This window comes from Pteropus alecto, unplaced genomic scaffold, assembly GCF_000325575.1.
Source record: "Pteropus alecto unplaced genomic scaffold, ASM32557v1 scaffold220, whole genome shotgun sequence".
In the NCBI taxonomy this organism is placed as follows: domain Eukaryota; kingdom Metazoa; phylum Chordata; class Mammalia; order Chiroptera; family Pteropodidae; genus Pteropus; species Pteropus alecto.
Window position 1 is genome coordinate 535,763 of NW_006430043.1, and position 70,508 is coordinate 606,270.

At 43.3% G+C, this 70,508-nt stretch overlaps 3 protein-coding genes across 7 annotated transcripts; 2 read left to right on the forward strand and 1 right to left on the reverse strand.

Moving 5' to 3' along the window:
* The first annotated feature begins 6,476 nt into the window (after positions 1–6,476).
* Positions 6,477–10,539, forward strand: NFE2 (nuclear factor, erythroid 2). The gene is made up of 2 exons (XM_006904491.2): positions 6,477–6,640; positions 7,824–10,539. Exons 1-2 carry the CDS (start codon positions 6,527–6,529, stop codon positions 8,829–8,831), a joined length of 1,122 nt encoding a protein of 373 aa, XP_006904553.1. The 5' UTR covers positions 6,477–6,526; the 3' UTR covers positions 8,832–10,539.
* A 1,753-nt stretch (positions 10,540–12,292) lies between these two features.
* On the reverse strand, positions 12,293–16,969 carry HNRNPA1 (heterogeneous nuclear ribonucleoprotein A1). Of its 2 annotated transcripts, XM_006904492.3 has the most exons (11): positions 16,816–16,969; positions 16,163–16,279; positions 15,706–15,852; positions 15,362–15,572; positions 15,176–15,268; positions 14,997–15,089; positions 14,619–14,693; positions 14,221–14,379; positions 13,494–13,649; positions 13,235–13,300; positions 12,293–13,007 (listed from the first exon to the last, which is right to left on the reverse strand). In XM_006904492.3, exons 1-10 carry the CDS (start codon positions 16,828–16,830, stop codon positions 13,245–13,247), a joined length of 1,122 nt encoding a protein of 373 aa, XP_006904554.1. In that variant the 5' UTR covers positions 16,831–16,969; the 3' UTR covers positions 12,293–13,007; positions 13,235–13,244. The 2 variants fall into 2 exon arrangements, with proteins under 2 accessions (XP_006904554.1, XP_006904556.1); XM_006904494.3 differs by lacking the exon at positions 14,221–14,379.
* Positions 16,970–17,465: 496 nt separating this feature from the next.
* CBX5 (chromobox 5) lies at positions 17,466–50,633 on the forward strand. Of its 4 annotated transcripts, XM_006904495.3 has the most exons (6): positions 17,467–17,619; positions 21,359–21,460; positions 32,880–33,058; positions 36,820–37,006; positions 40,117–40,217; positions 42,326–50,633. In XM_006904495.3, the coding sequence occupies exons 3-6, from the start codon at positions 32,922–32,924 to the stop codon at positions 42,474–42,476; spliced, it is 576 nt and encodes a 191-aa protein (XP_006904557.1). In that variant the 5' UTR covers positions 17,467–17,619; positions 21,359–21,460; positions 32,880–32,921; the 3' UTR covers positions 42,477–50,633. The 4 variants fall into 4 exon arrangements, with proteins under 4 accessions (XP_006904558.1, XP_006904557.1, XP_015443745.1 ...); XM_006904496.3 differs by lacking the exon at positions 21,359–21,460 and having other exon boundaries at positions 17,466–17,619; XM_015588259.2 differs by lacking the exons at positions 17,467–17,619; positions 21,359–21,460 and adding an exon at positions 30,964–31,087.
* Positions 50,634–70,508: the final 19,875 nt, after the last annotated feature.

A 70,508-nucleotide genomic window follows, 5' to 3' on the forward strand; every position in this document is an offset into this window, starting at 1 on the left:
CACAGCCTGGGAAATGCAGTAGTGGTTTTTTTATAGAACCTCTTTTTATAGGAAAGGAGTTGGGATGAGGTGGGAGAGACAACTCTGCCTGGCTAGTTGCCTAAGTGAAGGCCGCCTGTTCACTTAGCTCAGCCTACATGATCATGTCTGTCCCCCTTATACGTAGTAAACTGCTTCAAACAGTTCTATGAATACCTATTGCTTACAGGATAAAATACAACCTCTCTACTTTGACTTTCAAGACACTTTATAATCTAGCCCCTTTCATTCTTCACAGTCCAACTCAATTGCCACCCCCTCTATGAAGCCTTCTCTGAATTTCACTAGGCAGAAATTCAGCTTCATAGCACTTTATATAGACCTTTATTAGTGTAATTGATTCCCTGACTAGACTATGAATGAGGACATAGACTATGTCTTATTCACTTTTGAGTTTCCAAAGTATAAAACATAGTTGACACTCAATAAATATTTGTTGAATGAATGAATGAATGAATGACCAGGATTGTGTTATCCATAGTTGTATCTGTAATGCCACAAACAGTGTCCTGAACTGGTAGTTTTCATTCAATAAATGTTTGTTGACTAGCTGTAACCTGATATCATTATTTAATCAGCCATGAGTGTGACTATCACCACCCCTCATTCCCTCTGAAATGGCCAAATAAGTATGCAAGTAAGAGGCCTGTATTTGAAGGTGCATGTTTGTGACCCAGATTCATGTGACCCAGATGATGACTCTCATCATCAAGAGATTCTGAACCCATATGTAACATGCAATAAAGTCATGGGTCACCTCTCGTTCACAGAGATCACGCATGTAGAATCATAATCTCCTGGGATAGGGATGAAATTCAAAACATTTAACCATGGGTTTAGCATGGGCTTTGATCGATCCCATACACACACAGACTGTGGGGAGGTGGTAAAGAGGTGGTGTTACATTGCCTCTTGAGTTGCTTAGCTGTGTTGCTGGGTTGTGGGGGATCCTGAGAGAGAACTGGGGTGGTTGATGTATTGGTGTCATTGTGGGGAACACTTGGCGGACCCCCAGCAGCTATTCTTTATCAACTAGGACAGAATATTTTCAATTCTATCAGAGAATGCTGCCTTGGAACGGCATCTGCCTCCTCAGTCTTTAACTGTTTCCAATTTAACTTGAACACTGTAAGAATTAAAAATAGAGAAGTGTAAGCTGCAGCTGTAAGGACTGAAGCTAGACATAGGAAGGACTTTCCTTAGTGCTAAAAGGCACGACAAGCTAGGAGGAAGCCAGATTCTTTTTTTTTTTAGTCTTGAGAGAGATCTGTTTGGCCTGGGCCTTGGGTTGTGTGTTGGAGGGATGAACGAATGACTTTTGGGGGTACTTCGTTGGCCTGACACAAAGCTGCTGTGGTGCTGGAGATAGACCTGTTATTCCACACATATGTCCTGGCCCGTCCAGGGTACGTGGCTGCCATGTGGCTGAGGTGCCTTGCCTGGAAGAAATGAGGACAGAGGGCACCTGGGGTCCCCTTTAAGGGAGGTGAATAATGTCCTTGCTGGTCGCCCCCCCAACTCCCCTCACCTACTGACAACAAACCTGGCCAAGAAAGAGGCCTTTGTCCTAGGACATCTGAGGCTGCAGGGGGAGGGGAGAAGGCTACAGGTGAAAGGACACATCAAAGCAGCCGGCTGCCCCTCCTCCCCAAAATAGCTCCTTTACCTCTTCCCCAGAACCCAGGCTTTCCTTAAGTAAAAGCAGTGTCCTAAATGCCCACCTACCTACACAGCTGGGACACTAGACACCTGGTCCTTTTCTTCAGCTGCCCTTCACCACCTTGCTATGACTCAGTTTCCCTGTTCCTAGGAGAGTCAAGAGGGCAGAGGGAAGGAGGTCACAGCTTGTATAAAGTTTAGAGGTCACTTTGGAGTGGACCATCACTTTGGAATTCATCATCTGCATGGGAGAAACACAGACCCGACTGGACTCCTGGGCTCAAAAGGAGGGCTGGGAGAGGCTTGGAGCCATGTGTGCCCCCGCTGGCCGGGAGCAGAGTGGGGGCGGGGTGTGGGCAGAAACCACACCAGGCTCAAGTTTCCTCTCTTGGCCAGAAGGGGCAGGAGGAGAGGAGGGCCACGGAGAAAGGGGAGGGTTGGAGGAAGGACGGAGAACTCAGGCCGAGAGCTTCAGAGAGGAGGCTAGTGCACCGCCCCAGAGGTCTCAGTGCTCAGCCTGAACTTCCACACTCAGCCATCAGCCATGGCCTGGGGGCGGGGCATGGCCTTTCCCGGTTCTCAGAGGTAGCAGGGATCCTCACCCAGGAGGTGTCAGCCCAGGCCCGGCCTCCCCAGAGACAGCACCCGGAGCCTCATCTCTCTCCACACCCTGCTTGGACCCTGCCACAGGTGCCTGAGGGGTGGGGTGGAAGGGAGATTCCAGTGGGATCCAAGCTGGGGAGGTGGAGGAGGCAGAGGGAGAAAATAGCCAACTTTCCACATATTCCTAGGAGATCTCAGACCTTCCCAGGCTGCCCCTGGTTTAGGAATTTGACATCTTTGGGAACTCTTCTGGGAGAAGACCTAGTTGGCTTCTGAAGAGCTCCGGGAGTCTTGGGGGTGAAAGGTTGTGGGTGGGGATCGGACAGTGGTTCCCTGAGGGGATGGGGAGTGACCCTGAGTAACCCTTCAGCAGGCTGGCTGCTCTGGGGAAGCCAGTAGACTTTTAGGTATATAGTATCATCCTTTCTCCTCTCCATTCCATCATGCTGCCCTGTCCAGCCAGCTGGGAAGGTTCAGAGAAGCTGAGGAATTGGTGACACTGGATGTCTGGATCACTGAGAAGTATTGTTGCAACAGGATGGGATGGTGTGGGTAGGGGTAGCTGAGTTCTTGCTTTCCTTTGCCCCTTCTCTTCTCTGGGCAGTAGAGATCAGCTGGAACTAGAAGGGAGGGGAAGGCATCCCATCTCCAGTGTAGTTCCTTCCAACTAGAGATCTTGGCAGCAGGGAGGGTTGGGGCTGGAAAGCAGTGGAAGAAAATAGGGGTGGGGGCTGGGACTTTCTAGTCATTAGCTCCCAAGGGACTGGAGTTTGGGGTCTAGGGAACCGAGTAACAGAAAGGCAGAAACTTGTCCCTCTCTCCCTTGTTCCCATATACCTGTTTGAGTTATGTATGCGCCCAGGAGGTTGAATCTCACTTTGGTCAAATTAATCTCTCTCTCTCCCCCTTTCCTCCATTCCCTTTGTTTCTCTCACCTCTGTGTTTCTCTTCCTCTTTGGGGATTCTTCCAAATCTTTCTAAATAGGTTGCTAAGTTGCCACTGCCACTCTACACCCCAGGTTTCACTGATCTCTCGCTATCCTTTCATTGCCTCTGTTGACACCTGGGAAGGTGGAGTTGTGTAATAAGCCTCAGAACAGGGGTCCCAGGGGCAAGCACCCTCCCTCTTTGTCAAGGTGGTTAGAGCCCTGGGCTAGCAGTTGAAGCCAAATGCCTTCCTGTCCCCAGCATCCCTCCCCAAATAGTCCTCATCCTGTATCTTTAAGCATAAAGCCCCATGTTATTCTGTGAGTACTCAGGGATTGTGATAAGCTCTTTTTGAGTAGGCCCATCAGGATGAAAGCAAAGAAGGTAGATTATAGAGGTGGCTCCAGTCCTACCTGATGCACAATGATGGGGAGTAAGATGGCTGTGTGACCGCAAAGTGTGGCCTAAACTGGAAAGTGGGAACTGATTATTATAAAAGAAAGGGGACACAGGGAGGCCTGTTATACTTTCTCAGTATCTCTCTAGTTTCTGCACCCTCTGTGATGTTCTTTTTGATCAAATTCGGACTATGCCCTCCTCCCTGATCTGTACTACTGGCTGCCAGTCCTCAGAAAGGTAGGCTCCTAAGACCCCAGAGGGGCTTTGCATGTTATATAGACCATTGACTCATCCCTGAATGTCGAGGGAAAAATATACTCCTCCCCTTTGGCCTGGTGCAAACTTGCCAGTGTATTCAAAAGCTGGTTGGAGCTGATCCAGAGGTCCTTTTCAACTCCTCCTTCCTCAACATCTTGCCTCCCCTCTGCTCCCATTCTGGATTCTCATTTCCCTTTCCTACAGTGAGGGGGAGGTTGAGCTTCTGGTCTTTATGAAAAGAGGCTGATATCTAGTCACAGAGACTGGGGCAGCCAAGAACCCAGGCTTGACTGGGTCAAGTGTTTGAAGCTAGGAGAAGCCTGGAGATCACTTACTGGGCTCCTTTCTGTCACTGTTTTTTTCCCCCATAAATTTATATGGTTGGACTAGTCTAGTATTTCTCAAGGTGGAGTGGGCCTCTGGCACTTGTTAAAATGCTGATAGCTATGTACCTGCATCTGTGAATTCAGTTCAGTAGGTCTGGGATGGTGTTCAGGATTCTGTGTCCTGGGCAAATGTGCTACACAATAAAGTTTGTGACTGCCTGAGCTAGACACAATCTACTGTCCCTCGCAAGGAGATACTTCAGTCCTGTCTCCATTAAGTGGAAAAGACTGAATGTAAAGCGATTTGCCAAGGGTCATGCACCTGGAAGACCAGAGAACATGGTATTCTGCCTCCTAGGGCAGGATCTTTGTACTACACCTAAGAGTCAGATCCAGGAAGATATGAGAGACAGAGGGTGGGGGTAGGTGTGTGTGTGTGAAGGACTGTGAAGCAAGAGTCATTGCCCCTGCCCCCTAAACCCCTTCTCCATTCACTTTGCCTTTGGGCAATTTCCTCCAGAACCTGGGTGGGGGAGGGTGGGGTTCCGGTGTTGAAATGGCATCCTGGACAGACATAAACACCCCACCCACTCTGCCCATTGGCCAAGAGCCTGTGCCTATACCAACTCTCAGCTCTGGGGATGGCACTAGAACAAGAGGGTAGGAGCAGAGCCTAGGGGAAATCCTTGTTCAAAAGGATAATTTGCAATTATCACTAATTTTGTGGTAAGTCAAAGAATAGACTCCATGTTAAATGGCTGTGATAGGCCATCCTTGTGGTGATCTAAAGTCATGCAATTTGAGGTCATTCAGTCTTAATCTCTGTTTTTCTGTAAGTTTTCCTCACCCCTAGCCTGTCTGCCTTTCCTTACATGGCAAGAGTTGGGTATAGCTTTGGCCCTGAGATCAGGGGGTCCCTGCCAAATCTACTTGACATTTCTTGCCAAAGCCAGAGAGAAAAGATATAGGGAGAGAAGGGTGTCAGGGAATGGGGAGATAGGATGAGGAGAGAGGCTGACAGAGAGGAGAAGATGAAGGCAGGGGTGAGGTTTTACAGAGAAAGTTGAACTGTCTGAACAGAAAGGGACCTCCAAGTTCAACTTGTCCAACTCCCTGGTTTTACAAATGAGGAAACAGAGGATCAAAGAAGTGTGATGACTTGCCCAACATCACACTGCTGCTTTGTGGCAAACCTTCGGCTAGAGTCCAGATCAAAAGAAAAGGGTCTGAAGAGGAATATATATTCAAGACTCTAAAGAGATATTTCTCAGAAGAGGAGAATAGAGATTGAGATTCCGCAGAAAGAACCGATAATATAGACTACCAATAGAGGCTTGGAGTATGGATGAGAAGGTGCCTGGAAGGCTATATATAAGCCAATAGAGGTTCTAGGCCTGACTCTGCTATTTACCAGCTTGGGTCTCAATTTCTGAATGGACCTTATAGGATCTTTGTGAAAATGAACCTCATAAACTAATGCTTGTAAAACACCAGCACAGTTCTTGACAAGCTTAATAAGTCTTTGTTACAGTTGTTATATTACCTTTGAAGAGGAAAGATCCTTGGCTGTGTAGGTTGGAGTTTGGCCAACATGACCCTGCGGGGACACAAGGCAGAGGTCCAGTGTCTCCAGAGACCATTCCTCCTTTGCTGCCTGCTGCTGATAAACCTCTTATCTGGCCCAGGCAGGGGAGCCCAGGGCCAGGATAGAAGAAGAGGGCAAGGCTGCTATCAGCCACCAGGCCTGGGCCATATCTCAGAGAAGGGGAGGGGCCGTCTGCTTGACTCTTTCCACAACACACTCCTTGGGATGCCCAAGCACGCATTCTCATCTTGGGAAGAAAAGGCTAAGATCCTAAAACTGAAAACAGAAGAGGAAAGTAGAGTAATCACTGATGTTGTCCCAGAAAATGAGGGGAGAACCTCCCCCTCCCCAGAAGATGTGACTTCTGCCCCAGCCAGTGATATAGTTTTGGGGAGAAAGAAGTAGGGGAAAGAGAAGGCATCTTGTCTGAAAACAAGGTAAAGGTCTACTGTGTTCCCAAAGGAACTAACTACGGCCATAGCATGTGAAGTAGAGATAGCACTGCAGAGGAAGCCTTTCTAGCTTAAGAAGTTGGTTGATGAGTCCAGCATGAGTGGGAGGGGATAAGGTCTCTTCTCTCAGGTGAGGTTGAAAGGGGCCTCTTCATGGAGGCAGGACGAAATTGCTCACCCCTAGCAAGAGAGGCCCTAACCCCTATTTCTCCTTTGACACAGGTTGCTGGGGCCATTTGGGCTTTGGGGGACCCTGGACCAGGCCCTGGCCCAGTAGGATGCCCCCGTGTCCTCCCCAGCAGAGCAGGAACAGGGTGACACAGTTGCCCACTCCAGAGCTGGGCGAGATGGAACTGACTTGGCAAGAGATCATGTCCATCACTGAGTTGCAGGTGAGTAGGATTGGGGGCAGGGGAAGGGAAGAGCTGAGAAGTAGGGAGTCTAACAGAGTCTGAGGCAGGGGGCAGGAGCAAGGAGGGCTCAGGGTCTCAAGTTGGAAATGTTCCGGGCACTGGAAAAGGAAGGGCCAGAGTTGGAGGGAGATCTGGTTGGAAGAGGAGAACATTAAGGGGAAAGAGGGTGTGGAAGAGCAGGGGATAGGAGTGGTGGGGAAGGGAGGATCTGCTTGGAGGTATAAACTCTCTCAGCAGCCACTCTGCTTACATCTCTCTACTCCACCTCCTGCCCTGCCTTCTTTTTCTCACCGTTTCCCCTTCTGACCTCCCTCTCCTCCAATCCTGCCCATCTTCTTCCTTCATTCCCTTCCCCACTACCCTCAGCTGCCGGGCCCCTTTCCCTCAGGTAGTTGAGCACTAGTTCAGGGGCCTCAGGAAGGGGGGCGGTCAGACTATGCCGGGGTCTTCTCCTGCTAGTTGTACAAAGGGGTGTCTGTTGGCCTAACAATGATGCCTTTGTCCCCAGCTGAGTTGGAGCAGAGTGGCTCCCCAACGTGGGTTGGAGGCCCTGTTTCTAGCATGTTCTCTCCTCTCTGCACCTGGGCAGAGACAGAGGGACTGCAAAGTAGAGGGTAGAGCTTGTGCAGGCTCCCCAAGGCCCCTTAACCCCCTAGCTGTGCCTGTCTCCTTTCTCTTCTCTGCTGCCATGCCTGGGCCCTCATGATCTGCCCTAAGCCCTGCTTCCACACAGCAGCTCCCTCTGCTGGGCACCCAAATCATGCCCAGGCTCTGAACTTGCCCCTTGGACCCTAGACAACCGCAGCTGGTAAGGGTTCTGAGGGGTCATCTTGAATAAAACTCCTATTCTTCCTGAAGGAAATAAAGAAACATGAGCCACTTCAACCTAGTAAGAACTTGTTCTGAGGAGGAGGCGATTCCGTAATTGTTGTCACGTTAGTCCTTTCCGAAGTCTGACCTCAGTGGCTCCATTCCTGTTTAAGCTGCCTTCTTTGAATAGCTGCATCACAACTTTACAAGAAGCTTTCAGTGATTTTTAGCATCATTCTGTTCCCTTGTTACTATATCACTTGGTCTTTTAGAAGGACCCAGGTCGGTCCTGAGACAGAGCTGGTTCTCTTCCTCAGCCTGTATCCAGTGCTCTTTATGTCTTTTCTTGCAGGGCCTTAATGCTCCAAGTGAGCCATCATTTGAGCCCCCAGCACCAGCCCCATACCCTGGGCCCCCTCAACCCCCAACTTATTGTCCCTGCTCAATCCACCCAGATGCCAGCTTTCCCCTTCCTCCACCACCTTATGAGCTCCCAGCACCTTCATCTCATGTCCAAGACTCCCCATATTCCTATGGCAACGTGGCCATACCAGTCTCCAAGCCACTGACCCTCTCGGGTCTGCTCAGTGAGCCCCTTCCAGACCCCTTAGCCCTTCTGGACATTGGGCTGCCATCAGGGCCACCCAAGCCCCAAGAAGACCCAGAATCTGACTCAGGATTATCCCTCAACTATAGTGACGCTGAATCTCTTGAGTTAGAGGGCACAGAAGCTGGTCGGCGGCGCAATGAGTATGTAGAGATGTACCCGGTGGAGTACCCCTATTCTCTTATGCCCAACTCCTTGGCCCACCCCAACTATGCTTTGCCACCAGCAGAGACCCCTTTAGCCTTAGAGCCCTCCTTGGGTCCTGTGCGGGCCAAGTCCACTGCACGGGGAGAGGCAGGGAGTAGGGACGAGCGTAGGGCCCTAGCCATGAAGATCCCGTTCCCTACGGACAAGATTGTCAACTTGCCGGTAGATGACTTTAATGAGCTATTGGCACGGTATCCGCTGACGGAGAGCCAGCTGGCACTAGTCCGGGACATTCGACGGCGGGGCAAGAATAAGGTGGCTGCTCAGAACTGTCGCAAGAGAAAGCTGGAGACCATTGTGCAGCTGGAACGGGAATTGGAGCGACTGGGCAGTGAGCGAGAGCGGCTTCTCCGGGCCCGAGGGGAGGCAGACCGGACCCTGGAGGTCATGCGCCAACAGCTGACTGAGCTATACCGTGACATTTTCCAGCATCTGCGGGATGAAGCTGGCAACAACTACTCCCCTGAAGAGTATGCACTGCAACAGGCTGCTGATGGAGCCATCTTCCTGGTGCCCCGGGGGACCAAGGTGGAGGCCACAGACTGAGCTGGTCCAAAGGGGTGGGGCCGGTGATGGAGATTTCCTTCATTCCCTTCTGATAAAGGTACTTCCCAACCCTGAGGCTCAAAAGGGGACAACAGTGGGAAACCTGGCATTTGGAAGGTCCAAGCTGTGTTAAGTGAGGCTTGCTTGCCTTGAAGCAAGTATGTGAAGGGAGGGCTGGAATCTCCTGTGATTCAGCTTCCCAGGTCTCCAACCTCTACTTCTTGTTTGAGCTTTGGTTTATAAAGCATTCTACAGAAATAGCCTTCCATTGTGTCTTCCTTCTCCAGGGACGGTGATGTGGCTGTGCTCTCCCCAGAGTTCATTGCTTGGTGGGGAGGGAATCCTGCCAAGCTCATTTCTCCTACAGCTCTGTGTAACAGTGGTACACACGAAATTCGGGCTCCGGCAGTGTGGAAATCTAACATTTTCATCTTCCTTTTCAGAGCCAGGGGCCATGAATGATCTGGGGAACCTCACTCTCTCTGGTGGGCTCCTATTTATAGAGTTGGGGTTGCTGCCAAAGCTGGCTAGATCCTCTGGTGCAAGGTCCCTGAAGTTTAAGGTTCTCAATCTTTGGAACACGGAAAAGCCTAGAATGCTCATGGGCTTTTTCTATTCCCCCCTATGCCCACTTCTATTGGACTCCCTTGGCCTGGGGCCTGATGTGCCAGAGCTCTCAGAAGAACCATTGAGCAGCTCTTGATTAGAATGAATTTGATTGGACGCCAAAGTTTCAGGGGATTTCATACCCAGGTCTGGGTAAATCCTGCTCCACAGTGGAGTACAATATGCATTTCCGTTAAATTTTCTATACAATATGCATTTCCGTTAAATTTTCTAACTCCCTGTCTGTTAGACACTATGCAATTCTTGCTTTGGGCCTTCCCGTGCTCTTAGATCCTTGAAGATCTAGGGCATTTAAAAGTTGTAGTTCTTAAGTCTTTTATTAGGTTCACTCCCTTTAAGCAACTTTCTCCCCACTTCCATATATAATTCTTACCCCTGTAGCTCCGTTTTTTGAAGCTTCAGATAGCTGGCCAATACATACTTGTTCACCAAAGATGAGATCCACTATGCCCCTCTAGAATTTCACAAGAGATATAAACCTAGATCCACTTGGAAAGTCAGCTCAGTGGTGGCTCTAGCTTTTCTAATTTTTCTTTCACTAGGAGTGCTAGAAAAAGGTTATGACCAAGTTAACTAGGTCAAGGTTTGTTCCTGCAGAGCCAGTTTCTCTTGGATTTCAGTAAATGATGGTGCCCATGGAATAAACTTAAAACATACCAATACATCGTATTAGAATCAGTTCCAACAATCCACCCTGAGTGCCAACCTGTGGTTAAAGCATTTATATAAACTGCTAGCTTCAAATTGCAGTACTACCTAATCCTAAGACTTTGTCCCTTTAGATTGATTCCACTAGTCTCTTGGTTTACCAGACACCTGGCATGTAATTATCTATATTACCTAATAATATCTATTATTCTCAAAACTTGAAATGGTAAAGAATGTACAGAATGAAGTTATTTACTATAAATATCACAAAGGAAGAAAAATAAATAGAATCAAGTTAAAAACATTTTATTTAAAATGTTCATTCAGAAAATTGAATGATTAATTCAAGCCGCAAAATGGCTAAATAAAAACTGCATGGCAGTGAAAATGAAGTACACAGTGGCTCAGATAAAGGTTGTCCTCATAAGGATGTTCCTGCAAAAGAAAAAAAATTATAAAGTATTTACATAAGCAAGTGAAAATCACATCCATTCTTTACTGGGAATCCAGCTGCTTTAAAACTTTTTGCTGGCTGTTTTCCTATTAGACCAGATTATGATTTTTTTGGGTGGGTGGGGGGCTTCTGAGAGACTACCATTCTCTTTGGCAATACCAAAGCACTTTTATTGACTATTACTTTATTTATAAAACTTACCTTTTAGCCATGAATTTGGACGAATAAGTTTCTGTTTTTTTAAGAGCTGATAAGCCTGAAGCCTGTAGAAGCTGACTCCTCCCTAGAAAAGCAAACAACCTTTAGAAGTAGCTTTTTTCTGAGAACAAGTCCCATCTCAGGTTAACCTCCCACCCTCCATTAATGGTCCACCCACCCAACCCTCCCACCTCCACTTTGGGGAAGATTCTAATGCATTACTTTGAGCCATTGTTTTAAGGAAATGGGTCAAAGGAAGGTAAGAAATAAAAAATAAAGGACAAAAATATATCACAATAGAGATATTTAAAGTGCTCACTTCCTTCAATTAATTAGGAGCCACCAAGATTAGGGTGTTGATTTAAAACAATTCGTCTCCAGAAAAACCAAGTTCAGCTTAACTGGACTAGTTTTGGCTCAATATATTAAGGAAAATATAACAAAACTGGATATTGAGATAACTATATGGATGTAAGTAAAATCTGTTCTTACCTACCAGCATAGCAAAAAAACCTTTCCTCCTGGTTCTGACTGCTAGTCCTAAGAGTCAGGTGTGCCTTACTCTTGTCTGCCTCCTTCCTTGCGATGGTCACTGAAACTTCACTCCCTCCTAGCTTTCATGGAGCGTGCCGTGGCCTGCCCCTGGCTTATCTGTACTCCACATACCACAAGTGTCTACTCTCAGCTGTAGAGTGTCTGAGCTCGAAGCCATTCGCGCTATACTTGCTAGCAGTTCCTAGAAGCTGAACATCTCTCCTGGATCTTTAAAGGCATTGTCAGGAATCCTGAGGTATCTGCAAACTCCCTCAATAGTTAAGGTTCCACCTGCCATTGCAAACTCAGCCAATATCAAACCCATGGAACTGTATCATCCATGCTTTCCCACCCACCTCCACCACCCAGCCACCCTTCTCCCACCCTCCCCTCCCCAAACTTCCAAGCGACACACCCATGGGATGGAATACACAGTCCTAGTGATAAACAAATCTCTATGCTACTAGTAGGTACAATGGCACTGAGATTCAGGGTATCAAAAGGAGGGCTTAAAAGAACCTATGTACAAAACAACAATGATCGGATATTAACTGTTAAAGGTTTGAAATCATTTTCTATACAATTAACATTTTAGGATGATCGTGTGGTCTTGTGCCATGTTTAAAGGAAAACTGCAGTTAGCAAGTTTTAAAGAAGTATGGCTCCTTGACATCTCCATAATTTTAATCTCCAAACTAGGAAACTAGTGTGCTTAAGCTATAAACCTCTATGAAGACCCACCCAGCCAGAACAAAATACACTGCAGTTTTCCTTTAATGTAAACCTGTTTGTGTGTCAGGAGTTAAATTCTCATTGATGTTTAAAAAGGTCTCCCAAATAATTCTAATCTGTGGATTTACAGGGTGGCATTAGCCAGCAGCTAGTTTCTATTCTCTGGCAGAGTTTTGAACTTGAATTGTGATAGAAGCATTGAACATATCAGGGGTAGTGGGTCGGGAAAGTCCAAAGCTCTGCCAGTCCCAAATCCATACAGTTGTCATTCCATTCAAGAGAATATTAAATCGTTTATTGATTACACATGATAATGGATGATACACAAGCTTCATTCCCATCTATAATTTTCTGGTACCATAATTCAATTTAGATATATTGCATAGGATGTGCCAACAATCATTAATTACCAAATAAATTCCATGACTGCTTGGGTGACCCTTTTAATGGTGAACTCCAGGTCACAACACAGTAACTGTCAATTCAACTACACCAAGCAAGGTTTCTGAAGACAATGGCTTCTGTGCCCAAGCAGGTTGCAAATAAATTTCAAATGGAACCTGGCATCACCCTGAAGGAAATCTAACTTCACACTGTTGGGGTAATTAACCAAGATGGCTTCAGAGTAGACTAACTTTACACAGCACATTTAAAAAAAGACACATTTATTCAGCGTCATGATCAGACTATTACATTTAGCAATCAACAGCATGGGTGCAAAAAAAAAATCTACATTAAAACCCTTTGTTGGAATGCTTTACACTTTCCACAGAACAGAAACTAAAATAACCTGTTATACAATTAGTCACAAATACAGTCCTCGAGTTTTTTTGCCCATGTACACATGAGTATTGTCTAAAACATGTCTTCTTTGTAGCAGCTAGGCCCTGCCACCACTGTGCTTGGCTGAGTTCACAAATCTGTTGTAACCTGTAGCTTCCCTGTCACTTCTCTGGCTCTCCTCTCCTGCTAAGCTTTGTTTCCTGTTGAACAATATGGAATAAAGTTGTTAATCTAAACATATTAAGACTCAAGGCTACAATCCAATAGCAAGTTGTTTCCCACAAATTTGCTGATCTGAATATTAACTTAATATCCACAATATTACTGCAGTTATAACGTTAACTATGTTGCACTGCTCAGCTACATTAGGGTTACTGGGTTATCAATTATAAAAATTAAGTCAAAACACAAAAAGATGTTCACTTACCTGGTAGTAATTAAAACCTTCTGCCACTGCCATAGCTACTGCTGCTGCTGGAACCACCATAGCCACCTAAGAATAAAATTTACTCTTTTAAACTTCTGAAGTTTCTGTAGTAATGTTTTGTATTTGAATCAATAGTCTAAATAGAGTGTTTTAATTGACTTATTTCCAATCTGATTACAAGTTACCAGCCATTTAAATATTTTTTTAAACAGTACTACTTATAGGTAGTTAGGCCTCTAATACAATACACACACTATACCTTGATTTCGTGGTTTGGCAAAGTACTGGCCGCCACCACCATAGGGGCCAGAGCTTCTGCCTCCAAAATTTCCTCCTTTCATGGGTCCAAAATTTGAAGATTGATTGTTGTAGTTGCCAAAATCATTGTAGCTTCCGCCCCCTCCAAAATTGCTTCCTAGGAATGGAAAAAATTCCTTTAACTGTTACTTGTGAAAGATAATTCTGAATTCTATTTAGTATTCAGAGTGGAAAAAAAAAAAAAGGTTGCATGATCTGCCTGCCTTCCTCCCAAACTGGTAGCTCCAATGTTTACCTCTGTGCTTCATCTTTTCTAGGCAAGGCACTCAGTTAAATAATCCAGTATTTAAGAAAATTTTACCCAACTCACCATGACAATAGAATATACTCTTTTGCCTTGAAGGCCTTTACCCATCTGGGGGCACTGCAAACACATGCTGGATACATCAACTAAGTGCCTATGGTCCTAAAGAAGTTAAGATACTAAATGCTACTAGAAGCTAATCTAATTCCAGTTGAAGATGCCCCTATCCACTTATACTCATCTATTTGGGAGTGAGGCGGCCCCAGCTTAAAGCTAGGAGGAGGTAGCATAGCAAGCCCATTAAAAAAGAACACCATGCACTGCACCACATAATGCTTTAAGAGCATCAAATCCCCACATGGATACGAATTCTACAAGACTAATCTAGCTACTGCACCAAGTACCTGGATCACTGGATACCTACCACTACCACCGCCAAAGCCGCCTCCGCCTGCTCCGTTGTTATAGCTGTCATAGCTGCCACTCCCGCCATAGCCACTGCCCTGGTTTCCATAACCCTGTCCACCACTTCCATAGCCTCTGCTTCCTCCAGAGTAACCAGGGCCGCCTCCTCCATAACCACCTACAAGAATACAATTCTTCTCAATAAGACAAAAGTATTCAACAATCAAAATATGTTTAAGCGCAACGGGTAACAGCCTGCTCACATCATGCTGTTATGATCAGAGTTTAGCTTGTCATGCACTAAAATTTTAGTCTCTGCTAACCTATTCTATAGGTTGCTGAAAACTTTTCACCTGTACACTCCTACAAAAAACAAACAAACAAAAAACCCACAAAACCACTCTCCACTAAACTTACCATCATTACCAAATCCATTATAGCCATCCCCACTGCCACCATATCCTCCACCACCACGGCTGCCACCAAAGCCACCTGGGAAGACAGTGGAGTTTTAAATTAAAGCAGGTTTCAAGTACATGGATTGCATGTAATTATAGCCTTTTAAGTTTAAACTTTAGGGAGCAGTTCCTGTACTGCAAAAATGATTTCCATACCAGATTTTAACTCCTAGGTAGAAGAAATACCAGAACTACATTTGGATAAAATGTAACTGGAAATGTCGGCCTGTAGCTACATGCTGCCACAAGTTGCCAAAAGGGGTAAATCGCCTGGAGCACCTAATTTACAATATTACTATTGTAAATAATACTAACAGTAAATTATAACCACACATACCTCGACCACTGAAGTTTCCTCCACGACCAAAGTTGTCATTCCCACCAAAACCACCTCCACGACCACCACCGAAGTTTCCAGAACCACTTCGACCTTCACAAAAAATTTTAAGTGTTAAACCATATAGACTGGAATTGTTCAGTTACCTTTAAGGTTTAATTAAAAAGCAACAAACCCACCTCTTTGGCTGGATGAAGCACTAGCCATCTCTTGTTTAGATAGGGCTTTCCTTACTTCACAGTTGTGGCCATTCACAGTATGGTATTTCTGAACTAAAAAATCCCGAAGTTAAAAAGGAGAGTCAAGATTTAGAATAAAATGCAGAATTCAAAATCCTTAGCAAATGCCCATCATCTGATACTCACTGACAATCTTGTCTACAGAATCATGATCATCAAAGGTTACAAAAGCAAAGCCTCTCTTTTTGCCACTGCCTCGGTCAGTCATGATTTCAATCACTTCAATTTTCCCATACTGTTCAAAATAATCTCTTAGGTGATGTTCTTCAGTGTCTTCTTTAATACCACCAACAAAAATCTTTTTCACAGTTAAGTGGGCACCAGGTCTCTGAGAATCCTAACAAGAAAAACTCAATTGTTATTTATAATAGCAAATTCACCTCAAGATTAAAACTTATTAACATTTTTGGATGTAAAGTCTACCTAGTGACACACTTCTAAATGATTACTGGGGGAAAAAAATCACTTACTTCTCTTGAGACAGCCCTCTTTGGTTCCACAACTCTTCCATCTACTTTATGTGGCCTTGCATTCATGGCTGCATCCACCTCCTCCACAGTGGCATAAGTGACAAACCCAAAGCCTCTGGAGCGCTTGGTGTTTGGATCCCTCATCACCTAAGATAGTAATTCGTTAAATGCAAACTAAGACCCCCCAAAGCGATTGTCATTTCTACCTTGAATAAGTTTAACAAAAAACTCTGTATTAGCCCTTTACTTTATACAAAGTCCTTAAGTTTCCTCTTACTCATCTAAATTAAATCTATGTAGTAAGAGTGAACTTTTTAGTCAGTTAAAGCCACACTCTTGTCTATTTCCAATATAATCTAGTCAACAATCTTCACATGCATTCAGACAGGAACTACAGCAAAAAAAAAGCTAAAGAAATTAACTAGCTTATTGCTCTTTTGTTTCTTTCAAGTCTTACCACACAATCTGTGAGCGTTCCCCATTGCTCAAAATGGCTCCTCAGACTCTCATCGGTTGTTTCAAAGCTCAAACCTCCGATGAAGAGCTTCCGCAGCTGTTCGGGCTCTTTGGGAGACTAAAGAATAGAAAAGGGAGAAAAGCGTTAAGTGGACCTATAGGGCAAAACATTTTCCAGTTAAGGAAAGTAAAATTCGACAGCAAGATACCAATCACTTAGTTTTTTCGAGCCGCTACAAGCCACGTGCTTTCCCCCTTTGGGGAGGCATGTTGGGAGCTGAAAAACTGCGAGCGCATGCGTCCCTTTTCTCTCCGACGCAAGCGCAACAAAAGGCCTGGGCGGGAGGGGTCCACCGCCAATAAGGAATTACAGCTACTTTTTAAGAAACTCGCCCACTTAGACAAGGCAAAAAAAACGATTTAATGTGCCTAAGAGTTTTACCACGAGGACCGAGCCCGGAGTGATAATTAAAGGTTGCAGGGCGGCGGCCTCATGGCAACGAGGACAAAATGGCGACCCGAACTTTGGGAGCGGTAGGCCCCGGCAGCGATCGAAGAACTACAGAATGGGCTGGTTTAAGTAGCCAACCCAGGCTGCATCCTACCGAACTCAGGAATGGGCGAGGAAGAAAATGAAGTTGGAGAGCATCTTACCTCTGACTTAGACATGACTGCTGGTGGGGCAACTTTAACGATGCTTACTCTGCGGCGTCCACCGACAGAAAGGAGTGATCTAACGAACGTATCTGCCAGCCTACCTTCGGCCTCGCTCTTTTATCCCGCCTCCTCGCTGACGGCATTGGTAGGCTCCGCCCCTGATTTACTCTGATTGGACATTTAAAATATCTTCATGCTACTATTGGTCTGTGGTGCCGCATTACTGATTAACGTCATCCGTTTGGGCGTTCTACGCAGTCTCCACCCCTTGGGGTCCATTGGTTTCCGAGTAATTATAACTAGTGCGATTGGCTAGCCTACCAATCATTCATATTTGAGTGTACCTAAGGTATTTAAATAACTTTTTAACCTTCCACGCCCCGAATATTACATGCTACTCGGTTGTCAAAGCATGGTTAATACAATGTGTTAAAAAATAAAATGTGACAATTTTATATTTTGCAACAACTGCTCACCGAGCGCATGTGTAGTAAAATGGCGAGTTTGCGCAGGCGCATTAAGAAGTTCCGCTTGCCTCTTGGAGCACGTGAAATGGCGGGCGGGAGACAGCGGCGAACCTACAGCGCCTGCGTAGTGGCGGGAGTCGTGGCCCGTTTTGCGCAGCCGTAGTGGGCGGAGAAAGGGTCTGGTCCCAGGATTGGTCGCGCAGGCGCAGGGAAGGATCCGTTTTGGCGGGCGGTTGGCGTTGCGCAGAAGGCGGTGGCAGAGGTGCCTTGCGGTCCGGCCTCACCGCAGAGGAACAGGCAAGACATTGGTGTGAGTGATCGGTCTCGATCCTGGGTAAGTGGCGGATAGTCTTGCCTACCTACACGAGGTCTTGAACCGACTCCAGTTGGGCCCGTTATTGTGCGAAATGAATGGACCGCGGGGTGGGGGGGCTAGTGAAGGGGGGAGCAGTGGGTCCGGCCAACCAATGGGAGAACAGGGGCGGGATGTTTTAATCTCTGTAGGTTCTGTGGAGCTTTGCAGCCGAATAGTTTGACTGGCGAGTGTATAGGCCAATTGGGTCTCCTTTTAGGTGCCGACTGATCGGTCCTTGGACCATCAGAGGCGGGTTTTCCCCTCCTGAGCAGCGTCTCACCGAGCCAATGAGCCCGAAGCGCGCGGTAGGTCGGGCTCCGCCAAGAGGCCGCTTTGACTCCAATGGGGAATGCGGGAGTTGAGCGGTTAAATGGATGGACCAAATCTGGAGCGAACCTACGGAGAGTACTTGGCCAGATCATCCAGTCAGCGCTCCAAAAAGACGGAGGTCCTTAAATATTGGGATGATGAGGAAGGGGATTCAATACCTGTGATGGTGCGTCAAGGTGGATATTTTATCCACAGTGACTTCTGTAACGAAGCTTTTAGGCCTCCATCCCATAAGCCTCTCTTATAGGGAAACTATACGTTTGCTTATGTATACCGCGAGTTGGCATTACCCCCCCCACTTCGGTACATGTCAACATCCACTATAGGTTTTGGGGGGAGCAAGGAAGAACTTTTGCCTTTGAGAACTAGTTTCTTTTTAGGAAGACTGAGTTGAAATGTTAGGACGAATAGGATAAATCTCTAGAAAGGCGCCCGGGAAAAATCTACGTAATAATCCATGTTTCCACGGATAACTTGATATTTTTAAATCCATACAAAAAGTTTTGGAAAGCTACATACCCAAGTGAATTACTATTAGGCATATAGTGGTGAGATCGGGACAGATTGAATCTCTAATGTTTAAATCTGCATGGATGATAATTTATAATTAAAATTAAATTAAAAATCAATGGATTTTTGTGTTTCCTTTAATAATCACGTACTTCTCACTGCCATTCTCGTTACACCTTTAAAAAGTGCTGTTTTTACACGAACTAAGGTGGTTCTTGGTATAGAAGTGTAAATAAAAACAAGGTACCTTTGTGAGTGCTTAGTACCTGCTAGGCATCATGCTAAGTACTTTACAGGCATTATCCATGTTCCCAATACCTTTATCGTAGTCTCTTCTTTGAGGAACTTTTCCCACCATGTATATCTCTTCCTTTACACCGTTAAACAGTTTCTGAGCCCCTCTTTCAGCTATTCCTTTGGGGATGTCTGAATTTGGGTAAGAAGGAAGCTGCTTAAGGAAGGTTATTTTTAGGGTGATGGGGACAGGAGGGCTCATCTATCACCTGGATTATTCCATTGCCTTTTGGTTTTACTTTCTTCAAAGTGTTTATTTTATATGCAGTCCATCTCCTGTTGGTAATGCCCATTCTGCGTATTCCAAGATTTTTAGTAAAGTACAGACATTTACATTTTGGCTGTATCAGAATATGTACTGTTCTGTTTATTGGTTTATTTATGGTCAAAGGATAAATGCTTAAATACTATAGTAAATTCAACTACATATGAAGTACTCTTATGATTAGACTTTTCTGACATAAATTATAGGTGCTTTTAGCTGAGCTTCTAATGAACAGAGGAGATAGTTCTCTGGCATTTGGAAAAGGACAAACCTATTTCATATTTGGTTGTAAACTAATTTGTAGGTATGCTAATAATGTAACTGTTAGTTTGTAATAACTAAAGGGATATAGGTTTGAAATGAATAGTCTTGATCTACAAGGTTTCCCAACCTCAGCACTATTGACATTTCTGGCAGGATAAATGCATCTCACCTCCCCCTACCCCAATCTATGACAATCAAAATGTTTCCAGACAATGCCAGATGTCCTAGGAGAGTGTTGTGGAGCAAAATCTCCCTCAGTTGAAAAACACTGATTTAAACTGACAGTTTTTAGAGTTGATTATCTTGTCAGAATCTTTTACCAGTTGGAAATTAGATAGAGGGAGAAGATGGGTGAAGTGTTTAAGAAGTGGCTTTTGTTAAATGGATCACTAAATCTTAATGATTATCTCTTCAAATATAGTGTGATTCTTGTTCCATTGGATAAAAGGAAAATTTCATCAAGGTTTTTACTATTTCTTGCAATTTAAACATGTTTGATTGCATCTTATGTTTGTTTGGCTTCCTAAAATAATGGCACATATGTTTTTTAAGAAGGTAGACTTGGCTCAGAAACTTTTTAAATTTCACCTGACTTAAGCTCCTTTCCTTTACTGGTATTCTTTTGGTTCAGTGTCTCAAACTTTTTTTGACCTTGACCCTGCACAAGAAATACATTTTATCCTGACTTGTATACACATTGAAACAAGTTTCACTATATAAATAAATACTGCAAAGCACTGTTGATAAGTTTGCATCTACAGTACACTATTTCATTTTCTTAAAAATGCAAGTCATTTTCTGCCGAACCAATTTCACAGCTGTTCACAGATCCACAGTTTAGAGCAGCGGTCCCCAACCTTTTTGGCACTAGGGACCCGTGCTATGAGAATCTAATGTCTGATGATCGGAGGTGAGGCTGAGGCTGTGATGCTAGCCCCTGCAAATACGGGTGAAGCTTCGCTCATTGTCCCCCTGCTCATCTCCTGCTGTGTAGCCCAGTTTCTAATAGGCAGTGGACCAGTACCGGTCTGCAGCCCAGGGGTTGCAGACCCCTGGTTTAGAGAAAAAAGGAAAACAACTGATCTTTAGAATAGGTAACCAAATTATGCCACCTTAGATTAATTACTCTAGGCATGGATTCCTCCCATCTCTAGCCCCAGCTACTTGGATTTATAAAATTAATCTGTGAACCCCGTATTCGATGTCTTTGATATATTTTCATTTGAAAGTTTCAGGATTTGAACATAGAGTTGTTGGTTTACTGTGGTGTGCAATCAAAAATTGCTTGTTTTATTGTGAATTATCTGACAATGTTATAATTAGTAGGTCTGGTGAACATTTCTCTGGTGGGGAAATTTTGGTGCGTAATTTTTCATTGAAAGTTCTCACTTTAAACTTTTTTTTCTTACCTTTGGGGGACCTGGATTGGTTGTTAGCAAGCCAAAATGTTGAGCTTGTGTTACAAAAATTAAATGTCAAGCACCTGTGCTTAGGCCTTAGAGGCATGTTATTGCAGCCAAACCTAAAAGGGAAAATAACACATCTTCCCTAAAAACCAATCACTAGAAAGCTTCTATGATTGAGGAAAGAGAAAAAACATACCTCTGAAGTGACTGAATTTTTATGTCTAGGAAAGTTTTGATAATTTTTAGAGCCCTTACAGCTCTAGAAAAGAAAGGTATCCAGGGTACAAAGGTTTCTGAGGAAGACTAGTATTTTTAGCTTTTATTGAGATATTTTATTTAACCACATAGCATGATTTATATATCTTATTAGAATAGTCCATTTAACAACCCCTGGTAAAGCATTTCTTTCCTTTTTTGTCTTTTACTTGGTCTATTTTTATTCCCATTCACCTTATATGAAATTGGGCCTAAACTTGTGTGCTGTGGATATTAATTTTAAAAGTAGTAAATTATGGTGTGAGATCTCACTTGTAACTGTCTCAGTATGGCTATTCTTTACACATTGTTATTTATGAACTTGGACTCTGGGCAATCATCTCCCCTCTCCCCCCCAAAAAAATAAACTTTGATTTTTCTTCCTTTCTTATAGAAGATGGCTTTAGCTGATCATTGTACTAATGGGAAGGAGTCCAGGTCATCCTGAGAAGAGTTGGCTTGTGCAGAGTCCGAGACGCAGATTTGTTGGATTTCTGTAAGCCTCTTGAAGTCACATACTCATTTCTGATGACAACTTTACACTTGTGTTGGCAGAACACCCACAGTGACAACTGTTGCCTGTGTTTAGTCTGCCCAGGAGCTCTACCAGCTAGCGTGTTTGGGGGAAACCTACACTGTTCTTAGCAGCAATGTAAATATTAAACCTTTCTGAGTATGTCTTCTCATATTTACCGGTATTTTTTGGGTAAATTAAATCCTGTGATTGCCTTATTTTTCCCTTTGAAATGAGGGATTGGAGGTTTCGGGCAGTCTTTGGGTCACATGAAGCACAATTCTTTTTGAGTCAGTAATCGGTTTTATATATGTTTAGTTTATGATTTTCAAAATTTTATTTTCTCCATTTATTAGTTTCTGTGGCTGCTGTAACAAATTATCACAAACTTGGTGGCAGCAAACAACAGGAATTTATTCTCTCACAATTCTGGAGGCCAGAAGTCTGTAATTAAGGTGTTGACCCCCGTCTGGAGGTTCTAGGGGAGAGTCCCTTCCTTGCCTCTTTCAGCTTCTGGTGGTCATGAGCCTCATCTCGTTGCCTCATCTCTCTCTGCTCTGTCTTCACATTCTCCTCTCCTCTGTGTATTGGTCTCAAAATTCCTTTTGCCTCTCATAGGAATACATGTGATTGCATTTAAGGTTCACCCAGATAATTCAGGATAAATTTCTCCTTTCACATCTTTTAATCATATCATTTGCCATGTGAGGTAATATTCACATGTTCGAGAGATTAGGACATGTATATATCTTGGGGGGCCATCATTCTGACCAGTACACCTTGATTCTCTAACTCCTATCCAAATAAATATTACCTAATTCAAAAGAAAAGGTTACTTTAGAAAATGAGAGGCAAATGGAGGAAAAAAAGGCTCAGGAAACCTGGGTTCCTATTCTGCCATTAACTAGCGATATAGTAACCTTGAGTGATCCATTTGCCCTCTTTGGTCCTTAGTTTCTTCATCTTACGTAGATGGAATTGTATAGGTGATAGCTAACAGCCTTCTAGACCTAACACTTTCAAGAAGTGACTCTCAAAATATCTTGGAGTTTGTTTTTGAACTCAGTAATTTTAAATGCAAATCAAGAACTCATTCTAGTATTTTGGGCCAGTGTAGTTCTTTGATGTTCTTACCTAGGAGTTAAGAGAAAGAAGACTGAGTTGTTGGCTGCTTGTTAAGTCTCTGGTGTATTAACACAGGGTAACAAACTGTACTTGTTAATTTTGTGTGATTTTTCTAAAAAGAGTGTAATGGACTGACTAGCTAGGCCATTTTCCACTATCATCTGGACTTCCTTTCCAGTAAATATAGTTCATCAAAATTAAACACTGAGATTATTCCATCTGAAAGAAACTAGGTCATGGACCTAGTTTAAAAATTTTTCACATGTAGTCAATCTTATTCTTGAAACTTACTGAGTGCCTGTTTCATAGTGCTGTATTGCTAGGAAGGACACTAGAAAGCATGTGATTAAGATGGTGTTGTTAAGAGAACTATTTCGAGATCAAGTTTTATAACACACACATTGTTTCTTCCATGCACAAGAGGAACCAAATTGAATTCAAGTATTTTTCTGATTGTAATCTATATTTCTTAGTATAAAGCAAATTCATATCTGAGCCAGCGGGCATAATTATGTCGGAATAAAATGCCTTGTGCTAAAGAGGTCAACCAACAGGCTGGGAAACCTTGTTTGGTTTCTGAAGCAAATCCTTGAACTCCATGTGCCTCATTTCTCATCCTTAAATCAGTAAGACTCACTCACCTCACACGAAGTTGTGGAGTGTAATATACTGCTAATTTGCTCAGTATTTCACAATAAATTATATCTAAGGATCTGATAAAACATAGTCAAACCTCATTTATGTGAGTGCTTAGAGACAAGCATAGATGAAACTTAGAGATAGTTCAGAAAATTCATTAAAGTTATTTTTAACTTCCTCTATCATCCAACATTTTGCCTTCTGTTTCTTGTATATTTTCCAGAGTGTTTTCTTGTTTTCTTCCATAACAGACGTGAGATAGGTAGGAGAAACAGCTAATACCTGGTTAGATGATAAAGAGATCATGTTTGTCAAGAGGACACAACAATCCTAAATTTTACACAAGTAATAAAGCTTCAAAATATATGAAAGAAAAAAATGATAGAACTGAAATATATACATCTGCAATTGTAGTAAACAACACACTTTCAAGTAACCCATGGATCAAAGAAGAGATCACAAAGAAAATTAGAAAATGTTTGAACTGAACAAAAATGATAACATGGTATATCGAAATTTGTGGGATGTAATAAGGTAGTACTTAGCAATTTATAGTATTAAATGCTTCAATTATAAAAGCAAAAAGGTCTAAAGTTAGTGACTTATGTTTCTGTCTTAAGTACTTAGAAAAAGAAGAGCAAATTAAATCCAAAGTAAGCAGAAGAAAGGAATCAGTAATGGTAAAAGCAGTAAGTAGTTGATGAAGTATGAAACAAAAAATAATAGAGAAAAATCAATAAAACTGAAAGTTGGTGTTTTGAGAAGATCAATAAAATTAATAAACCAAGCAAAGCTGATCAGGAAAAAAAGATGAATTACTAATATCAGAAATAAGAGAAGGCATATTACGTCTGATCCTAGAGACATTAAAATGGTAATAAGGGGATATTATGAACAATCCAGTCAGTGTCTTAGATGAAATGAATCACTTCCATGAAAAGACAAACTACCAAAGCTCACTTCAGAAGAAATATAGAACCTCACTAGCCCTATATCTATGAAGGAAATAGAATTTGTAGTTAAAAACCTTCCCACAAAGAAAAGTACAGGCCCAGATGGCTTCACTAGTGAAAACATTTACCAAAGCATTTGTTATTTTTAATTTCATCTGCTATCAGATATTTAACTTTTATTTGCTTCACATTTTAAAAATATTTTCTAGTTTTATTATTATTATTATTATTATTATTATTATTTCTCATAGCAGACCTATGAGATAAATGGGGCAAATAACTTAACACCCTTCAGGTTAAGTGAACTGTCCAGTTTTACCTTTCAGTGATCTAGTTGTGACGGGACCTACATTTCTTTATTCCTAGTCCCAATCGTGCCACTATTAACAAGTTGTGCCTTTAAGAAGCTGTTTTTTGTAACAATTTTGGGAGAAAGAGCTACCCACTGACCTAACCAAGGAGAAACTTAAAATTCTCAGCCATTAAGTTGAAGACTGGGCTAGACTCAGTGTCCATGCAGTGCCTGTCCCTTAGGAAGCCCTCAATAAATATATCATAACCAACCTAACAATTTTAGAGCAAGGATCAGAATTACTACTTTATCTGATACAGGATTTAAATTTGGATTGTAGTTGGACACTGGACAAAGAGTCAGAAACATCTTATTTGTCTTAAGTAACATCACCATGCTCAGTGGAAGAGCTGGGTGGTCTGAGATTGGCTATCCCTTTAGCCATTTATCTGATGGTGGCCTTTCTTTGCATTTAACTATCAATATATCTGAAGTATAGAGCATACTTTTATGATACTGTGGCATAGTAACTCACACATAAATGTCAATAGAGACACTTGCAAAGACCTACAAGGTTCAATAATTTCTGGTGTGGGTTTATTTCTCCTGTCATCACCCATTATGTATTTTTTTACAGCTTTTAAATTGCCACAGAGAGAAATTGGTCAGGATCATAATAGATGGCCAAGGAGCTACCAAGGATACTATACTATTGTATAGGATGGAAAAAAGTTCAATACTGGCTTGATTTTATTTATCTAAATTGTAGGCTATGACTTCAATATAATTCATGTCGCAAATACACCAAGGTAATGGCATAGCACAAAATTATGCCATATGTTGAAGGAATGCCTTCTTTTACACCCTCAAGTTTTATAGTCTGAGACACCTTTGTTATTCTAATTATATAATTTTTTGTCAGCATGTATTAATCAGATTTTAGCATATTGATTTAAATTCTAATACCATCTCAACAATTAAATCAGATATTTTAGTGATTTAGTTTATGGTTATGCAAATTAATTTTTATGTCTCTTAAATGTCTTCACTAAACTTAGATTATGAGAGAACATAAATTGTCTGGCATAGTAGAAGCTCTTCCTTAAAATAGAGGATTTGATGAAATGACCTGAGGGGGCCTCTATGACCCTTAAGCTGCTGATGTCCAAAATCTGCAAACTAGATGATGCTAGGGTAAGCACCAGTCTTCATTTTATGGCTGTTGAAAAATGCTTTATGACCATAATGTTTTTTGGGGGGTTGACACTTTAGTTCTCATTTAACCCTGACATATTTTGTGAACATGTTCTGCCAAAGTCGTATGTAAAAATCTAAGATTCATGGTAATATACTCAAACATTGCTATTAACCATTTTTCTTAAGATTTATTTATGATGAAATCGCCAGGTTCTTCATGAAACGTGACAGGCTCTACTAGTTCATACTTCACATTTAATTAAGAGAGGAGAGGGTATGAGATTAACACCCACCTGAGGCTGTGGTGCCTTGAGATGAGTTCAGTACATTCCAAGGATAGAGTTGTTGGAAAGCACCACCTGGAAAACATTTGCCAAATTCTACTTTCTCATAAATCTTGGAACAATTGGATATCTAACCTCTTGTCCAGTGATGGTTTAAGTGTGCTGTAACTGAATTTAAAGAAGCCTGCCACTTAAGAGAAGAAATTAAGTAGATTTTAATACAGGAAAAAAACATCCCATATAAGATTATTATTTTGTGGATTGTGATCTGGTAATGAGATATCAAGAATTTGAATGTTACTGCTAAATATACCAGTGAACCAGACTTATAACTTTAAGCAGTTCTGAGAATTGCTTTAGTGCACATTCATAGTTTTTAATAGTGGTCAAAACTTGGAGGACAGTAAAGCTAAGTGAAATTTATAAGGCAGCCTCTCTGTGATGTACATGTCTTAATCTTAAAGAACAAAAGACCCTTTACTCCCTTGCTCACTGAAGCAGGAGGCTTGGATAATCAACAAACAGGGTTCTTTGCCCCAGAATCATTCTGTGATTGGTTGAAGCAGTGCCTTGGCCTTATTTTTAAAAGATCACAAACTGGAGCTGTGCTAGCCAAAGGAAGCACATTTCTTCTCTGCACTATTAATAAAGTTTGTGTTGTTAATGATAGGAGTGTTAATGACCACAGTTAATCTTCCTTCTCAACTCTTTCCTAATCCAGTCTCTTAAATGAACATTTAAAAAGCTTTTAACTCCTCCTGAATTGGGTGCTCATGGGCTTTGGTGGAAGTGGAGTGATAGTTATCAGCCCATTTAACAAAACTTGAGACAGCCTGGACAGCTGTAATGTGCATCTCTATGCTGCATTTTTGTTAAAATGCCACATGGCTAATACTTTGGAAATCATAAATCTAATAGAAGAAAACATCTTTATAGAGGATATTTTAGTTTTATGCAATATGGGATATAAACCTAAACCACTGGTACTATATCCTTAAAGAGCAAAGAACACAGACCTGATTAAAATGGTTTTGTAAATTAAAATGGTTTTATAAATTTGGTTCCTTTTCATCTGTTTTTCTTACAATATGGCTAGATGGAGGACACTTTCAAGACAATGCTATAGCTGACAATTTAATCTTCACTGAAACCACTGGCTTTCCCCAAGGGCCTTAGAGGCGGGGAATGGGAATATCTCAAGCCTGGACCTACCGAAGTCACCCATCAGTGGCACATTTAATTAGTAAACATGGTAGGGAGCTTTGCATATGCCCTCACCCTCTCCTACAGTCTTTAAAATGGCTTCTTTCTGGAGGATTTTGCTTTCTTAGTGGGCTTATAGAATTTGTATTGAAACTCTAAAATGAAGAAAGAGCTTATTGATTATGCATTTTAACATTTGGCCTGACTGTCACTTCGAGATAGTTCAGTGGGTGGTTCAGTGAGGCAACTTACCAGTTATTTTCCATGACTTTTTAAATAATACAAAGAAAGCTTAGAGAAAGATTTAGAATTATGTTCTATATATGCTTTTGCTTATAAATAGTGATGAAAATAAAATGTGTTACACCAAGATCTAAGAAAAGACACCCAGACAGCTGGCAGTAAAAAGTAGTAACTGGCGGAGCTAGGCAGACAGACACCAGAGACCCCGTAGGGATGGCTCTGGTGTCTGGTGTTGATTGGTTAGTGCAAATAGTTAACCACGATCTGTTGTTCTGGATTTTCTGCAGCTTTCTGTAATGCCCTCTCTATAATTTCTGGGGGCTGGCACTTTTAACCCGTTTTTTCTAAAGCTGACTTCTCAACAGATCCCTGGTTTAGGTGTCCTGTATCCCTCCCCCTGCCCCCCACCCCGTACACACAGAGGCCTGTTAGGTGAACTTGCCTTGTATCATTTATATGAAGGGTTGGTGGGGTCTGCTCTTTCCTTGTGTCCTTAGGGACAGTTAAATTGCCGGAATCTATCTGTAGTTGTTAGTTGTGGATGCCTTTACTAGAGAGTTCCTACGGATGTTCAAGAAAGGGTTGAGAGCTGTTAGGCCTGAAAGATTCCAGAAACTTGAGAAGCTGGCTCACCCCTTCCTATGGAGATTTCTATACGGATAAGGTTGCACTCAGAGGCTCATTCTCTCTTCAGCTCCACCATGGTATCTGGGATTCTACTTCAATCACTCCATCATCCTGCCAGCCATGTCTCATTTCTCATACTGGTACGTTCCCTCCTCCCAAGCTCAGCGTGAACCACCAGTCTTGATGCTTTATCTGGTCCAGGCTCTAGCCCTTAAATTGTCCATCTGGCTTTGTGTTTCATCTGACCCTAATACACTGGGTCGCGCTGTCTAAAAGAGAATTATGTCCCCTCCGATGTCTGAGTGCATTTCTCATTTCTTACTGCTGCTCCTGAGCAGATCTGTAACTTCAAGGTTAAGATAAGACACATTCCATCAGAACTATGTCGTCATCCTTGCCAGCTTCTGATCTGTGACTGTCCAGGAGATTTACAAGACAATTGCATGCCATTCTTTACAGAGTATTATGGTTGGACTCTGACTCCTGGCATCAGGCCCAATTTGATTTGTCAGCTGTTATAAAACCCATTTCCCAAAGAATAAGGGACCTCAGCCGTGTGCCCTTTAGGCAGTTCTTAAGAGTAGGAAGAAGGGAATTGATTTTGCTCTTTCTTCCCTGAATAGGGTTTTAGGAAGAGAGGTGAACTCCAGAATGTTTTTGTTCCTTTCTTCCTTAAATTCACTTTTTTTTTTTTTAATCGAAAGTCAGTGTCATTAAAGTGTTAGTGTTGCTCTCATTATTTCCTGTCCTTTATCTCTTCACAGCCATCTCCAATGCCTTCCTGAATTTTAAGGCATTTGAGTAAGTATTTTACCCTTAAGAGAGAACGGACCTGCCTATTCTCTGAAGGTTTATTAGTTTACCATTACATAATTAACAAAGACACTCTTCTTTCTTGCTGTCTGCTAACATGTTGAGGTGCGGGAGTTACTGCATGTAATATGGTTTAATGGCTTAGGAATTTGGAAGGTCACATTTCCTGCCGTTGTATTCGGCCCTATAATATTTTTACAAAAGCTTCTCTTTAGGGGATTGAACAGCTCTGGTTTCAACATAAACTCACTTTTTCCCTAGGAGGTAGGCAGTGGGGATTTATTTGGCCCATTTTAGTGATTCCGGAGTTAGATCTAAAATTTATTTACTCAGGATCACACATGGCAAGTTAATCACAGAATCAGAACCTTGATCAAATTCCTTTGGCATTATTTCCATATCCCAGTTAAACAAAAAATTTTAACTTTCATGGTCGAAAGTCTTTAAAAACAGGGTTTATTTGGCCATTACTAGCAGAAAAGAGACTGATCTTGACTTATGGGGTTTAAACCACCAGCATCATGGCTGGATAGGAAAGAAAACATGTTCATTGTTCAGGAATTTTACAAACGTTTTTATTCATCAGGTGGGGGGTTGGTGGAGAAAGATGTAAACTGTTCTGAAAGTATTTACATTAGCTATAGACAAAGGGGATGGGAGTAGGTGAAATGGGTCTAGATCTGGGATGGGCACAGCGGAGCCCGAAAGGAAGTGTCTGCCCATGTGGATTAACTGTGGGCAGCAGATTGGAAAATTCATATGTAAATAAGAAAGGAGGCTCCTGGGATTCAATAGCACCTGGCTCTTCTCTCTTTTGGATAATCTCAAAAATAGCCACCTGGAAATTTATCCTAAATTCCAGCAGATACATAGAAAATATGCGCAGTCTTTTGTCAGAGCTGGTCCACAGCTATTAACAAGTTAACTTCTGTCTCTCTGGCTGCTGTAATTTTAATTTAGAACATCTCAGATTTTTTTTTCTTGTCATCCCTTAACTATGAAAAGTTAAAATTAGGAAAAGTCAAAAAAAGTCATTTTTTACTTAGAGATTTCCTGATGGGACCATTCAAAGTTGAAGAAATTCTCTGTAGTTGAAAACTGTCTTACTTTGCTCTCGTATCCTATAATTTCTTCTGTGTGATAACCAAAATAATCACCAGTTCTCTGCCGATTCCTCAGTTGGGTTGCTTTTGATTGTCCCTTTTTCTTACTCTCAGATGGCTGCCACCTCTGGCTTTAAAGACACATGTCTAAAGCAGAGCAGGGTTTTGGATCTCTCAAAAATGTTCTTTAGGGCCAGGAAAAATGAAAATTTGTGGGACCACAAGTCTCTTAAATATCTTTCTTTATCTCAGTCCTCCTTTTCTCAAGTATTAGAGATTATTGATATACGGAATTTTATATTGTTTCCGATGGGTAGTAATTTAAAATTTGTTTCATAACATTACAAGAACAACTAATGAGGTAATTTTAATAGTAATGGTTGTGGCTGGACTGATCTCCTCTCCCTTTTTTTAAAAACTACCTAAGGATTAGATATTTTTTCCTATCGAACCTCTAGTTGAGAGGTTCTTTAGTAGTGCTTCAAGGCTCTAGATTCTCTTTATCTAGTAATTGCCCTAGGAAGGAAAGTTGTACAGTATCTTTGAAATACTTCCCTTCCCCCTTTCCTGTTAGTCTCCCCCTACCCACCAAAAAAATTTTTTTTTAATTGACTGTTCAGTGACAGATGGTAGAAGAGGCCTTGTCTAAAGTGCTTCTGGTGGGCTGGTTTAGGGGGTGGGTGGTTTGCTCTAATCCTCCTGTAGAAGGAACTAGCCTTTCCCCTCCCCCTTCCAGTTGAGCTATAATCTTGTTAGATGGTCTTAAAATGGTATTGATTAATTCCCAGTGCATTTAGAGGAATAAGCACAAGTTTGGGATTTAAAACTCAAGAACCTATTCCCTTGAACTCTGAATGTCTTAGCCTGGAGGCCAAGGGAGGTACCTTCCAACTTCTCCACCCAAGTCTTCACTGAAAAGGAAAGTTAAGGCTTTTAACTTTTCAGTTTGCCTCTCCCACTGTTAGTCTAGTACTGCTGCCAGTTGCCATGGCAACGGACTGGGACAGCTGCGCAGTGGCGCCCAGGCAGCTGGGTGGGGGCGGGGGAGCTGCCAGCCCGCCAAGCCCCAGACCTGGGAGGGGAGGCCCCTCCTGTTAGCCCAGAGGGAAAGAAAGAACTGGGGCGATCCGGTAGGTAAAAGAGGGAACCCCCATTTATCATCTCCCTTTGGGGCGCCTCTTCTGCATGAAGGTATAAAGGGAGATTTTCCTCTTCTCCCACAAACTGAAGAACACATATGTAAATCCTTGTTTTTCCTCGTGAGGCAGGGGAGGCCATAGCCACAATGCTTAACTGCATGCATCTAACCCGGGGCTGGTTTTAACCCCAGCGCTCTGACCTAAACTGCTCAGCTCCCGGAAATTCCAAGGTGAGTGGGGGTGGGGTGGGGTACTCTCCCTGGGACATGACATTTCCTGTCTCTGGTGAGGTCAGAGACTTTATTTTAAATAAATCAGATTTTTTTTTTTTCTTGAGGCTTAGGACTGTTCTAAATTCATGGAAAAATTATTTTGAAACCCCTTAGCTACATTTCTCCTGCCTACCTCCTCTTCCGAAAAAGTATTTTAATGAAAAACTTAGTTTTATTACAGGGTAGTGATGGGTACAGACAGGTTTTTGGTGGGCAGACCGATTGCTAGTAAGTTCTGGAAATATGATTTCCAACTATATATTCTTGGAATAATTTCTTAAATTTTGCTAATTTGAAGTAAATTGATAAATGCAACTCTTTATGCTACTTGACTTGAATAAAATTCTGAGATTAGCAATGGCCTTACCTAATCCTGGCAGTGGTCTTCTGGTCAAGGTGGAAAGATTTTTAGAGAGTGCTGAAAAAAATCTTTAAAATTTCAGCAAAATAAATATGGAATTCAGCTAAGAAAACAATCCTTGCTACTCTGTAATCCAGAATGTAGGCACCATTTAACATGGTTAAGGAAGAATTCTTTAAAATGATTATGATAACAACCTGGGAATGAAAAAAACTAGATTCTCTTTGAGTACCCTCTGGTCGTGCATATTTCTGAGCTTAACTCAATTTCCATTTGTGCAGCTTTGCTTCAACTTTCCTTGGGCCTATGAATGGCTCCTCTGTGTTTTGAGGCTTCTTGTTGATGTGAGTCTGGGGCCAGACTTCTTTTTCCTCCTCCTCTTCCTTTGGCCCAAAGTCAACTCCAGTTAAGAGGAGAGGGTACCTCCTTAACTGTTTGGAATTGTTGAGCCTTAAGAATTACTCAATGATCCAATGACTAATTTTGACTTCTTAGGACTGAAATTTTTTTTTCTTGCCTGCTTCCCTTGCATCCCCAAATGTAAAAGGAAGCTTAGTGTATTTGAGATGTCAGCCCTGCTTTGGTGAACTGATGGATGCTCTGAAGAGACAAGCTCAATTTGCTTTAAGAGAAATGTTCTGAGTTACTGAAAATGTGAAAGTTGCTCGAGCAGGCATTTTTTTTTGTGCTGCTAAGAGACCAACTAGTCAAGATGCTCAGAGCAGACAAAGTTACATTTTGGTGGCTTTTCCTTTTCATTTTTATAAAGAAACTTACTCACCTTGATGAGAGGGAAGGTTTTACTTCTATCACAATTCTTTTAACTTCAAGTTTTCCACCTTTTTCTTTGAGTTGCTAGCTTGTAAATAGTTATAGAAGTTGCCAGGAGTAACATACACTACTTGTCTTTTGAAATCTGAAATTAGAGGAGTTAGACAGTTGGGCCATCCAATTATGATCTTGTTAGTTGAAGGTAAATTAAATTCTTAGGATTCATCTGTAGAATTTTTTTAAATTAAATTCTTAGGATTCATCTGTAGAATTCTTCAAGACTCTAGAGAAAGGTACATGGCAGCTTTATGTTTTACCCTCTGCATCTCATCAAGAATCTTCACATGGATTCTGAACAATTTATCTTTCACATTTGCAGGAACCCAGTGGCCTTAGACCTTCAGGTGGAACAGCGTACGACATGGGAAAGAAAACCAAGCGGACAGCTGACAGTTCTTCTTCTGAGGATGAGGAGGAGTACGTCGTGGAGAAGGTGCTAGATAGGCGTGTGGTTAAGGGGCAAGTGGAATATCTACTGAAGTGGAAAGGCTTTTCTGAGTAAGTGCCTTCTCTTAGGCTTTAGGACTGCAGAGGTAGACACCTTTGGTTTACTTCCCCAAGAACCACCACCATCTTTGTCCTTTTTTTTCCCCACCTGCACTCCTTTCCTAAGACTCAGAAGACACAACAATAAACTAAATAAAGCCTCCCCCTTCTTAGAGTGGTGTTCTAATGATAATGATTTTGAGAGGCAGTATAATAAACTGGTTAGCATAGACTTGGGAGCCAGATTGCCTGGGTCCAGATTCTTGCACCACCACTTATGATAGTGATTTCAGTTAAGTTCTTAATCTTCTTTCCTCAGTAAAATAGGAATAAGAAATAATACTTGTCATAGAGATATTTGGTAGATACACAGAGCCTGACACATAAGCTTTGTGTAAGTATAAACTGTTACTATTCTTTTGGATATAACTAAGCTAAAATAATATGCATTGAAGAATAACTAACCCCACAGCCCATAGCTTTCCACAGTTATCCTTGGATCTCAGAACTGTCCTAAGATGAAACACCTTAATAAGAGACTTAAATCTGAGGCCACAGTCCCCCGCCACATATTTATATTTGAAAATTTCAAATATACAGCTGAGACAAAAGAAAACTATCCACTCAGATACATACCACCTACTTTCTGCAATTAACCTTTTAATATAACCGATCCATCTATTCCTTTATTCATCAATCTTTTTTTTTTTTTTTAAAAAGAAACTTTAAGTCAGTGGTCTTTAAGAATCATACTGAAGTATTGACTAGAAAGGTAGTAACTGGCTTTATGCTGAAGTGCTAAAGTATATTATTCTTTCCTTGGGAATAAATGAGACTAGACACGTATCGAAGCATAGAAGAAGAAGTAGCTTGAAAAGTGAAATACACGAAGCTATGTTAATCATTAGGCATTTTGCCTCAATTGCTGGTTAATTCTCTTCTCAGGATGCCTAATAACAAAGAATAGATTTCTCAGAACCCCAATGAACTGATAGGAACTGGTTTAGAACTCCTTAGGGTGGTGCTGTCCAGTAGAAATAGAATGTAGGCCACACATGCAATTAAAATTTTTTTGGTGGCCATATTAAAGTGAAATTAATTTTAATATTTAACACAATATACCAAAATGCTATTTCAACATTAATTTAAAAATTGTTGAGATATTTTATATTATTTTTTCATGTTATATCTTCAAAATCTGATGTATATTTTATATTTTATAACACATCTTAGTTCAGACTAGTCACATTTCAAGTGCTCAATAGCCACATGTGGCTAGTAGCTACCATGTTGAACATCACAGCTTTAAAGCATAGGACTTAAGTATAATAAAAGATTTAGTGTTTTGACAGTACCTTTAGACAACGGTATGAATCAGGAGCCTTTGGAACGTACTTAAGGTTATTTCATTACGTGAATCAATGTGGTGGGTAACAGCAATCAGAAGATGCCCTCCATATTTTTAAAGAGGATCAGTGTCATTACATACTCTAGAGATGAGAAAAATATGAATTTGAGAGACCTAGAGCACCATGAAGTAGGAATTAACATAATACCTAAAGATTTTAAGGGTGTTTGTTTACTAGGTCCATTGAATCACCACTGGAAATTCTTGGGCATATTGAAGGTACTTGAAACTATATGTGTAGTTTAGGTACTGGTACCTTGCAGAGATAAAAGAGGGAAAGACAAAGTTTGAGGTAAATTAAGTTTTGGTCCTTTGTCAGAAATGCCCAGGATTTCAAGCAAATTTTGCTGCTTCAGCATTGTCTACAACTAAATACCTAATGTTTGCTAGGCAGTGATCAGATTCTTCCTCATGTGTTGTCTTTAATTCTCATTACAGCTTATAGAGGTATTTTCAGTTTACAGATGAGGAAATTAGTGAAGTTATTTGCCGAAGATAACTGATACATGCTGGAACAAGGATCCAATATCAGATTTCTTTGGCCCTAAAGCCCAGACTCTTTCAAAAATTTCGCCCATGCTGTCTTTTGGGTGAAAATTGGTTAATGTAGAAATAGCAATACCAATATGGTAGGAAAAGGGATAATCCCATTATAGGACTGCCTTTCCTTGGTATCAACAGAGACTCTCCTCTACCCCCATGTCTAGTTGCTTATGTTATAGTGTTGGCACGCCTCTTGATTTTGGTGCCTTAATTTCTTCCGGGATAGTAAACTATGGTCTGTGGATTTGAGGGAAAGATTACTGTATGTGGATTTATTTATTTATTTATGCTTAAAGAATTGCTGTGAAGGAGAAGCTTTTCTAGTTTTAGATGAAATGATTTGAAAATAAATTATCTCATTCTTAAGCTCCTTTTGCAGAAAGTTATTTCAGTCTTGAGTAAATATATCATCATTCTGCTTATTTCAGTCAAGTTATGGCATGTGTTCAAACCATTTCTATCTAAAATTACTTTATTTAAAAAACAATATCTGAAATGAATAGTGCATTCATTAAAAATTTTCCCCCCAAGTCAATAAAGGTATTGTAGAAACTGCTTTTATGATATATTTACAGATTTATCTTAATATCAAATAGTCCTCATCATATAACCAAAAGGACCTGCCATTGGTTAGTAGGGAAGAGGATGCCTGGTTTAGTTTTTTCTGTGCCGGCACATTTTTTTCCTTTGATTTTGTAAGCTTTTGATGGAGTTGGGGGTTTGGTTTTCTAAAACCCATGTCAAAAATACAGAGAACAGCTTTATGAATACTATTTGTTTTCCTCATAATAGGACTCCCTTGATCCAAGTTTAATTAGACCTCATTATTTAGTTTGGGTGTTTTGTTTTGTTTTGTTTTGTTTTTGCTTATTAATATAACAATGTATTTTGACTACCTAGTGACAGTAGACTTGAATCCAGACTGTTGAATTAATATACTTCAAATCCCACTTTTGAGTCTTATGGTTTGTCTATATTTTAATGATTTAAGCCCTTTATTGCCTTTTTTCGGAATAACTATTTCCAATCCTCCAGTAATTTGTTGACATATCTTCAAAACATAAATAACATTTAAGACAGTGTAAACTGGGGGTGCATGATTTTTTAGTGTCCTCACAATTTGCATAGATGATTATATACATGAAATCACATTTTGCTACTTTTATAAAACCATTTATATTTGAATTTTTAACAGCTTTATTGAGATATAATTTAACAGTCCGTAAAAACCATTCATTGAAAGTGTACAATTCAGTGATTTTAGTAAATTTATAGAGATGTGCAACCATCTCCAGTTTTAGAACATTTCTGTAACCTCCCCCACATTCCGTTGAGCCCATATGTAGTTAATACCAAGACCCAGCACTAGCACCAGGGAACTACTGATCTGCTTGCTGACTCTAAATTGTCTTTTTTAAACATTTCATGTAAATGGAATCAGACATATAGTTTTTTGCCTCTGGTTTCTCTTAGCATAATGTTTTTGAGGTTCTTCCATGTTTAGCGTGTGTTAATTAGTATTGTGTTCCTTTTTGTTGCTGAATAATAGTCTGTTGTATGGATATACCACATTTTGTTTATCTCATTCATGAGTTCATAGACATTTGAATTGTCTTCTGTCTTTTGGCTATTAAAATGTTGCTACAAGTAATTGTGTGCAAGCTTTTTATTGATATATATTTTTATTTTTCTTGGAGAGATTCCTAGGATCAGATTTACCTCCTTTAAGTGTAAGGGTTTTCTTTTTGCCTATTTGTCCTCTTTAAGGCATTGGATTTCCCCCCTCATTCTTTTCCTTTTTTCCTCTATTCTTTTTGCCCAGGGAGCACAATACTTGGGAACCTGAGAAAAATTTGGATTGCCCTGAGCTGATTTCTGAGTTCATGAAAAAGTATAAGAAGATGAAGGAGGGTGAAAATAACAAACCCAGGGAGAAGTCAGAAAGTAACAAGAGGAAATCCAGTTTCTCAAATAGTGCTGATGATATCAAATCAAAAAAAAAGAGAGAGGTAAGCTTCCTTTCCCCTTTTCCTATAAACTATTCATTTGCCTACCACTCCTAAAAAAACCTTATTTTGTTTATTTCTGTTCTGAGGATGGCGTGCAAGGTAAAATTGTTGAACAAAAGAGCTTTAGGGGAGGTATGTTGGTTAACTACAGCGCCCCCTCCTGGCCATATGAGAAACGTAATATGTCTATACTGAATTGTATTAAGGTGGCAGAATTAAATCCCTGTAAAACACTCAGCCACTCTGTCTTCTCCTTAGAAAAGGGCTAAGCTATCTTAGAGAAGAAGGATCTTTAGTGAATTTTTTAAGCATAGAAGAGGGCTTTAAAATGTTTACCATTTCTCTTCCTTTCTTTTGTTCCAAAGATAGCCCTTATTTTCAAACCTTTACATTTTCTTTTTTTCATTGAGGTGAATGAAATTCACGTAACATACAATTAACCATTTTAAAGTACCATTTTAAAGTGTACAGTTAGTTCAATAATGTATATATTTTTTTATCTTATTTATTTTCATCTTATTTCTGTGAACACATAAGAAATTTTATCTTCCTTTTGAATCTTTTATTGTTCAGTTTAGAAAGTTTATGAAATTTTGGTTTGGTTTGATTTGGTTGTTTTAGTCTTTCTGATCTTTAGGTCTGAAGTAACTAGCAAAAGCACTGTTATAGCCTCTTTTTTCATCTATATCTTTTCTGTCTGTGCACACACATTACACACCCTCCCCCCCCCAGCTTCCACTTCTTCCATTTATTTCAAGGTTGTGAAGCCTTTTGTGGTGAAGGATGTTTCATACTCTTAAAATTTAATAAAATAAAAGCATAAGTCTGCTTCTGAATCATCTAGCATCACTGTCATAAGCATCTCTATTTATCTTCATTCTACTTGGATATCAGTCTTTCTAGAGCATTAATTCTCTGCTCTGGCAGCACATTAGAATCATGGGTGGGGTGGGGTGGGCTTTAAAAACCTCCAGTACCCAGAATGCACCCCAGACCAGTTAAATTCAAATTTCTGTGGGTTGGACCTAGGCATCAGTATTTTATAAAGACTTACACAAGTGATTCCTGGTCTCCATAGGAGAGAAAATGGGAGACCAGCTTTACAAAAAGGATTAAAATAAGAGTGAAAGATTGGAGGCAAGTGAAAATGGACTCTGGGTTTGTGTCTGTCTCTTATTTCCCTCATTAATTTTATTTTTTGCAATCTTATTTTTAAAACTGCCCTGTTCTGGTGAGGTGTGTGTATCATTATGATAAACTACTGATAAAGAATTTGAGAATACCTTCCCTTCTCTAAGGAGCTAAGACTTGGTTGGTTCTTTTTCTTTTTAAAATTTATTGAGGTAATGTTGGTTAATAACATATAAGTTTCAGGTATACAATTTTATAATACATCATCTTTTTTCTTTATTAGTCCTTTGTATTCTGGCTTTTGTCATTTGATTAATTCTCTCGCTGAGTAAAGAGACTGCAAAACAACATAGCATAAGACTTCTGACTAGCCATATATATAGTATTTCCTTAACTTAAGGTTTCTGTCCTTTTAAAAAGAAGCTGTCTGGCTTAGACCCACTGCCCATTGCAGAGAGTTTTGTTCCTAGGCCGGGTTCTGGTGCTACTGACCTTGAAAACAACTCCACATGTCTCTTACATTGTAATGTTCATTTGGGGCCCCTGACAGCATTCTCAGCCGTCCTGGTGGCTGTCAGGTAGGCAACTGGGAAGATAGGTGTTTGTATGTTTTAAAGGTTCAGAGGGGGATTGCGTTTCTTTCTTTAGACCACTGCAAAAGAAATTTGTTAGTTGGCATTATGCCTGATTTAAGATTACTGCCTGTGTGATGATTTTAGCATTTTCCTTGCCTTGGTTCCTTTTCAGCAGCTTGAACATTTTTCTTCCCTTCCCTCCTTATGTGGCAAACTGTTTTCAGCCGTCAGCTATGATTTACGACTCAGTTCATGCGCCAGCATTCCAGCTGTGAGCAGCTGTGTGCACATCTGGGAATCTCTTCCCCCTAAGCGCCCCCAAAAGAGGCTATGTTTTTTAGTATCTCCCCTGATTTGTGCATGGAATTTCCTTCCCAGTGTGGGTTCTGGTATCTTTGGGGACCACCTGGACCCTGAATGTTTGTATCTTTCAGAAGAAAGCAAGGTGAGTGTTAAAGAGATTTTATTAAGAAAATCCGACATCAGAGATGAGTTCATTTGGGCAGTCTTTTAAAGTCTTTTTTTTTTGTCTTGCCGCTAGATAAGCTTGCATTATCTTTCATAATAAGGTTTTTTAAATTATCTGGTTTCTCTAAATTTTTGCCGTTTTATTCTCACCAGTGCCATCGGACCTTGGTGGCACCTGAGTCGGACCTTGTGCCCCTTGTCTAGATTGCATGATTGCATTCTTACCAAATTTGAATAACCACCCAGAGAATTATCAGTTTGTTTTAAATCACTGTCTAGTTCTGCTCTCTAATGCTAATGACTCATCCACATCAAAAAGGAGCGGACCTGGGCCTCTTCTCCAAGTGTGTGGATATTGCACTTACGTGAGCTCTGAAAGAAACGTTATTTTATGGTACTTCTTAAATCATTTTATCTCTGTTCTTTCATAAATGTAGATGACTATGAAAAGAAGTGTTAAAAATACTGGTCAGTGTTATTAAATTAGAAGTTTAAAAATTAAGATCAAGAGGTATATATTTATAAAAAAGTTTATAAAATGAAAAAGGGTTTAGTTTGGGTAAACATGGACTTGTTTATCATCTCAGAAGCAATTTAGGAGTAGTCAATTTATATATTAAGGAGATTGGATTAGAGGAATTCTCAGATGATGACTCCAGAATATTTTAAGGGATATTAAAGGATTCTAAGGGCCACTACTTATCCTTTGAAGAAATACTGGACAGATAGGTGTGTCTCCTTGCAAAAATATCTTTTGTCATTACTGTCACTGGGTGACCCAGTATTGTATTTCTTAAGTTTTAAGAATCTTATGAATTGGTGACAAAAATAGTTATCAGGTGATATTAACTTAGGTTATGCTTTGTTGAACTGAGTAACAGGGAGGTTTTTTACTCTTTCTCCAAGTAGTAACCTTTCTTCATCTTCTATTTATAGCAGAGCAATGACATCGCTCGGGGCTTTGAGAGAGGACTGGAACCAGAAAAGATCATTGGGGCGACAGATTCTTGTGGCGATTTAATGTTCCTAATGAAATGGTGAGAGAGAATGAGTCTCACTCTACAATCGTGGGTTTTTTTGTCAGTGACTTGAATTTGTATGGAGGAAGGGGAGGGAAGACTGATTATTCCCCAACCAAAAATTTCGATTGTCAAAGATCTTTAACTGACACCAACTATCAGTATTAAATGGGAATTATGGTTTGGAATGAATTCAAGACCTTCTCAAGCTTTGGTATTAAGCCAAATTATATTATATTAGCCTACATATTAGAAAAAAGGTATATTTGAGGTAGGAAACATATAAACATGACCTAACCATTTTTTTTACATGGTTCTGAATCATTTACCATCAAGACTATGAGCCTGTGGCCACAGGACAGGAGTTGAGTAAGCCTTTCAGCCATGTCCGAGGAGTGAGACCACTGAATAATGTCTAAAAGAGAAAAATAATCTCAACAGAAAGCATTAAGAATAATGCTGTCCAAAGCACAACTTATTTCATCCGGCAGAGGGAATGGCTCTTAGAGGAAAGTATAGTTACTTCCCCTCAATTTGGTTTCTGAAAGACAGGGTGATTTATGGTGTGGCCCTCACTACCTCTCAGTTTCCAAGTGTTCTGGGCTTGTGATTTAGGTTTGGTCTCTAAATAGAGAGTTCATGCTACTGTACCACTAAGGAAGTTAATTGCCTTAAAAGTTGTATAAACAAAAGGTTTAATGTTTTATTTGATCGAAATTTGGCTGGTAAGTTACCCAGAAACCTATTTTTAAAGAATCACTATACTCTTTCACAAGTAAAGAGCTATATTGACTGCTTTTCCCACTCAGCCATATGTGTTACTTATGATTTACAGTCACATATTAACTAGCTTTTTCTACCATAGTCCAAATTTGAGTATCTGTTCTGTCTGTTGTCCCCCTTCTCTCACCCATAATCCTTACTGTTATGAATTATGGATCTCAGTTTTCTAGAAAAGGAGGTAGTTGTCTTTGCTCACATCTCAGTGGAATTTTAATTTAAAATTTTTTTTTATTGATTTGGAATCCTGGTTAAGGAACTTAACTGGATTTTTTGTTACACATGGTAGTCTAGCCTGTGTAACTTGTATAATAGAAATTTGCAGCTTATTCTTACGTTTCATTTTAGTGCTAGATTTAAAATTCGTCCTTATTCTCTCTTTTATAAGTACTGTTTCTGACTTAAATTTCTGTTTTCTTATTGTTCCAATCCATAGTTCTGACTATAAGGATAATGAATGTTTAAAAGGCCATAAGATGAGGGAGGGTTAGGACGCTTTCGCTTAGATGATCCAGAAACTGGATTGTTCAATCCATGTGTAATCAATAGGGCTGAATGTAGGTTTAATTATGTGTTCATTCACATGTTCACACATACAAATAAAAATTATGGGAGCAGAATTTACGTAATTTAATTTTCAGCCTTTTGATTAAGCCTGCAATGTTTTCCATCTAAATTCTAACTGAAGATTTCCGTTTCTGTCTGGTGTAGTAGGTAAATGATATTCACTAATACAGTAGTCCCCCTCTTATCTGTGGCAGATACATTCTAAGATACTCCCCCTGCCTTCTTGCTTCAGTGGATGCCTGAAACCGAGGATAGTACTGAACCCTATATGTACTATGTATTTTTCTATACATACACACCTGTGATAAAGTTTAATTTATATATTAGGCACCATAAGAAATTAACAGTAGCAATAATAAAATAGAAGAGTAGACTATAATAGTTATATGAATGTGGTCTCTTCTCTCTCAAGATAGCTTATTGCATGTATAGCGTGGAGATGCTGGACAGCACGAAATTTCATTAAACGCTGTTCAGAATGGCACACAACTTAAAACTTAGAAATTGTTTATTTATGGAATTTTCCATGTAATATTTTTGGACTGCATTTGACCATGGGTAATAAACCGTAGAGAGCAAAACCACAGATAAGGGAGGATTACTATAATTTAATTCATTTATTTAAATTTCTTCTTGAAAATATTGAACTGGTAGGGTTCTTCTCATTTTGAAATCAGGATGGAAGAGGAAATGAAGTCCAGATAATGACAGAAAGCTATATTTGGACAGACTCTCTTATTTTCTCTTCTTTTAAGTCTCCTATTTTTTTTTCTCTCCAGGAAAGACACAGATGAAGCAGATCTGGTTCTTGCAAAAGAAGCTAATGTAAAATGTCCACAGATTGTGATAGCATTTTATGAAGAGAGACTGACGTGGCATGCATATCCTGAGGATGCGGAAAACAAAGAGAAAGAAACAGCAAAGAGCTAAAGGAAGGGGTGGTCTCTGTCATTTCTCTTTGTACATAATACATTCACCTCCCTGCCTCCTCTCCCTTCTACCTACCCTCTTCTATCCTGAACACATCCATAAAAAAATGTGCTTATCACTGTGCTCCACAGGAGAAATGTTGGTATTGGTTCTCTTGTAATATAACTGATGGTCTGATTCATGATAAGTGTCTCTCTGTGAAGACCAGGCATTTACATACAGTGTATAATCCCCATGATTTTTTCTTTACGCCATCTCTTCCTTTTGCTCCCCTGTGACCTCAAGATGAGTTTTAACTTTTTAATCACCTTAGAGTCTTGATCTTTTCAGGGTTGGTCACTTTTTAGATTGGGAGATTTTGTTACAATGATGATGAATTTTGGTTTCTTGCTTTGGTTCTTGGAACATGTCGATGATCAGCTAGCCTTTGTTTTGAGATGTTGGGATGGAAAAGATGTTGCCCATCTTTATAAAAAGCCAATAGCAACTGTCTACCTGTTGGGGCTTTCCCAACCTCATTCAGCTCTACCCAGGAGAATACAGGGTTCCTGGTGTGGTCTTCTGGGCCACCCTCTGTTGTTCATCCTCACCCATCCTCCCAGAATAGCTCTATCCTTTGTAGGACTTGAAATTTTACATTCGGATTTGTTAAGGCACTCCTTTTAGCCCCAGGACTTTTGGCCTTGTTTCTTAGCAATCCTTGATTTGGCTTCTGCAAGGTGGTGGTGTCTGTCATAAAATGGCAAGATTATTAACTGGAGATTTTTAGCTATTAGTACTTGAGGATGATGGGGTAGGGTACAATCGTCTTTATTATCACATATGATATATATGTATTCCTTCCATCCCTCACATTTGGACTATATATTTATGTAGGTGTGAGTGACTGCCTGGTGCTTGCTTGTGCCAAGGTGCTAGGCACCCTCCAACCCTGCCAACTTTTGTGGCCTCCCAAAGCATTCCTGTTAACCAAAGAGGCTTCAAACCTGACCCTCACTTCTCAGTGGACCCAAGTTTCCCCTCCTTGTTATTATTTTCAGTGGGGAATTCTTGGAGGGGAGCCATTGGCCACAATATCAATTTTAAATATTCATAGCGTCATAAATATCCTGCTTTGTTGACTCCTGGATTTGCCAAGAGTCCCCAAAGTATTAATGCTTTTCCTTTTTCCACCCTCAAACTTTTAGTTGTATCTTCTTTTTTAAAACACGTTTGCATGGAAGATTATCACCTCAGAAAGTGATAGGCCCTGGCATTAGTGTGTTGACAGAACCTCTCTCTCTACTCAGCAAAATATTTCCCTTTTGGCTTCCTCCTGTTTTGCCGTTATAGTGAGAGTTTATTTTTCTGATCATAACCTTTTGCCTTTGTCTCCGAAGAAATGCTCTACTTTTTGTTATCCTTTTTTTCTTTAGTTGAGTTGGGGGCGAGGGGCTAGGGAATCAAGACTAAAAGTAAGGAAATAGCAGGGTTTTGAGCATCCTTGTCCCAGCCCAAAGCTGAGGAATTAAGAATAAATGTTTGAAATAGCCTTAACTGTAGAGTTCACCAGCCATCAAGGTTGTTTTTGTTGCTTTGATTTTTAAAACATACAGCTGTCTGGCCAGGAGCATTCAGCCATTTCTAGATTATAATGAGGGGAATGGATAGATTGCTCTGGTCCACAGATGAGCCGAATAATATGCAAATCATACACCCATTCATAGCATTCGTTAACATTGCTTCCCTGCTCAGCTGCTGATTGAATTCTGTGTGCTTGTATAAATTATGTCAAAAATTATACTGCACAGTTGAGAAGACAGCTGTTGATGCAGTGACATGACAGACTGGAACAATGAAGATTTTGGTTTAAGTCATCCAAGAAAATCCTGAATGGTAATGTGATTAGGTGAGAACTCATAACCCATACCTCAAGTGGGTAGGAGTTTTATCTTCATCTTCCTTTACTCTCTGAAGGAATTAAGGGCCTAGATCAAGTGTTAGATAATTGACAATTGTTAATACTAATCTTAAGGGCATCTAAAAGATAGGATGGTCAGGAAATAGATTTGTCATATAGGTAACTAAGAATATCAATTAGGGCAGACAAGGATAGGACAAAAGTAGGCTAGAGCACCTGAGGAGGTGATCTGGGTTTTAATTTGCAGGTGAAGAAAATGATAGCTTATCTATGTAGCTAGTGTTTCTCCCAAGAATAGTGGGTGTATAAACTACAAAATCTAGTATATGGACAAACAATTATTTTGTACTGAGATTGATCCTGAGAAACCTGGGACATGGTTGCTAGGGTTATAGGTAATATTTAAGACATTCATCAAAATCTTATTTTCTTTCAACACAATAACCCCAGTATTATCTATTTATAACCCCTTTAATACGTTACTCTTCACTCCATTCATCTTTTTCTGTCCACAGTTTATTGAATCATGGTCTTGTACTGAGTGCCGCCGAAACAACTTTTGTTCTTTCCTTGCTTTTGCACAGCTGCTTCTCTAAGAATGTAGGGAGCCAAAAACCAATACAGATTTCAGCCTTTAGCAGAAAGGAAGCCAGATGCCTGCCTGTGCCTCCAGCATTTGTTAATGCTGAATAGCTGTCCTGGCCCTTGGAGAATTGTAGCCTCAGACAAACTTGTTTTCATGTGGTTTTCTCAGAAGTTAGTAGCCATGGGCTAAGCACCCTCAAACATCTAGATCTCAGGTGCTCAGTATGTTTTCCCTGTAGTCCTTTCAAAACATTTTTCTTCTGATGAAATTTTTAGTAATCAGCATTCACGAATCTTCCTTTCACAGAATTTAGTAGAGCCTTGCCCGGCAGAGTCTACTCTGCCAAGGTCAGTATAGCTGCTTTTCCAAGCCCCGTGCTGGGCTGATGCCCTCACATTAGGATCAGCTGTTAGGAACATCAGCCCTGATGGAAGCGCCCATTTTTAACCTGGAGGGAGCCCTATCATTTTTCTTCTGGCAATACAGTTTTTGTCTGCTCAAGGGAGCATTTGGACCTGTCGTGCTCCTTAACAGTCAAGAGTCTAGATGGTTCTTGGTTGTCCCCTAGCCATATCTTTGTGCTGCTTTTTGTTGTTAGAAGGTTGATCCTGTTCCCATAGCTTGGGCAGTTATTATTAATTCCTAATTCCTCTTCTGGAGACACCCTGCTGTTCATTTACCTTATATTCAGATCAAATCATAGGGCATTGGGGTAGGTGCTTGGGATTTTCATCTTGTGATTTTGTTGCATCTATGTTTAGGCCAGCTCACCTAAAGTACAAAGGGATCTGTGTTTGGGTTGTGGAGTGATTGCCTTTGCCTTTCGGGTTTGAATTCAAAGGCCTAAAATACTATTTTGCAGTGACATGGGAACCCCAGGAAGGATTCTGTCATTAGATTTGAAATGTGGAAATTGTTTCTCACAAAATTAGCTCAACGAAAAAGCTTATTTTGTACCCATGACTCAATCCTTTTGGTTTAGATTTTTAGAGCTGAGGTCTGTACCTTTGGATGTACCACCTACCACTAAGCAATAGTACATGTAGCAAGGTGGAGAGAGGAAAGGTCTGGACCCACTGTATTCCAGTTTCATGTTGGCTTTACCACTAATGATAAAAGTTATGTTTCAAAAATGGAGATATTACCAGCCTTGTACCAAGAGCATACATAGCCTAAGAATTGGGTGCCCCCGCTCAATTAATGGTGGTCGATTTCTATTGAACTGTCCATATTCTAGCTACATTAGTGTTACATCAGCATTTATTCAACAAACATTTTTTTGGCCTACGGGATACAAAGTTCAAAAAGATGTAGCCCCTAAAGCAAAGAACTTTTATACTGGTGTGAGATAAACGGACTATTAATAGTTTAGTGTAAAAAATGCTTTAAATGGATACACATTTCTGATTTGGGGGCAGAGACAGACAACTGGCTGTTATAATTTGTGGCCCTAAAGTAGGAGGGTAAAAATTGGTTCATATGTGGAAAAGACCTATGACCTTGGATAAGCTGAGCTAACTGGCTATAGATCACAAGGGCTTGTTTTATGCCAGAAAATAAAGATAACTGAAGGTTAGTTAGAAATGCTGCTATTACTGAGAGAACAGGTGAGTGGGGGTTGAGAACCCCAGATTTCGATCCCTGTTTTAGGCTCTCTGCCAAAGTATTTAACAGTATAGTTAATTTTTGCTTGTGGAAAGTATTAACTATATTGCAGATCCAGTTATGTGTTGTTACATTGTTATGGGTTCTGTAACATTCCTCATGGACATTTTATCAGAGTTACTCACACCTTTTTTGGTTCCTTATCCCTTTTGAAGGAATTAATGTGAGGCTGGCTTTAAGCCTAAAACAGGGACATATTTTGCAATGACAGATTTGCTAAAAAGGCAGCTTGGGGCACATCTGTTAACACCCGGGCATTTATTCTGGGCAGTGTAGTTTTATTCAACACTGCAGGATAGTGATTTCTAAGCAGAGACTTGTGTCAGTTATGTGGAAACCCTCCCAAAAGTATATGTAACCCTGGGATTTTGGATTTAATCAATCTAGGGTGCGGCCTAGCCCTGTTATGAAACAGTTTAACCTAAGAAATTTCTTAGTTCTGGCCACAAGAAAAAGATACTTTTCTCTGCCTGGGTAATTGACGGTTGACTAGTGTTGAAAGTCAGAATTCCTAGGAATTAGAATAACTTCTGGAAAGTTAAAGTGTGAAGGTTCTTTGGATAGCTCATAAAAACAATTCTAGATTCTTGTTGCTTACGCTGGATTTCTTGAATTTTAAACTACCTCATCTTGTCTTTTTAGAGTTACTTCAGCTTGTCCTTGCCACTTACCATCATGCTTGACTTTGTTTTCTAAGATGGATTTTTTTCCTATTCATCGACAGCATGTTCTCTTGCCTTTTCATCCTGATCCTTATTTCACCTAACCTACTGTTCCTGTCAGAGAAAAGTTTTGAAATAGTTAAAAATCTTGGTTTATGGGAAGAAAGTGATCCTCCAATTGCTTTTTGTTGCTGAGATCGGTAAGAGAAGGAGTTAAAACAAGGTGGGGGAGGGTACATAACCTGCACTGGAGGCAGCCGACAAGGGAAGAGCCATTAATTAAGACAATTTCAAAGTCAACTGATTGTGATCATTAATGTCACAATAGATCAAAACCTAATTATCACAGTCTAGGTAAGAGCCATCAGTATTAATCAGAAAATCTAATAGGAAACTATTATCAAGAAATTAGGCCAAATTGAATGCAATGAACTTTTTGTCTTGCCATTCTGTATTTTTTGTGTGTGTGATGTCCCTTGGCATTGGCAGGTGTGACCCTCACAGTTGATCCAGGCCCCAGTGGCCTGTTTGTCACACTTTGAGGAATTCCAAACATGGACTGAACCTGAACTGTCATTGCCACTTTAATCAGTCTTGAACTTTATCATCATTTGGACTTGTTTGGTGTGATCAGCAATCAATGAAAAAAGGTTTATATTTAGGTCTTGGAGTAGTTGGTCCTTCCTGGAACAAGAGTATTCCTGGTAGACTACGTATGTGTGTGCCGATAGATCATTCTTTAGAGCTTCTGCTGTATGGAGAGCCTATTGCTCTGGCTACTGCGAGGGGATGTAGAGGAAAGGAGTGGCTTCCTGCCTGGAGATTCTTTGAGAGACCTGAGAAGATGGAGTTTAATCGTGTCACAGCACTTTTAAGGCTCAAGTCAATGTTTTGCAGTTTCTGGTAGCTGTAGTATTTGATTCTAAATCAGGGCTGGCTACGGATTTAGCTTTTCCCCCCTAGTTTTAGATTAAGGGTCATGATTTCTATGAGAATCCATTGTAAATCCAAAGGAGAGTGGGAGAGAGTTTTTTTGCCTTTTGTTGCGGGAGGAAAGACTATTACAAGAGTCTATGACTAGTTATAGGGAATGTGTTATCCCCTCTCCCTAAATTTAAAAATAGGGGTCACCATTTATATTCTTGATCTTGAGCTATTCATGAAGATGCCGCAACTCCTAAAGATGAGCTGAGGCAGAAAGGTTAGAGAGATGCTATCCTCTAGGAATTATGGGGAGGGACGAGTAGTGGTTGGTGGCGTTAGGGTTTCCGTGCCCCTTGCTTAGCCTGTAGAGGATGTTGCTGCTGCTGCCATCACCACTGTTGCTGGTCTTTCTTCCTCAGCCTTGCAGCTCAGAGCACTACCAAGATTACTACTGGGGAAACGAGTTCTTATCTTTCTGCTTGAATGTGGTCTTGCTTCATTTGGATTTTAGGAATTTGGGTTACTCAGTACAGAACTTCGAGAAATCAGTGTGAGTGTGACTTAATCCTTCACCTTAATATTTAAAATGTAATTTTGTTTTCAAAATACCCATTAATACAGTCTTTCTCCAAGGTTCCTTGCATTTTGCTAGATAAATAACGCTCAGTTAATACTTCTGGGTTGATTGAGTTCATCTAGTTTGCAGAGTTAGGTGTACTTACTGGCTTCCTTTTGCTCTGAAGTGCACTCTAAGAAGTAAAATGCTCTAGGGAGTGGAACAAGAATTGAGTGGATGCCGACTGTGTGCCAACCTCGTCAACTGATTCATAATGGCTGACCTTGGGCAAGTCACTCCTTTCAATGCCTCAGTTCCCCATCTGTCAAATGGGGGTAATAATACTGACCTACCTCACAGGGGTGTTGTGAGGCATTGTAAATCAAAGTTAATAAAATACTTAGGGTCCTCTTTGTAGGATGCCTTCAGCCGAAGTCTAGACCTGACATAGGCTTCAGTCCTCACTGAGCTGTCCCAAGGTTGGAACTACTTAGTGACCTTGGCACATTCTCTGCCCCCCACCCCGCATCAAAGCTGCTAGTTCAGATGTTGACAGTGTTTTTGTGAATGTTGGAGTCTTAATAGTCCAGATTTAGGATGTTTTGGGGGAAGGCACTTAGTATTTTCTGTGTTTTGCATCCACTATGGGAGGCTGTTTCAGACCCAAGAGCATTGGATTAAGGGAATCATGAGGCAGAGATACTACTGCCTGTTTCTCTCTGCAGGTTGGGGATTAAGGTCCCATCCCCCATGGGCTTGGGACAGACTCTGACTGCCTCAGGAGCAAAGCAGACACAGTGGGTTTGATTTATATCATTGCTTACCGCTCTCTGAACTAACCCCAGTACATCTGGGTCACTGCACCTCTTCGTGATATCTGTACCCAAGCCTCCACCTCCCCATAGGAACCAGCTGGTTCAATAAATGTAACCACTTTCTCCAGCCCCCTCCAAAAGAGAGCTACATTGAAAAATGTTTTTTTCTAGAGATACGATTGATACTCAGAATTGGGCATTGTTACTCTTTAAAGCTTCACCAATTCATTGCATTCACCGTCCTTCGTCTCCTTTTGTGTCCACAGTCTGAACCTGATTTTGACCTTTTCTTCTTCTGATTTGGGAAAACTTTGGACACTATTTCTATTTACCCAGGTGTGGGCTTGAGAGCCTTACTCTCCATCTCAGTTCAGGGGCTCAGCCAGCTCCTCTTCCCAATAGGGCTCTTTCTCCTTTCCCTCTCCTTGGCCCTAGATATGTAACCCATGAAAAAGCACAAGGTCCTGGCTCCTTGCTGCAGTCATGTTCTTGTTCTCTGTGGTTTGTGGACTCTGCTCCTCTTCACCCAGCACTGGTGGCACCAGGCGGTTCTGTGGAGTTCTGGAGGATGGAGAGCACAGTCTGACATCCTGCCAAGTAGCCAAGAGTTGACTCGCCCATGGCCCACCGCCCTTCCCACCCCTTCCCACAAGATGGGATCTAAGAGACTCAAGAGGCTGGGTTTCTCTCAGCAACGTGTACCATCCTGAGTAGCAAAACAAATCACGCTTTGTAGCCCGATTTCTGAATGAAAAAATGGGAAATTGAATTCTGTATGGACTTTTTGGTTTATGGGGGAGTTTTGGTTGTGTTTCTTGGTTTTATTTCAGCCAAACATGTCTGCTTTTGATTTAAAAATTTTTTTAGGATAAGTGATATATATATATATGTTTGCCTTTTAAATGTAAATGTTTAAAAGTAGGCAATTTATGTGTTTCCACAACTGACATCCAATGCAGACCTCATTCTCTCCCCCTCTTCCACCCTCCTCTTTTCCCTCTTTTCATACTCTTGTATTGGTTCTAATAAATGGTTGCTTTTCAAATACGGATCCTGAGTGGTGGTTTGGAGATATGAGTCTTAACCCTTCCTTTAACTTGAGTCCTGGGATGTCAGTCAGTCGTGACACATGCCTTTCTGAAAGAGCGGCGAGACATCCACAACAAGGGCTTTTTCTAACGATTACTGGTCTCTGACTTTCTGCAAATAGCCACAGGGTGGCGCAAACCTGAGGGAATAAGAACATGTATCCTGTTCCTTAAACTATTCTCGTAACCAGTTCACATCGTATGCCTTCCTGGTCCCCGTGCTTGTTTCTACTCCCAATGGCTCAGAGAATAAACATTACCCTTCGGCTTCTAGTTATTAGAATCTGTGGGAAATCACATTGACTGACGATCTAAATCAGGTTTGAAAATCTCAACGTATGTAAGTCTGTAAATAGAACTCTTATTATCTGCTTCACAATACCAAAGAGACTCTGAGGACCAGAGAGATGTGGGTCAGGAACACGGTTGAGGGGGTGGGCAAGTGGAGTTGGATTAGGAGGGAAAAGTTATATAAATAAGCAAATGTTTATTGGGTAATATAAGCGTGGTCCAATTCTGAATCTAATGGAGATGGGCAGAAACTGTCACAGAAGAGTGAAAAGTGAGAAAGAGGGGTCCCAGAACCAAGGCATCCTCCCACTGAGATGTGATGACTGAAGGCTGAGTTCTGTTTCCACCGTCTCCTATCTGCAATTCTCCCCTCTCGTTTTCCCCTCTTGCTGCTGAGTTATAGGGTCTCCCCAGTCTAATCTCACAGAGTCTTATGAAGACATCTGTAGGTTGGCTAGTTTAATGGTCCATGACCCCATAAACATGGGCCAGGAGAGCCATTTGGTCCACTTCAGAGCCAGACCCTCTGGACATTATTTATTTCCTAACTCTGAAGCCTGGAACTGCTTGCCGCCTTTCCTTTCGATCTCTTTCTAGTTCTCTCACCGTCATGCCACTTTGTCTCTGCCTAGGACCCATCAGATGACTCCAGGGTTTTGACACCTGCACTCCCACTCCTAAACAACTGTATCTTGGTTTTTCTTTCCAGTGTGTTGGAGGTCTGCCTGCATGGCACTCATTCAGATGAGCTCATCACCACTCATAACTCTTCTCCCTGGAATCTTGCCCCTCAGTGCACTGGAGAAGCACAGAGCCAGGCAGTTCTGCCGCCCCTTTTGTCTCCACTAAAGGGCTGCAGAGCCAGTGAAATCAATACGGCACTGACAGCCGGGGGAAATGGAGGGATGGATCACAGTGTGAGAATCTGTGCTGAGCTGGATCACTGAGCACAGCTGGGAATCACCCTGTTAGAGCAAGCAAACCCTGGGCAGCCACTGCCTTTGGAGGTGTGAGCTAGGGGTGAGAGAGAAGGCTGCTGCCCACGAGCATCTGCAGAGGGGAGTCCATGACAGCCTGTATACACACCAAGCTGCCTCCCAAGCCTTGAGCATGACCTGGAATGGGGGAGGGGGAGGTAGGCAAAAGCAGGGGCCAACTGGTATGTGTGAGCATACTGCACTGACGGTAGGGCTCCGTTATTCCTGCAGAGATGTAGGAAGAAATCAGAGATGAGTAAAACCTCATGAACTCAGCTACTTAAAGTCATGGACAAGCTGCAGGCATAGGAGGGCAAGGGTCTGGTCCTCTTCCTTGGATGCTCTGCCTTTGTTTTCTCATCTTCACTCTACTTTCCTGCTTCCCCCACTCTGCAGCTGTAACATCTTGCTTTCCAGGTGTCGGGTCCTTCTCAGCTTCTGTCTTTATTTGTGTGTCTGTATTTTTTATGGTTTCTCCCCTTTGTCTACTATATCGTGTGTTTTTCTCTTTCTTTGTCTTTTTTCTTCTCATTTCTGGTCTCTCCACCCCATGTTCTCTCCACCCCCTTGAAATCTCATAAGCAGCCTCAATTTGGATATTAAATTTCAACCCCATCAAATTATTATCTTTCTTGCAACAATCTGGGACTCTTTATGAGCTCTTTCTACCCCATGCCACCTCTGGAAACAGGTGCATCTCTTTCTGTGTATAATGTGATGCCCCCTCCCAAACGAGAGTGGGAGAGGCAGTGCCAGCTTAACAGCCTTGTGCCTCTTCTCAGCAAAGCCTTGTGTGATCATTTGGTAATGAGCCAGGGAGAGAGGAAGAGATGCTGAGAATTGAGTTTGCTGATAAACTGGGGAGCTGCTGAGATGAGAAGGTTGGGGGTTATTACTGCACCCTTTCCTTTTTCTCCCTCTTCCTGCTGCTGCTGTCTTCTGGGGAAGGAAGCTGTGGTATTGGCCATAGCCACTGCAGCTTATGAAATTCCGCTTCTACAACTCCAGCAAGGGTGGGGGTGGGATCAAGTAAGATCTGCAGCCAGGGGGGAAGGGCAAGTGAACCAAAACCCTTGTCTGCCTTGTCGGAATGGGAGGGCCATTCCTTCATGCTATTTCCAATACCCAGCAGCACCTCCCTATGCAACCTAGTTCCCCTGTACTTCCCTTCCCGCCACACACAATCACACTATAACCCTCTGCTGCTTTATGTTTCAGGGATTCCTGGCAGGAGCTAGGAGAGCCCAGCTCCCAGAGACCTGGGCCTGGCTGTGCTCCTTTGTCCTCTGTTACATACCCGCTTTTTCTAGTTTCTGCCTCACCATTCCAGTCATGTCTGCACATGGAGCTGAGAAGTAGAGGGGATGGAGCTGCCAGGATGCTTCCTGGAGAGAGCAGGGCTGGGGCTACTTCTCCTCTGGGACATGAGAACATCTTCAGCTTCTAGACCAGGACACAGGATGAGGATGAGTCTTCTCTCCATGTTTTCTTTGCCCTTCTTTTTGCTCGCCTCTCCCTTTTCCTTTTTGTTTATTATCTTTTCTATTACTGCTTTTCTCTTTCTGATCTTAGTTCCTCTTTGCTTTTCTTCCCTCTCCTTGTTTTTTTATTTTTTATTTTTTTATTTCCATGTTTTAGGAGTAGACAGCTAATACGAGGACTTGAGGGAAGGTGTTACAAGAGAAAGAAAAGTTCAGATTGTTTTTCCTCTTCCCCTCTGGAGATGTGGGGAATGAGAATATTGCCGTCTTTCTTTTCCTGGGGTTTGGAGCATCTCTTCATCCTCAGATCTACTGATTCTCTCAGTAGCGTTGTCCAAAACAAGGATTTTTATCCTTGAAAAACAGTTTCTGTTTTCGTTGGATTCTTCGTGATCTTGTATGTGAAAGAGACCCTTCCCATCCCCACAAAAACAAAATCAGTTCTCTGTGTAGTATTTTTCTGTTAAAAATGTTAAGATAATCACTTTTGAGAATTTTATAACCCTCCTTGAAATGACTGGAGTCATGTGGGGTGTTGTAACAAGACTGAAAATCACTATTCCTTAGTGTCTAGCTAAATCAATTAGATCCTTATTTCTGTCTGAATTTTTTGTTGCCTTTCTGCATGGGAATAAAAACTTCCCTCTGTGGCTCCATTCATCAACCTAAGGGATCATGGGCAGGTAGAAACCGTTTCTCTAATTTCCTCTGCTGTCCCTAAAAGACAGGCCCAACCTGCCTATAGAGGAATGTAGGAATGGTGATTGGCTATCTTATCCTCTCCGTTTACTCACCCCATGCTTCTTTCACTCAAAGCAGAGGAGGGTTTCTATTTTGAATTAAGGAGCTGGATCAGGAGTAGTTGGGGATGAAGTTGCAAACTTGGATAGAGGAGGTAAAAGAGAAAGGGAAGGAGGCACAAAGTCCCTGTGAAAAACTGGGAGACTGGAATGAAATGAAGATGAGAGATAAGAGTCTTGGAAAGAGAGGTGATGTGCGGCACGTGTGTCGCGGGGGGAGGTGAGGAGGGAATGGATGTGCACATTACAGTCACATGTGCCAAAACACAGATGGGAGGAATGTGGAAGCTCACAAAGGGGCCTGCAAGGCCCTCAGAGGCTGCATCCTCTTCCTCCAGGCAGAATGTCTTCTTCACCCAAACACAGATGGCTGGAACTTCACTTCTGAAGAGCTCTGGGCAATGAGTCAATTTAGCATTTACCCACATGTGTTCTGAAAACAGCCTTTGCTCTGGACTGGATCACTGCCCTGAAAATCTAAAAAATATTTTTGATTACTTCAGGAGGCCCCTGTGCATCCTGAATGACTTCGATTTTGTGGGGGGTGGAGGGCCTGGAATACTGATGTTTTCTTCCATTGGTCTCCAATCCTGCCTCAGGTGGTCTCAGGAAGAATATGAGAGGGAAGCATGTATAGGGGGAGAGATTGGAGGGTTGGCAGTACAGGTGTCTCATTGGATGTAGATAATGGTACCCTAATGCACATTAGAGATTTCTCAGAACTGAATAGCTATTGCTGTCTCCAAAGGAGAGGTAGGGCAAACAGCTCCCCATTTTCCCCCATCGAAATGGCTGGTCTGTGTATGAGAGTTGGAGGGATGTATGTTTTGTGCTCATTTAAATATATCCCATTGAGTCCAAGTTGAGTCACTCTAATGGAGGGGAAGCAATGGCCTACGTAATTCAAGGCAGCAGATAAACCCCAGATTATTTATGAATATGACCAAAAGGTGCTTTGGATTGCACTCAGGATGGACTTTGGAAGGTGCCCTGTGGCGTTCTGTGAGTCAAGAGGAAGAAGTCATTAATGGAGGCCAAGGAAAACTGCTCTTAGCTGTGTACCAAGACAGCCATACAGATCAGAAGCAGAAAATTACAGGAGATGTGTCTCTTCAGGTGGAAAGGCAGTGATGCCAGAGAGGGCCTCAGGGGCGGCATACTATTGGAAGGCCAAGGGCACAAAGAGTGACAGGATAAAGTGTGGATTGAGAGAGGTTAGGAAGCAATATAAGTTCACGATTGACCTTGCTCCAGAATTAGCCAAAGCACCAGCCCAAAACAACATGGCACTGGGGAAAAATCATTAGATGAGAATTCAAGTCATTCAGGTTGGCTATTCACAGGCTGTATGATATTGGATAAATTAATTTCTCCCCTTTGCTTATCAGTTTCCTGAGGGGACCTAGCTCTAATGTTGAATAATGATTTTATTTTTCACAAAATATTTTATCTTTTATTAAAATTAGTAAAAGAAAAAAACTGGAAAAATCGTAATCCTATTATGTTAATATATATATATTTTGTTTGTGTGCTTGACCAGATTTCGTCCACGTGCAACAAATTCTTGTTTTTTACATTGTCTACCCTTTGCATTATTTCACGTCACAAAATACTTTCACAGCGCTATGTGTTTTATTGTTTGAAATTATTAAGCATGTGCTATGTATGGATTCAGGATCTGGGGTCTGGAAGCCCCCTTCTACCTCTGGCCACTTCAACTCAGCCTCATACCTTTGAAATAGTGGTAGTTCCAGTGTTCTGCTCTCAGCTCTTGCTGTCATTTCACTGTTTCCTTCTCCTGAGATAGCTCATCCACTCTCATAATTTCAACCACTGCTTATTATAAGTCTCATGAACCCCAAACCTATATCTCTGGGCCTCAACTGTTTTCTCTGTTCCCTCTGTATCCATTTGCCTTCTGCCGCCTCCTCCTGAGTAGGCTGAAGACTTCTCAAGGCAAAGAGCTTTACTGATGGAGTTACATGCCATTCCCTGCCTTCTGGAGCTCACAGTCTAAGACATAGTTAGTTTTGGGGGATGGTCATTACAGACAGATGGATAGTGAACAAGGATGTGAACATAATTTAAAGAATGATGTGATATGATATCAAGGGAGATTGGATCTGTCTCCATCATCACCAGCAAGTGCGAAACTCACCAAGAACCCAGCAACAGTTGGCAAGACCTTCACTGCCCAGACTGTCTGGCCTACTCTGGCGCCAGCCCCATGTTCCTACCTCCTGCCCTCCTGCTTTCTGCAGGAGACTGTCTTGGTCTTAACACCCTTATCAATGAGGCTGTCCCAGCAGTGAGGTGGCCCATTATCTACCTTGAAGCACCAGAAGGTATTGATTTCTGTGTTTAAGATTTCTAAAAAGTGACTCATAAATCATTGGGGCCCTGGTGATGTCTCAGGCCTGGGAGGGGAAGCACAGAAGACAGAGGAGAATTGGAGGGAGGCTATGAAGAGCTCCCCTAGGCGAGCAGGGGAAAGCATTTGCAATGGAGAGAAGACAAGAATTCTAGAGGGTAAGAAGGATGGGAAGAAAGTAAGCCCCGGAAGAAAAAGGAGAGAGGAAGTGGAAGTAAAAAGGGTGGGTGCATAAAACGAGAGGAAAAGAGTAAAGAGGAAGGCACAAAGGATGAGGTATGGTAGGGAGTGAGGGAAAAGGAACCGCATGAGGAAGAGGCACCCAAGCTGTGTCCATGCACTTCTTGGATACCATCACCATGAAAGAAGGAAATGAGTCTTGGCAGGGACAACTTCACCAAGCCCTCCTGTTTGTGGGATGAGAGGGAGAGGGCTGGGGAATCCAGTGATGCTCATCCTCTTGGATGTCATAATCCCTGACACACACACACATACCAGCCTCTTGTAAAGTCATCGAGTTGTTGGTTGTCTCACTCAGAAAAGATGCCTGATGGGGCTCTATAAATGGGAGTGCGATGGAACTCTATGTTTTTCCTTTGAGGTTGAGCACAACCCTTGTCTCGTGCGAAGCTGGATCCAGACTGCATTTCTTAGTCGGACAGAACTCCATGTGTTATCCAAGGAGATATCCAGTTTAAGGATGCTTGGGTTTTGGCACCAGTTCAAAGAAGTTGACCAGACTTGAAATAGGGCTGGTATGAGGAAAGCTCTGGCCTGGGCAGTGGTAGGGTGAACCATGGGCTGAGTCAGAGAAATCAGTGTTGAAGAAAACAAGCATAGAGCAAATGGAGTTTTCCATACAGTGAATGCATTTATACCTCACAATTCTGAGAGGCGACGGAGCCCTTTGTGATCTGCCCAAGGTATCACTGTTGATTAGTGGTAGGGCCAGGCCTAGACCCCAGATCTGTCTTCTCCAGAATCCCCTGCTGTGTTCTGTTTCCAAAGGCTATGGCTGTGCCCCTCTCAATCCTGGAATGCCTACTTAGGAAAAGCCTGGCCACGATCAAGGACAGACTGGGAAAATTGGGGGCCCAGGAGAATACTATAAGCTGGCTAAGGAAGCACGAAGCCACCAGAAAAGACAACAGACACAGGAATGTGTGGTGGGAGAATGGGATCCAAGATCTGTTGTAAGGACTGGGTTGTAAGGTCAGAGGAGAGAGGTGGGGATCAGGACTCAGTTCCTAGAGAGAGTATGGCCCAGAAATGTTGACTGCCTCTAGCCCTTAGGCTGTCTGAGAGCCATTTAGGAGTTTGTGCTGCCCCCTGGTAGCCATTGAGGGAACAGCAGTGAGGACCGTTCTCTGCAGACAAGCAGATATGACCTCCACCATGCCGATTGATGTCTTTCTGTCCCACATGTTCTTGCAGAATGCATGATGGTGAAATTCAAGGCCCTGGAAACCTCAATTCCTTAAGCTTCTTGGCTCAAATTGTTAGTAAAAGTGCTCTCTTCCCCAGGGAAAGGGGGCAAGATGGTAGATTCTCACAACTGCCTAGAATCTCAAGAAATCCAACACTTTGACATGTAGTAAGCATTTTTTGAACTATTTCATTCAATCATTATGAGGTCCCTATTAAGTAGTCAATAGTATCCTCCTGTTACCGCTAAGGGAACAGCCTCAGAGAGAGGAAGTTAGTTTTTCCAAGGTCATACAGCACAAGTCTGCACTCAAAAGGAAGGAGGGAAAGGGCTCTCCTATGGTCCCACAGATTTCATATAAAGGCTGTTTGGGACCAGCAGAGCCCTGAGTGTCTCTGTATGTGTGTCATATGTCCAGTGCCTGGGAAAATCGCAGCTTCATTCATTCTCTCATTCTATATTTCTGAGCATCTCCTGGTGCCAGACAATGTCTGGGAACTGGGACACAGCAAGGAACAGACAGGGCCCTGTCTTAACTGAGGGAACTCCACAATCTGGTGGGTGCAACTGACCAACCGTTTATGCAGTAAGTGCTAATAGATGTCATTACAAATTGTCAGATTTAAAAATGTGTTTTTCAATAAGATAGGAGGGAGGGGCAGTCCAGGTGGAAACAAGGTGCAGTTAAGACCAGGCAGAGGGAGAGAGCTCACGGGAAGTTTAACGAACGTCCTCAGTTGGTGTGCCTGGGTCTGGCTACCTGCAGGAGACAAGGCTAAAGATCAAGAAAAGAGGGATGCCGGCAGAATATGAGGGGCTTTCTTTGGCAAGAGTGAACAATAAAAGCTTTATTCTGCAACCTTAGGGAGTCCACAGAGTTTTAAGCTGTTGACCATAATTAAACCTGTTTTTTTCTAGCAAGGTACCTCCGGAAGCAAAAATACCACCTAAGGGGCTACACTGTAGTCCTGGCAAGAAACTCCGTCCAGAAACGTGGCCCTAGGGGTCAGAGAAAGGTGAATACATTCTAGAGACAGCGGGTCGAGCTCAAGAGAGACAGAGGAACGGAGATCCCGGGTTTCAGACTGGGCCTGCGGCTGTGCAAGGCGGACAGATGCCCAAGAGGTGGCGCGAGCCGGGGGAGGCGGGGTAGGCAGGACAGCGCCTGCGACTGCTCAGGGAGGCGTGAGAACCCGTCGGCACCAGGGGCGTGAATGGGCACTGCGGCGACGCTCGGGAGAGAGCGCCCGCCCAGCGTGGGGTCCGCTCGCCTGGAGCCGCCTGCCACGAATTTATGGCCCAAAGCCGGATGCAGCTGTGAGCAGCTGGGTATGCAAATATATGCAAATTTGCGTTGCCCCTGCCCGGGCTAAGTCGCTAGTAACGTCAAAGGGTGGGGGAAGGGGTGCAGCATTGTTAGTGCTCTTCCGCTCTCCAAAGGAGTTCAGATAGGGTGAGTGGGGAGGTGGGGTGGTGTGCATCTTACCTGCCCTGACTGTCCCGCCTTGGGACCGTGACAGTATCATGACGAACGTGAGGTTCCCCTCCCTGTCCCCAATGACCTTGTGCAGTCACCATCCCGCCTAAGGTGTGGGCAGAGAGACGGCCCCTGGAGTAGATACTATCCGAGCCCGCCTGCTGGTGAGAACTTACTTTCCACGTTGTGAGCGGGAAGAAGCCCCGGGGCAGGATCCGATAATCGCACACGCGCCCGGGCCCCAGAGAATTCCCTCTCCCCACCGCTGGGGAACAGGACGGTCGGAAAGGCCTGCCTTCTTTCACCCTTCTACAGCCATCTGTCCTCCTGCTTCCCAACGTTTCTAAAGAAGTTCTTCCAAAAGTCTAACCACAGTCACACTTGCTGTTTATATTTTATTTTTCCTTGTGGTTTGGCGAGAAGACTATTCTCGTAGTCTCTGTTATTGGGTTTTGAAGGTATGGAAATTGGGTGAAGGATTTCTGGGCACAGCTTGCCACCAAGGCCTCCTAGGGAACAAGTCCCTACCCCAGGCAAGACCTAAAAGAGAGTCTGGGCTGGGGACTGTCATCTCCCTGCTCTATCCCCTTTTCCTTGTCGGCTCTTCCCACGACAGCCACAAGGGGTCTTCCTTGCGCTAAGAATGGGAAATCCTGAGCCAGGCTGGAGCGCTGGGAGGCAGAGGCTCCTGGCGCAGGGTCCTTTCAGCGGGCACGGAGCACCCAGACCAGGAGGCGTCCGACCACCCCCGCCCTACCCTGGTGGCCTCACCCAGTCGCAGACGACCTTCAGCTATCAGACCCAGCGCTCCGAGCTGGAGATCGGCGCTCGCGGATCAAGTCTAGGGAGCAGCCTGAGGGCTGGAAGTTGAGGCGAGGAACTCGGACCGGACACGTAGTAGGAGCTCAATAAATATTTTTGAAATTAATGAAAGAATGTGGCGGCGTCCCGTTCAGAAGCTGGAGGGAGGGACGAGATGACCTAGACGAGGTGGAGCACGATCTCCACAATCAGAAGGGCGCCACAGAGGCGGTGCAACAGGCCATCTACGGGCCTAGGCGCGTGGGACTTGGGGAGGTCCAGTAGTGAGAGAGAAAATTGGAAGGGAGGGGACAGCCAATCGGAACGCAACCTTGGATTACTTTGAAGACGAAAGGCGGGAGAAACGAAAGATGGGGACCCCTAAAGGGAAGCCTTATCAGGATGAGGAAATGGGATATCACTGTGGAAAAGGGGCTGGAGGTTTAGATTGTTTAGCTAAACGAAGAATAGTTAAAGCAATCACTTTCTCCCGTGAGAACAGAACTCGTTAGGTTTAGTTGAAGCTGCAGCAGGAGAAACGGTGGTCAGACACCAGAAAGGACTTACCGGTTGGCGTCAGGTGCGGCTGGGGGGGCGTGGCGTAAAGGAATGGTTCCCAGGGGCTGGAAGCGAATTATCTGAAACCCCCTTAACCATGGAAACCCGTCAGGGGGTGTTGGGAGCCGGGAAGATAATATAGTTAAGGGTTAGACACAGCTGATGGAAGCCTAGGTGGAGGCGGCCGCCTTTCCCCCACGGAAGTGCCTGCGGGAGCGCTTTCTGAAACTCTCTCTGTACCCTTCCGGAAGCTTGCCCTGCTCGCGCCAGCCAAGCAGGGAGTCCTCTCACTCCTCTATTTGTTTCCCTGGCTACCCTTCATTTGTGAACAGGGATCATAGCTTGATTAGTGGTTCATCAATATGGCCTTGAGGTTTAAGTCTGGGTTTAAGTCTGCGTTCACTAACCGTGTGACCTTGGTTTGAAGCTTCCATTTGTGAAATGGGGATGTTATCCTGTCTCGTTCGGTTGAAAGGAGGACTGGACTGCGTGAAGTAATGGAAGTGAAAGCGTTTTGTTTTAGGCAAATGTGAGCTATGGGAGTTAGAGTCACACAGACACCCGCGTGTGCAAGCATAAATACACCCACATTCACACACACATGTTGAGGTTCTTGGAGGCGCTAGGTCCCAGTTCCTGGAGGCGATCAAGCAAAAACTATCAGAGATGCTAGAGAGGGAACCAAAGAATGCGCTGGATGAGCCTAGAGCTGGCTGTCCCAGACCTAGGGTCCGATTCTCCAGGGCAGGAACCCCGTTCCCTGCGGGATTCTGGGTGTAGCCCAGCGGGAGTGGGCCCAGAAACCAGGAATGGGAGACCCCACTGTAGGAGCCGAGAGTCGGGCCTCTCCGGTTCGCCCCCAGCAGAGGGCGCCCAGGTCCGCGCAGCCATCTCTCGCTTCAGCCTTCGCCTTAACCCTCTCCTGGCCCGGCCCGCCTTCTGCGCGCCCTCTGCTGGTCACCGGGGGCACGGCCGCGCGTCCTCCTCTCCTGCAGCCACCAAATCCACGGGTTTCTGAGAGTCTGTGTTCTACCGACCACGTCCCCTGCTGTTGCCCTACGAAACCCAGACGTCCCACCTGAATCTAACTCTCTCTATCCTTCATCTATGTGGACGAAGGTCCAGATCCTTCCCCTCAGAAGTGTGGTGGGTCAAAGTCACAGGTTTCCTACCGATCCCTGCATCCACGCTGGAACTTGGGGCAGTGGGCGATGAGGAAAATCTCAGCAGCCTCAAGCTTTAGAGTCTCTGCCCACAATTATGGAGGCGTGAAATCCAACCTGTCTGCTCCCAGCTCCCTGGCCACGGCTGGATCCCAACCTGTCAGTCCTTCAGGATCCTCAGTCCCGATATGCTTCAGCTTTCTACCTGGACCACCTGCCTACCATCTCTCCTTGGCACCTTTCATGTTCTCTTTCTAAAACACAGATCAGTGAAGGTCACTTTTCTACTTAAACCTCTTGTAGCTCCCCATTTCATACAAGAAAAGGTCTAGACTCTGGCTCAGGCCGCCTCCATCCTTTATGATCTACCTCCTGTCTCATCAGATTACTTCCTTGCCTCCCTACTCACAGTTTTCTAAACACATCTTGCTCTTTCTTGTCTTTGCCATCTTCATGCTTTTCCATCTTTACCTGGCAAACTCCTACTCATTCCTCTGATGTTTCCTCTTTGGGATTTTTTTCTCTGACACCCCCAGGGAAGTCTGCTTCTGTGCTCCCATGGACTTTATACACATTTTTTTTTTTTAATGGCATTCATGCTGGGGCATTATCTATTTACAAGTCTGTTTCCCCCAAAATACTTGAGCTCCTCTAGGGCAAGGCCTGAGCTTTGTTTGTCCTTGTACATACTGGCAGTCCAGTAGAGGTCTGCTCAGTGAATGACCAATTGGTGCCTCAGCCCCACACATGGAGAATCAGTGTCTAGTGTATGCCCCTGGGCCTGGAATGGGGCAGAGATACCCCGGTCTGTTTAAAGACTGACTGGATATCTCAGTTATCAACCTCCCTCACCACTGGGGCAGGCCTCTGCTGCCATTCCCACCCCTCAGGAGATCAGCTGTCCCCTCTTTTTCCTTGTTATTCCCTCCACTCCCTACTGGGAGTAGGTGCTACAGACTAGGTTCTGGAGACCCAAACCTAACTCCCTCTCATGCAGAGCTTTATTTATTGAGACTAGACTCTGGCTCAGGCCGCCTCCATCCTTTATGATCTACCTCCTGTCTCATCAGATTACTTCCTTGCCTCCCTACTCACAGTTTTCTAAACACATCTTGCTCTTTCTTGTCTTTGCCATCTTCATGCTTTTCCATCTTTACCTGGCAAACTCCTACTCATTCCTCTGATGTTTCCTCTTTGGGGATTTTTTCTCTGACACCCCCAGGGAAGTCTGCTTCTGTGCTCCCATGGACTTTATACACATTTTTTTTTTTTTTAATGGCATTCATGCTGGGGCATTATCTATTTACAAGTCTGTTTCCCCCAAAATACTTGAGCTCCTCTAGGGCAAGGCCTGAGCTTTGTTTGTCCTTGTACATACTGGCAGTCCAGTAGAGGTCTGCTCAGTGAATGACCAATTGGTGCCTCAGCCCCACACATGGAGAATCAGTGTCTAGTGTATGCCCCTGGGCCTGGAATGGGGCAGAGATACCCCGGTCTGTTTAAAGACTGACTGGATATCTCAGTTATCAACCTCCCTCACCACTGGGGCAGGCCTCTGCTGCCATTCCCACCCCTCAGGAGATCAGCTGTCCCCTCTTTTTCCTTGTTATTCCCTCCACTCCCTACTGGGAGTAGGTGCTACAGACTAGGTTCTGGAGACCCAAACCTAACTCCCTCTCATGCAGAGCTTTATTTATTGAGAGCCCAGAAACAAATGGCATGGGGAGGCTTCTCTTTCCTGCAGAGTCTTGAAGATACCCCACTGATTCTTGGACCTTACCCCAAGTCAGCCCACCCCCACCCCAGAACTCACTCAGTCCTTGCTGTCTAGCCTGGGGCTTGGGGACAAAATCATAAATTTGAGAGACAAGAGGAGAGATAAAGATCATTTGTTGAAAATAATGTCATCAATCATTTGTTAAAGAGAACATATCCAAGATTCCCCAAACATGGGTGCTCAGCTACCCTTCAAGCTCCCCATTATGCTCTCTCTACACAAAAGTGTCCCCCCACCTCCGGCCTCCCTGGTTAGCTCCTTTCAGAGCTTGAGGTTGCCTGGTCATTTAGTTTCAGCCTTCCTGAAAGATCTTCAGGCCCTGTCCTTTGCTATCTCGGGAGTATCTCAGGCTGGAGAAGTCCTATCCCCCACCCTTCCCTGCCCACATTAATGAGCATATTTCTGAAAGAGCCTGGAGGGGAGATTCCCAAACTCCTAGTTGCAGAGTTTCAGGCTGAGGATGAACAGATAAATAATGGCTTGCCAAATTAATTAATTATTTTATTAGCCTGAGTAATTATTAATCAGGTCATTAATCACCCAGCTGTGCACTATGAATAGTAATTGAGTGGTTTGGGGAGCAGCAGTGGAGCAGATTATGGCTCTATGGTCTGGCAGCATCTGGACCTTCTCCTGGTCCTGAGAAGTTTTGGGAAGGTATACAGGCCCCATCTTTTCCCCCACCCTCATATCCATACTTAGAGATTAGGAACGGAACAGAGTCCACCTGGTTCCTTTGCAAAGGCAGGCACCAATTTCATCCTTCTCCTCCTGACTTCCAGAGTTAAGACGGTGTAGGATGTGGAGGCTGGGATGTGTACACAGAGGTGAAAGGAAAATGAAAGGAACTTGCTTTTGTGAGTGTGTGTGTGTGTGTGTGTGTGTGTGTGTGTGTGTACAGGGTAAGGACAGGGAGAGACCCAATGGGGAGTGGCAGAGACAGAGACAAGTCTCAAATGTGCCAAATTCCCCATAATCTTAGTCCGACTGGTCAATCAATGTATGAGTGATGCTGGAATTGACTCAGAGTTTTGCCTTTGAGATAGGGTAGATGCCATGGGAGAGGAGGAGAAATAGAGTGGTAGAAAGCAGAAGAAGGTGGAAGGATAAGGTGAGACAAAATAGGAGGAGGGAGGAGGAAGGAACGAAGAATGGACATGACCTTTCACCTTTGGATTTGAGGCCCTGCCAGCTCCAGGATTCTGTATTTTTTTCTTGCTGGAGTGTCTGATGATTCCCTTTTGTGCTCTCTTTTCCACACAACCCACTCTACTCAGGACCTCCTCTCTCCTGAGGTTTGGAGTGGGCCTCAGCTTCTGAACCTTTCCCTTTGTCTATTTCCTGGGACTCTGTCCACTGCCCTGTGGGGTTGGAGGGTGGGAGAATGGGAAGATAGAAGGAGATAGTGAAGAGGGAGCAGATTATACTTTCCTTTGACACTAGGAAGTCATTCTATGAGTTTCCCCTCCATCTCTTTTGCTATTTAGAGATCCCATCATCTTATATCCGTGTGTGGTGCCCCTGCAGACAGCAGTATAAGCTCTTATCCCTCCTCATGCTGGCCCTGAATCCAGGCCACCTTTTCTCTGGGCCAGGTGCTCCCTGGCCCCCTTCCCTTCACTGCTTACTTGGGGAGGGGTCAGTGATCATGTTTTAACCACCCCAGGTCTCTCTGCTATAGCCATTTCACTTTCTGTTTACAGTGAATTTCACTCTTTATTTACAGTAGGTCCTGCTTTGTTTATGACCTACTTGGGGTCAGTTTCATTTTGTATCTCCAGTTCCTCTACCATGCACTGTGTGTTTATTCCTCCTCTTGGCGCCCTCTTTGCAGGCCCTTCCCCAAGACTCCATTCTCAGGGGGCACATGGGAGGGGAGGGCCTGGGTCTGAGAACCTGAGCCCCGCAGTTTGAGGAGATGATGGGCTATGAGGAGGCTTGGGTGGTAGTGGTGGTTCTGACTCAGCCTGGGGTACCCTGAATGCAGGGATACCTACTAGGGAGAGAGAGGAGCTGGAGGTTGCCCCTGTGTCCCGAACAGGACTTTCAGGAGGAGAGGCCCTCACATGCCCAGCCCCACCTGTATGGGGCTCAGGCTTCCTGAGAATATGGACCCCACACTCCTTGGGCCGCAGTCCCTGCAGGGCCTGTCCACTGGGCATCCCTGTTCAGTGTATCCTCTCTGCAGAGCTCTGGGGGCAGGGCAGGGGGTCAGGCGCAGGGGCAGCTTCTGACAAGACAGAGCCTGTCATGAGATAAACAAAAACACGGAGCCTGGAACCCAGTCTCTTGTTTGGAATTCTTGACTCTGGCTAGGTGGGTGGGTGGGGGGTGGTGCAGGACGGGGGTAGTTGGTGGGAAAAGGGTGAGAGCAGACCTATTAGAGGGTCTGGGGTGCAGAAGAGGGGACTGCCGCCCCACAGCCCTTGACATTGCTTAAGGACTTGAGGAAATGTCCAGTCTCCGCAATCCCCTGAGATTGACCTACCTGCTTATGGAATCGCTCAGTGTTGGGAATGGGTGGATAGCAAAGGAGGAGGAAATATGGGGATTCTCAGTGTCTGGGGGGTCAGGAGGAGAATGCATCCCAGTCTCAGCCATGGTTACAAGTTCTTCCTCTTGTCTGACTTCCACCCCTCTTTTCTTATGGGATTCGGGGAGTGGAGAGGGAGGGAGGGAGAGCAGAGGAGGCCAGGTTTCTTGCTCTTCCCTCCCAGTTCTCTCTGGGAGTTGTTCATCTTCAGCCAGGTTCTGAGCGTTTTCTGGAAGACACTCCAGGGAACCAGCTCCAGCTCTGCCAGAGTCTTTATCTTGCCTGCAGACAGACTCAATTAACCTCTTTCCATCCTCAGGGTGTGTGGGGGCATCCTCCTCCACCCCTACTGACCCCCCTTTCTGTGTGTCTCTGGAGCATCAGACATTCCTCCTTCTCCATGTCCTCCCTGTCCCCAATCTTTGTCAGGCTGGTACATCATTGGAAAGGAGGTGCCATATTTTCTCTTGCTCCCCTCTCCTGAACTCTCCCTGCATCACTGGAAAGCCCTCCTTCAAAGCCTTCCTGCCTCCTCTTCCATTCAGTTTGACCTGCCCAAACTTTTCCTTAGAACACAGATGGTCTAGTCCTTGACTCCAAAACCTATCTGGGCCCTATTGCCCTTGGTCTTTTTATAGATTCCACAGAGCTTTTTCCAGACTCTTGGAACACTGGAGAGAACCTCCTGGCCTGTCTGGGTTCCCTCTCCTTCCCAAACCTCAGATTTCCAGGCCACAGAGGGGAGAGAAGTGTACAGTTCTTCCCATTGCCAGCAGAGGGCAACACAGACAAACCCAGGCAAAAGGGTGTGGAGGTTGAGGGGTCTGGGGTGGGATGAAAATCTGGTGAGAGGTGGGACAGAGGAAGCTCTTAGCATAGGTAGTGCTTTGGGGGCAGAATTAGTGGGAAACTCTAGGACCACTAAATGGGATGGGAATCTCTAGTTCTTTGCCTTATTTACAAATTCCATGATAGCTAAAAGTATCAGCTACATTTGGGGGCTAACACTTTATATATAATATGTCAAATTCTCAAAATAATCCCATGAATACTATTATTTCCATTTTATACAGGGTACAGTGAGACTGGAGAAGGTTAAATCAGCATGTGCCCAAGGTCACACAGCAAGGAATTGGCAGAGGTGGAATTCAGCGGTCCTTGTGAGGTGGCCTATGCCTGGGGGTCTTTCTCCTCCTCCTAGACACTCAGTAAGGAGCCTGGAAGGGGCCCTTTCGGTGCCCACCCAGCCCCCTCCTTCCGGCATCCAGCAGGGTTCAAAGAAGAGATTGGGAGGCTGGGCGGGGGGGACCCCTGCCCCCACAAGCCTCCCTCAGCCTGGCCAGATGCCTTTGGGGCCTGGAGACAAGGGCTGGAGAATGGGGCTGCCATAAACAGTGTCCGGCAGCACCACGAGGCTGTAAAACCAGCCCAGCAGAGGCTGGAATGTGGAGAGATCCAGGAAGGATTTTTCCGGCAGGGTCTGGCCTGATAGCATCTTTGGGGCCCTGGGGTCAAAGGGGAGCCCGCCTCCCTCCCCTCCCTCTCCAGGCCATCCTGCTGCTCTCCCCTTTCCCTGTCCCTGCCCCCTCCTCTCCCATGTTTCTGTAGTTGTGTCCATGTGTCTCTACCTCTACTTGGTCCCTCTCAGCCCCTTTCTCTTTGAGGGGTGGTACAGCCCCCACGTGAACTTGTTGGCTGTGTTACTTTGGAAGTTCTTTGCCTCACACCTCTCATCTGTAAAATGGAGAATCGTGCTAGTACCTATCTCAGAGGTTAGATGAGGTAATATTTGTAAAGCATGTAGGACAGTGCCTGGCTCACATGAAGTGCTATCTAATTGTCTTAATATAATAAATATCAGTGTGTTCGTTTATTCCTGTTTCTCTTCCCCGCTGAGAAATCCAGATTAGCCAGTGGGCTTTATTCCCCTCATTTTTCCTTACAGTTTTCACTTGGATCCTAAAAGGGGAGCGGCTGCGGGGTAGAGTGGCTCTAAGTGCAGGATGCATGCTTCATATTTCTACTTCCCACAAGCCAGGCCCCTAGGCCTGGCTCTGCCAACCAAGCCGCCTTTCCTCCTCCAGCCAGCAGGGGGCAGCAGACGCCTGGACTGTGATGCCGCGAAGGGGCGCGCCCTAGCACACCTGGCTCTGCTCAGGGAAAGGGCTGAGGGCCGTGAGAACTCAGTGGTTGTGTCTGTGGCAAGGATAGGTTGATTCCCAGGTGCCTCCTTCCTGCCCCTGTGCCTCTGTGTGTGTAAGAGTGAGTTGGGGAGGGGGATGTCCAGCCCTGTGGTTACCTATGTCGTGAAATGTATGGGGCAGCCGAATGTTCTAGAATGTACCAGAACCACCGAAACAGCATATTGCAGCCAGAAGGAACTCAGAGATTGTCTTACTATCCAATCCTCTTCAGATAAGAAGGCCGGAGCCCAGAGAGGGCGAGCTGCTTGTTTGGGATTGCACAGCATGTTTGTGGCAGAGCTTTTAGGCTCCTAATCCACTGCTCTTACTAGTGCGTGTCTGTGTGTCAGCATGGTCTAAGCATGTGTGCTGCTTCATTCGGAAGCTTAGGCTTCAGAACAAGTAAGTGTCTGCTTGGTCCCCGGCCACTGTGGCTGCCTCCTAGAAGGGGTCTTATCTTCCTCTTCCTTGACTCCCCTTGCTTTGCCCTGGCCTCTTCCTCCTGGCCAAGCTAGATGAAGATTTGCCTTCTTCCCTGGAATCTATGTCTCTGGAGAGCAGAGCTCTTGTAATAACAACAGTAAACACATTTGTAGACTGGTTATTGCCACATTCATCAGATCACTTAATTACTTAATCTTTCAACAACCTTACAAGGGAGGCATTCTGACTATTCTCAGTCTACACATGAGGAAATGGAGGCACAGAAAGGTCAAGGGCCTTCCTCAAGATCACACAGCCAGCAGCTAACACGGCGGTCCCAAGGAAGCTCCAAGTACTAAGCATAATGTATCATGCAGTGGTGTGAGCCCTACCCCAGTAACCACTCTGTTTACTGAGTGCTCTCCATGTGCCAAACACTGTGCTGAATGCTTCTCATCCACATGGGCTCTAATCCTCAGGATAACCTTGCAAAGTAGGTTTTATCGTCACTTTTCACACAGGGAAACAGAAACTTGGTTAGTAAGCAGAGGAGCTAGGCTCTGTGTAAAATCCACACACTTAGCCATCTGCTGGCTTGGTGCTCTTAAGTTTTACATCATTTGGGAATCTTGTTAAAATGCAGATTCTGGTCCAGTTGGTCTGGGGCCAGGCTTGGGATGCTACATTTCAATAAGCTCCTACGGGTGCTGCTGATGCTGCTGGGGCACGGATCGTGCTTTGAGCACTAAGGGTCTATGGCTCCTCCCAGTCCCGTCACGATGGGCATTCTCTGGGCCTCAGTGTCCCCATTTGTAAAATAAGAGGATCCCACAAGTCTGGATTCTCAGTTCAGGTTCTTTCCACCCCCAACCACTGTCTTATACCATCTCTAAGCACTTGGCTTCATGGTCTCTCAGATTAGAGGAGGGAGACGGGATCTTAAAGATTCCCGGTATATCCCCTGTTTTTTAACAGCTGGGAAAAGTAAGACTCTGGTGGTGGGGGGCCTTTCTCAAAATCCCATTTGTGGCAGATAGGGAACTGAAATCCATCTTCCTTTTCCTGAAAGGGCCTTGGGTCCTCTAGGAATCCATACTGTGCCACTGCACAATGGGAGGGCTGGCAGCTCCCATGAGAGGCTGCGTGATGAGTCTTTGCTACAGGCAATAGCTTCAAGGGGGAAATTGAGGCACCTGGAAGCCAGTTGCCCTCCATGCATTGGTGCCATTCTGTCTGTCTTTGTTTCTTTCTCTTCCCCTCCCTTCTCTGCTTCTTGCTATCCCTACTCTCTCTGCCCTGGCATCTCACCCCATCTCTGTTCTAGTCTGGTTGACTCTATCCCATCTGTTCCCAGCCTGCCAGCATTCAGAGTCACAGGTGTGACTTTGAATTTCATTGACCCATTTGCATGGACAACTCTACTCTCCCTTTCTCCCACACAATCTGATCTTCCCATGACCTGTGTGCCCTTCTGGCCTTCTGCAGCTGGAGAACTTTGGGGTGGACAATCCCCTAAAGCTGACAGAGAGGGGGTGGTTTGTCTGTCTGGGAGGGACTAGAGCAGGAAGGTGGGTC

Excerpts from the sequence above, each read along its gene's own strand:
- NFE2 (XM_006904491.2), top strand. The coding sequence starts at position 6,527 with ATGCCCCCGTGTCCTCCCCAGCAGAGCAGGAACAGGGTGACACAGTTG. Across the intron at positions 6,641-7,823 it reads TGTCCATCACTGAGTTGCAG|GGCCTTAATGCTCCAAGTGA; the intron begins GTGAGTAGGATT and ends CTTTTCTTGCAG.
- HNRNPA1 (XM_006904492.3), bottom strand. Across the intron at positions 15,090-15,175 it reads TGCTTCATCCAGCCAAAGAG|GTCGAAGTGGTTCTGGAAAC; the intron begins GTGGGTTTGTTG and ends TTTTTTGTGAAG. Across the intron at positions 14,694-14,996 it reads AGGAAACTTCAGTGGTCGAG|GTGGCTTTGGTGGCAGCCGT; the intron begins GTATGTGTGGTT and ends CTGTCTTCCCAG.
- CBX5 (XM_006904496.3), top strand. The coding sequence starts at position 32,922 with ATGGGAAAGAAAACCAAGCGGACAGCTGACAGTTCTTCTTCTGAGGAT. Across the intron at positions 33,059-36,819 it reads AAGTGGAAAGGCTTTTCTGA|GGAGCACAATACTTGGGAAC; the intron begins GTAAGTGCCTTC and ends CTTTTTGCCCAG. Across the intron at positions 40,218-42,325 it reads TTAATGTTCCTAATGAAATG|GAAAGACACAGATGAAGCAG; the intron begins GTGAGAGAGAAT and ends TTTTCTCTCCAG.